Below are 60,948 nucleotides of genomic sequence, written 5' to 3'. Positions count from 1 at the left end.
TCTGCTGCTTCCCTCAGCCTCAGTCCCCTCCACCCTGAAGTATTTAGTCCACCAGGTGCCAGCACACTCCTGTCCAATTTAGTTCCCCTGGTGAGGAGCTTTCAAGACCACCTCTGGGGGCTCTTCCACTCTGGTCAGCTACTTGCTAGAATTTTTATTTATCTGGGGAAAGTGGTCCTGCCCATCGTCTAGCTCGTCTTCCCCAGTCTAGAACCATCTGCCACCACTACTATCCTCACCTCCTTTTATTTTTTATTTATTTGTTTTTTAAGTGGGTATGATAGGCAGGTGTCAAGTTTGGAGGAACTGAATGGTAAAGTGATAGGGCCTGGACTTCCCTGGCGGTCCAGTGGTTAAGACTCCACACTTCCCCTGCAGGGGGCACGGGTTCAATCCCTGGTCAGGGAACTAAGATGCCACTTACCCCACAGTGCGGCCAGAAAAAAAGTGATAGGGCTTATGGTGAGGATGTCAGGGGAAGGAAGAACATTGGGAGGATTAGAGAGAGCGTCAAGAAGTGTAAAGGGAGCTACCTATTAGTATCTGAAACAGATGTATGTCACTGTGCCAGTTATTCATTTATTACCTCTTGGAAAAAAATTCATTCTTTTTGCCTGCTCTGTGAAAATGGATCTGGGCCCTTTAACTACTTTTTCTTTCCCAGCTGGCACAATTAATGTTTTGTCAGTAGAGAGTTGGGGAGACATTGCAGGAAGGAAGGGCTTTGCTTCCTGGTTCCCATGAGCCCTATTGGCAGGCTCCTGAAGTACGTAGTGGCCAGCGGCACCCAAATGCCAGCAGCTTCCCCTGGTACACCCCTTGGACAGTTTAATGGTACAGTGCCTCTGGTGAGACACCTTCCCATGAACAGTTTTCCCTGGCACCCTAGAGGGAAGATTTCCAGCATGTTCCACCAGAGTGACACTCCAGTGACTTCTGTGTTCTCCCCCCAAAATTCTGGATCTCAGCTCCAGGGAGGCCCAGGTACAGGCTCTTTCTTAGGTGCAGTATCTCCAGCTGAGGGGTAGTGGCTGCTCTTATAGCTGCTATTCCTGCATTCTTTAGAATTCTCTTTCCTTCTTACTATCTATAGCAGGCAGAATTGTGTCCCTCAGAATTGTGTCCCAGTTCCTGTGACTGTGACCTTATTTGGAAATAGAGTCTTTGCAGACATAATCATTGAAATCATACTGTATTTGGTTGGGCCTCAATCCAATTACTGGTGTCCTTGTAAGAAGAAGGAAGTTTGGACACAGACTCATGGAAAGGAGAAGGCCATGTGAAGACACACAGAGACATGCAAGAAGAATGCCATGTGGTAACAGAGGCAGAGATTAGAGTGATGCATGTACAAATCTAAGGAATGCCAGAGATCACCAGCAAACCACCAGAAGCTAGGAAGAGGCACGGAAAGATTCCCCCTAGGGTCTCAAAGGGAGTATGGCCCTGCTGATGCCTTGATTTCAGGATTCTAGTCTCCAGAACTATGAGAGAATAGATTTATGTTGTCTTAAGGCACCCAATTTGTGGTAATTTGTCATGGCAGCCCTAGGAAACTAATACATAATCCAATCCCTCATTTCTCTAATTCCCTTTTTTAGTTGATCATTCTTTTTTTTAAAAGTATTTTTAAATTTTATTTATTTATTTATTTGGCTGAATCAGGTCCTAGTCATGGCACACAGGATCTTCGTTGCAGTGCGTGGGCTTTTCTCTAGTTGTGGTGCACGGGCTCCAGAGCGTAGAGGCTTGGTTGCTCTAGAGTGCGGGGGCTTAGTTGCCCCGTGGCATGTGGGATCCCAGTTCCCCATCCAGAGGCTGAACCCATGTCCCCTGCATTGGGAGGGACCACTGGACCACCCGGAAAGTCCCGATGATTCTTTTTTTTGGCTGCGCCGCATGGCTTGCGGGATCTCAGTTCCCTGACCAGGGATTGAACCTGGGCCACAGCAGTGAAAGCCCAGAATCCTAACCACTAAGCCACCGCAATTATTGGGAACTCCCAATAATTCTGTTTAATAAACTTCTGCTTGTTGAAATTGCTATGTGGATTCTCCCAATTGCACCCACACTTATACCATCACCAACAAAAATACTAGTGTTTTAGCACTAAAGAAAATGGAATATACGAATCTTGAAAGTTCCTACTGTAATTACTATGCAGATATTTCAGAGAGTAGGCCATTTTTGAGAGAGGTTTAAAATCTGCATTGCAGACATATTCCTTAAATGCATTTTGAATGCTCCTATCGCACCTGAGAAAAAAATAATAAATGAGAGCAGATGGTGCCTGTGAGGACAGCTGGCTCAACTGAAGTGGAGAAAGTTGGGCTAGACAGCTGCCATGTTATCTAAAGGCCATTCCTGACATCCTGTGGTTTCAGGTGGAGGCCGGCTCTAGACAACACTCAGAAAACAAGTCCAGGTAGAAGTTTCTAGAAATGACTGTACCTGATACTATAGGCTGAGAAGGCAGAGGGGCAGTGGTATCAGTGGCAATGCTGAGGCAGGGAGGTCCACGACACACACAAAATATATTCACCTGGCTATGACCTTTCCTCCAGAGAAAGAGGCCTAGACATGGGAGGCAAGGGCCCTGGCTGGTCAAGAAGGCTCTAGGGCTTCCCTGGTGGTGCAATGGTTAAGAATCCGCCTGCCAAGGCAGGGGACATGGGTTCGAGCCCTGGCCCGGGAGGATCCCACATGCTACAGAGCAACGTGGCCCATGCGCCACAACTGCTAAGCCTGCGCTCTAGAACCCACGAGCCACAACTACTGAAGCCTGTGCTCCTAGAGCCCGTGTTCCACAACAAGAGAAGCCACCGCAATGAGAAGCCCGCGCACCACAACGAAGAGTAGCCCCCACTCACCGCAACTAGAGAAAACCTGTGCGCAGCAAAGAAGACCCAACGCAGCCAAAAATAAATAAATCAATAAAAAAAAGAAGGCTATAAATATGGGATGACATGTCCATTTATTTGCTAAACACATTTTTAAAACTCAAACCACATGCCAGACACAAAAAATACTGTGGTGAGCAAGACAGTGAGAGTCCTTGTCCACAGAGAGACAAGTAAACAGACCAGGGCCTAGTGAGATAAATGCTAAACTCAGCTTATATGCAGGTTCCCAAAAGTGCACATAAGCAGAGCTAGAGAAACCTCAGAGAAGGTGATGAATCATCTAAGAACTGAGGGAAAGGGGGTCGGTGGGGAGACTGTGCATGGGTCATCCCAACTGTGCAAAGGACCAGAGGACAAAACTCAGGAGGCTGCAAATAATTGGGTGTCAGCCTCTCAGAACTAATGCATGCCTTTTAGAATAAATATGTTGGGGCTTCCCTGATGGCGCAGTGGTTAAAAATCCGCCTGCCGATGCTAGGGACACGGGTTTGAGCCCTGGTCGAGGAAGATCCCACATGCTGCAGAGTAGCTGGGCCCATTCGCCACAGCTACTGAGCCTGCGCTATAGAGCCTGTGAGCCACAACTACTGAGGCCCGTGCGCCTAGAGCCCGTGCTCCGCAGCAAGATAAGCCACCGCCATGAGAAGCCCGTGCGCCACAACGAAGAGTAGCCCCTGCTCACCGCAACTAAAGAAAGCCCATGCGCAGCAACGAAGACCCACTGCAGCCAAAATTAAATTTTTTTAAAAATTAAAAAAAAAATTTTTTTCCCAGGGTTCAGGCATCCAACCTCTTTTCCTTGGTTCCAACTGTCATTATATCCTCTAGGCCAGTGATTCCCCACTTGGGGGGGGTGACTCCCCACTACCCCACCCCTCAGGGGGTGTTTGGCAATGTATAGAGACATTTTTTGGTTGTCCAGCATGGGGGTGGGGGTGGTGGGGAGCGGAAGGTCCAGGGAGGGGTATGTGTGCGCTACTGACATCTAGTGGGTAGAGGCTAGGGATGCTTCCACTAAACATCCTACCATGCACAGGACAGCGCCTCACAACAAAGAATTCTCTGACTCAAAATATTAATAGTGCTGCGATTGAGAAATCCTCCTCTAGGCCTGCACATCTAACTGGCTGCTAAACATTTTCACATGGTTGATGAGCCGAGAGCTTCTTATTTTTTTCTAGATATTTTAGTTGACTATTCAACTACACTTTACTCCTGTTGCTAGCATATGACCTAAAATCCTGTTACCCGAGTCCTTCCTTCTCATGGTTTTCCCATGCCAGTCCCGAGTCTATTATGTACCTGTAGTTTAGGACAAATCCATGGGGGAAAAAAACATGCAAAGTTTCTCTCCTCAAGGAGCTTACCTTCCAAAGCGGGAGAATGGACAATTTCTAATCGACATAGATAAGGGATCCTTCCTTATCTATGGATAATGGGTGGGCCCAGGGGTATCAGCTGTCTTGCTCAAAACCAGCCAGCCCTGCCCAGTGAAAAAGTGTCCCTTGTCCTCTACCATGCTCAGAATGCCCCGTGGACATGTGTGTAGGTGAAAACAGGTTTGTAATTATCTGAGTACAGAACCTATATTTATTTTATATAGAAGCACGAACTTACAAGTACAGTTTTAATCCTGACTTTTCCAGAAAGGCCTGTATAAATGGAGGAAAGACTGTATTTTGTTTTGTTTGGAACTTTGCCAAGAATTATTTGCCATTTTGGAAAATCATTACACAGATGGCCACACTTGAATTTGAATCAGCAACACAACCCATCTGTGACAGCCTGAGTTTGTAGCTGCTGTGTTCATAGAAATCCTATATGTAGTGCAAGCATATTTCCATATGATTGCTTCACTAAATCCTTTGGCAAAGCCCTGCCCAAGCATTTACATATTGAGATATACATTACTTTTTTTAAAGAATAATATAATACACGAAAGTGCACAAATCTTAATGAATCTCAATGTTCTTATTCTTAAATAGAGACCACAGTCCCTACCCTCACATGGAGCGTTGATCAGGGTTAGATGATTCTAAGAAGGTTGTTGTGCACCTGGGGCAATGTAGAAATTCCACAAAGGTGCTTAGCTCCCTACTGGCTTCTCTCAGGACAGGAACCCAGTTAATTTTGCGGCCAGGACGCACTCTCCGAGGCCTTGTGGGTCAGCAGAACAGAAGGAGCTGAGGTGGAATAGCCCAGAGGACGCTGGCCAATGCGGGCTCGCTACATGGTAACCTCCGGAGACTCCTGATCCTGTTCTTGCGAACCCGGCCTCCTGTCAGGCGTTACCTAGCAACAGCGTCCTAGAGTCTGGCCCAAGAGGCCAATCAGCACGTACTTAGTTATTTCCGTGATGGGAACAGTCCAGTCACCGGGCGCTGTCAAAAGCCACCTCCTCAAGCTAATCTCCGCAAGCACCAATGAGGGGTTAGGAATTTTATGAGCTGGAGCTGAGTATTCGGAGCTGGCTCTTATTTGATAAGACCAACTAGGGGGAAAGAAGGACCAGCTTCCGACTGCATCTGAATGATGGTTGTGAAGGCAGGTCGCCGCCATATTCTCTTAGGGCGTTTTCCGGTACCATTGTCCACTCTGAGTACCAGAGTGACCCATGACGTTGTGATTCCTCTGTTTGGGCCGCAGCTTGGCCCCACGCAAAGCCAAACCCGGGCTGGCTCAGACACCGGGTCTAGCAGGGCAGTGTCTCCTTGGTCCGGAAAAGAGAGTAGCTCTTGGATTGGGGCATCTAGGACCTGGGGACTGGAAGAATTCAAGCGCCGCCCTAGTCCCGTTCCCCATCTGCAGCCCACAGCCTGGATCCGAGCCGAGGAGGCTGTGAGCTGTGTAACTTTGCCGCGCGGCGGAGTATTTCTTCTTGGAGAAGTGGTGAAATCCGAGGCGCAGAAGGCCCTTTACCGAAAGTGATACTAGAGCCCTATGGCCACCTGGGGGCGCTCCGTGAGGCCCTTTAGTGGTCTCCCTTTGCCCGTTTTTGCTCACTCTTTATTCATCTATTCACGATGTACGTAAGCCAGTTCTTGGGCTAGAACTGCAGATGCGGACTACTCAGGGCAAAATGCCTGGAGCTGAGGGGAACAGAGGGGATAGTGGGCTGAGGCTTGGGGAGGGACTGTCCTAGAGTGTCTCTTGAAAGCCTTTTTTTTTTTTAATAATTTACTATGACCATCTTGCTTTGTCTATGACTACAGCATAGTTTTTTTTTAAAACGGCTTTATTGAAATGTTATTCACATACCATGTAATTCACCCATTTAAAGTGTAAAATTCAATGTTCTTTAGTATATTTAGAGTTATGAAACCATCACCACAATCAACTAAACACATTGTCATCACTCCAGAAAGAAACTCCCCAGCCATCACTCCCCATTCTCCTCTCCTCCAGCCCCTGGCAACCACTGATCTACTTTATCTCTCTGTAGATTTGCCTTTTCTGGACATTTCATGTAAATGGAATCATAAGACATGTGGTCTTTTTTTATACGGCTTATTTCACTTGGCATGTTTTTAAAGTTCATCCGTGTTATAACATGAATCATTATTTAGAATTTTTTTAATAGATTTTAGTTTTAGAGTAGTTTAGAGTTCACAGTAGAATTGAGCTGAATGTACAGAGTTCCCATATTCCTCTGCCCTCCCCCCAGCCTCCCCCACTATCAACAACCCATACCAGAGTGGCACATTTGTTACAATCTATGAACCTACATTGACTCATCATTATCACTCAAAGTCCATAGTTCACATTAAGATTCACTTTTGGTGTTGTACTTCTATGACTTTTGACAAATGCATAATGACGTGTATCCACCATTATTATAGTATCATGTGCAATAGTTTCATTACCCTAAAAATCCTCTGTGCTCCAACTATTCATTCCTCCTTTTCCCAACCCCTGGAAACCACTGATCTTTTTATTGTCTCCATGGTTTTGCCTTTTCCAGAATGTCGTATAGTTGGAATCATACAACAATCACTTAGTAATATGCATTTGAGGTCTCTGCATATCTTTTCATGGCCTGACAGCTCATTTCTTTTTAGCGCTAATATTTCACTGTATGGATGTACCACAGTTTATTTATCCATTCACTTACTGAAGGACATCTTGGTTGCTTCCAAGCTTTGGCAATTATTATTATTATTTTTTTTTTTTCGGTATGCGGGCCTCTCACTGCTGTGACCTCTCCCTTTGCGGAGCACAGGCTCCGGACGTGCAGGCTCAGAGGCCATGGCTCACGGGCCCAACCGCTCCGCAGCATGTGGGGTCTTCCCGGACCGAGGCACGAACCCGGGTCCCCTGCATCGGCAGGCGGACTCTCAAACACTGCACCACCAGGGAAGCCCACAAGCTTTGGCAATTATGAATACAGTTGCTGTAAACATCCGTGTGCAGGTTTTTGTGTGGATGTAAGTTATCAACTCCTTTGGGTAAATACCAAGAAGCATAATTGCTGGATCATATAATAAGAGTATGTTTATTTTTCTAAGAAATTGACAGTCTTACAAAATGGCTGTACTAATTTTTTTCAATGAATTCCTTAGGAGTTTGTATATCATGTCACCTACATATAGCAAGAGTTTTACATCTCTCCAATCTGGATGGCTTTTATTTCGTAATCTTGCCTAATTGTTCTGCCTAGAACAGTATAATGTAACAGAATAAAATGGAAGTGATGAGAAAAAATATATATATATTATAGTATGTAATAATGAGAATAATACTGGTGAATAGAATAGAAATGAAAAGAGTGGGCCTCCTTATCTTGTTCCTGACCTTATGGGAAAATCATTCAGTCTTTCATCAAGTTGAGGACTTTCCCTTTTATTTCTAGTTGTTGAGTGTTTTTATTATGAAGGGGTGTTGGATGTTGTCAAGTTCTTTTTGCATATCTGTTAAGATGATCCTATGGTTTTTGTCCTTATTTTATTGACATATGATGTATTACATGAATTGATTTTCAGATGTTAAATCAACCTTGCACACCTGGGCTAACTCCCATCCAATCATGCTATATAATCCTTTCTGTGTGTTGGATTTGGTCTTCTCTTGTATTTTGTTAGGTATTTGTTTTTATTTTTATTTGTGGTAAAATTCACACAACATAAAATTTATCATCTTAACCATTTTTAAGTGTACAGTTCAGTAGTGTTAAGAATACTCACATTGTTGTGCAACCAATCTCCAGACCTTTCTCATCCTGCAAAACTGGAACTCTGTATGTAATAGGGAAGAACCTTTTGTATTCTATCACAAGTTAATCAGTAAAGAGATGTTGCCTCTAAGCTTACATTATACATAATGGCCCATCTCTGGGAACCCTGCTTCCCAGGTAATGAGCATTAAGCTAAATACCTTTGTTTAGCTCACAGAAAACATCCTGACCAGGCCCATCTGTGAATGACTGTGGGAGGAAGAAATTAACACATCCCCTTTGGAGGCAGATGGGAATCAGGAAGTATTTTGCTTTACTCCCTCCCATTTTTGTATAAAAGGAGCCTGAGTTCTAACTCAGGCAAGATGGTTCCTTGGGCACAAACCCACCATCTTCTTGGTCAGCTGGCTTTCTGAATAAAGTCGTTATTCCTTGCCCGAGCAACTCCTCTCTCGATTATTGGCCTGTCCTGTGGTGAGCAGTACGAGCTTAGACTCAGTAACATATACTCATTAAAAAACTCCCCGTATTCCCCTCTCCTCAGCCCATGGTAATCACCCAACCACCATTCTACTTTCTGTTTCTATGAAATTGGCTACTTTAGATACCTCATATAAGTGGAATCATACATATTTATCATTTTGTGACTGGCTTATTTCACTTAATGTCCTCAAGTTTCCTCCAAGTTGTAGCACATGTCATGTTTCCTAACTTTTCATGGCTGGATAATATTCAATTGTACGTAAACACCACATTTTCTTTATCCATTCATTGGTCCATGGACACCGGGGTTTCTTCCACCTCTTGACTATTGTGAATAATGCTGCCATAAACGTGTGTGCATCAATATCTCCTCAAGACACTGCTTTGAATTCTTTAGGGTATATACCCAAAGTGGAATTTTTGGATCATAAAGTAATTCTATTTTTAATTTTTTGATGAACCACTATAATGTTTTCCAGAGCAACTGCACCATTCTACATTCCCACCAACAGTGCACAAGAATTCCAGTTACTCCACATCCTCACCTGCATTTGTTGTTGTTGTTTTTATAATAGTAGCCATCTTAATGTGTGTGAGGACAGTAGAGTTTTTTGAATATTGAAGACAGGCTTATCTAATCATCTGTTTTAAACACCTACTTTTAGTGCAATTTCTCTAGCTCTTTATGTTTCAGCCAGTTTTTTTCCCTTTCTTCTTTTTTTAATTAATTAATTATTTTATTTATTAATTTATTTTTGGCAGTGTTGGGTCTTCGTTGCAGGCTTTCTCTACTTGTGACAAGCTGGGGCTACTCTTCGTTGCGGTGTGCGGGCTTCTCATTGTGGTGGCTTCTCTTGTTGTGGAGCATGGGCTCTAGGTGCACAGGCTTCAGTAGTTGTGGCATGGGGGCTCAGTAGTTGTAGCTCACAGGCTCTAGAGCGCAGGCTCAGTAGTTGTGGCACATGGGCTTAGTTGCTCTACGGCATGTGGAATCTTCCTGGACCAGGGCTGGAACCCGTGTCCCCTGCATTGGCAGGCAGATTCTTAACCACTGCGCCACCAGGGAAGTCCTCGCTTTCTTCTTAATTGTTTCACAATGGTTATCTTTTTCTGTGCTCAACTCGGAGGTGAGAGACTATCTTATTCCCTGGGGTGTGTCACTGTGCCCTTCTCATGGTAGATTCCATATAAATCTTAACAGGTAAATACATTGGAAATACGACCATCATCTGAGGTGAAATATGCAAGAGGCCTACTGTCGTACTCTCAGATGCTTATAGAGGACACTACTAAGCTAGAAGTGAAGTCTGTACTGCATTATGATGCCTTTACTACCTGGGGGCTGCTGCCTCCACTGGGGGCTTTTCCAGTGCCCTAGGCAACTAGACCTGTGTGTATCTGTCTCCCTCAGTAGGTTGTAAGCACCACTTGGAGAAGGCACCCCTAGAGCCACCTCTTTCTGGTCCCAAGCATTATAGTTGGAGATGCCATGTTAAATCACTTCAGACATGGAGAGCCTCAGGTGCTCCAGGACTAAACCTTGAGTCAAGTCCAGTGGAGACCTGAGCATCTGGAAGGCTGTGGAGAGGAATGTAACCTCCACAGCCGAGGTCACTTTGAGTAGCTCCCTGCTCTCTACCCAGCGCCTACAACTGTGCTCAACCCAGTGGGTGCTTAATAAATGTTTGACCATCGTCCAAGTCTGGGTGTAAAGGCGGCAGGGAATCCTAGAGCAACGCAGACGAGGCTCTGGCGAGAGCGGGGCCGAGCGCCAGGCCAGGGAGGAGGCCGGTGCTGTGAGCTCTTGGGCAGCAGAGCTGCGCCGCTGTCCCTTGGCACGTACACCCAACACAACACCTGGGGCCGAGCAGGTGCTGAACAGTGGCTGGCTGGGCCTCCAGGAAGATGGCCTGCCCTCAACTCTATTGCTGGCTTCCTTCCAACAGGAACGATTCTCTCAGACCCAATCAGGACACTGGCTCTTTGCCTTCTGCCGGACACCACCCAATCACAGTGCGCGGGAGGGAGAAGGGCGTGAAGCTCAGCAGCGCCATGACACTTCAGGGCGAAGAGTTTAGGGCCCCGGCGCCGCCTAGCGGTAGGTGAGATTCAACCACGCTTCCACTGCGCCCGAAGGCATCTTCCCAGGCTCTAACCCCGGTCCTTGCAGGACCCGTGAGAATAACATCGGAGGGGTTTTCACTGGCCCCAGGAGAGGCTGGTCGCGGAGCCTTTCGAGCCTCCTCGGCGACGCTTTGCGTCCGAGCAGAGGCCGGCTTAGCCCCGCTGCGTCCAGAACCCGGCGCCCAGCGGCGAACCCGGGGAGAAGCTCTGGACCCACGGCGCTGCCCCCGGACCCGCTCCTTGCCGGCGGGCAGGGGGAGGCCCGGTCCGGGCGAGGGAGGCCGGGCGCCGTGAGCTTCGCGGACGTGGCCGTGTACTTCTTCTCGGAGGAGTGGGGATGTCTGCGGCCAGCGCATAGGGCCCTGTATCGGGACGTGATGGGGGAGACCTACGGCCACCTGGGTGCGCTCGCTGAGGCCCGGCCCTCCCCTTTAACCTTTTTCTTGTGACCGGGCGACCTTTAGGCTTCGGTCCGGGCGCGCCTGAGAGTGTGTCTATTGTTGGGACGGGTCTTCTCTCCGAGTGATCGGGAGGCTGCACCCCACCCCAGCAGAGGAAGCACCTTCTCTAGGCTCCATCCTCTCACCCTGTCCGCTGTTGGCCCTTCTCCCCTAGGATTTGCAGGCCCCAAACCGGCCCTCATCTCCTGGATGGAGGGAAGGAAGGAGGCATGGAGCTCGGAGGCCAAGGATCCCGAGGAGGGGCCGAGGGGCCCAGGATCTGGGATAGGTGAGGAAAACTGAGCCGAGCTGGAAGTCAGCCTCTCTTGGGAGTGAGCCAGGCAGCCCTTTCTCCCAGGAGCCCCTCCCCCTACCTTCCGCAGCCCTTCTCTTTAAAGACCCCAGTTAGTACGAATCCAGTGAACCCTCTCTTCCCAAATTCTCTTTACCACACCTGGCGTCCTCCTTGCCTTCAAGGGAAGCTGGTCCCACTGGTCCACACTGTGGGTTTGGGGTGAGGCAGCTCTTGGGGATTGAGATCTTTTGCCTTCTTTCTGCTTAGAGCATTGCTGTCCAACAGAGCTTTCTTCAGTTATGAGAATGTGCTGTATCTCTGCTGTCCAACATAGAAGCCACTATCCACATGTGGCTATTTAGAACTTAAAATGTGGCTAGTGTGACTGAGGAAGGGAATTTTAACTTTTAGCTAATTTAAGCCTAGACACTGCCATATTTCTGATTGGCCTTGCAGAGGGGCCAGTTCACTTGGTCAGGTTTCTTGGCCCGCCCTTGCCTCTAAGGAAGTACCCTGCCATTTGAAGCTGCCTAGACCCCTCAATATAAGTAATTTAATGACTTGCCACCTTCCAATTAAGATGGCAACAGGTGTTTTTGTGTGCTTAAAAGGCACTGAGGTCTCAGTTTGAGAAATGTTTTCACTGAAATGCCCACATCTAAGGTCTTTAACCAGGGAGAGGTGTTAGCTTCCCTATGAAAAGAATTCAGCACTTTCTTATGAGAACACTATACAGTTTTGGAGGCCCTGAGTGAGGAAGAAGGGATGGTACTTTTCCTGAAAAGGGGAAACTTGTACCTGAGGCAGGTGGGGTATCTCTGGACGAGGGGGTCACACTCAGACCCCTGCGCCTCGGATGAATGGGTACTCAGTCTCATGTGCTGCTCCATCTCCATGGACAACTGCCTGCTTCCCAGAGAGAGAGAGAGCTATGTGGTTCACAGCACCCTGCAATCTTCCCCTGGATCCAGTGTGGCTGTTGATTTGAATAATTAGAGCACTGGCCACCCACAGAAGGGAGAAGTCCTGTTCATGTCTGGACTGTGGGCAGCTCTTTGCGTTCCCCGCACTGTTAGACACAGGTAGGTCCACTCTGGTTACCGTCCCCATGTTTATGGTCATGTGGCATCCACTTTTCCCAGAGGCCTCACCTGGGCTAGCACCAGCTGCTCCACGCAGGACACACCTGTGCCCTATGACCGCCACTTCCACTCAAACAGGTCCTCTATATCCACAAGTGCAGACGTACGTGCACAGGCTGTGGGTGCCACTTTACATATGCCCATCCCCCCCACCCCCCAGCCAACATGGGCTCGTGCATTGGGTAAGCACCGCCACTACTGCCTACAAAGTGCTTGCCAGGAAAACATGCTCTGGCACCAGCTCACCCACACGGGAAGGAAGCCCTGCTGGTGTTGTGACTGGGGGCGGTGCTTCCGCCAGAGGCTTCCTTGGCCATTTACAGCCCTTACACAGGCAAGAAACGTTCTCCCTGCAGTTGGCATCTGCTTCTACTCCTCCCTCCTGCTCAGCCAAGAGCGCATCCACTCTGCTGAGAGGCCTTTTCCCTGCACTGAGAGTGGGGAAATATTCAAGAGAAAGTATGCCCTGAAAGCCAACCAGTGGATCCATCAGACAAACAGGGAGAGGCAAAGGTGTGGGAGAGCTGGGTAGTCCCTGTGCCAGGCTCCATCCCTGGAGATGAGACCCCCCCAGTTCAAATCCACTATTTCTCAGACAGATTCCAGGAGTATGGGGGACCTGGGTCACATGCTGTGAAGGCTTATGATGGAAGATATCTCTTTTCCTCCGAGTGTTGGCCATGCAGGGTGAGCAGAGGCAGGAGACAGAGGAAAAAAAGGGGGAGATGTACTAAGTGATAAGGTGTGTGCGGGCCTTGAAGTCCCCCTTCAGAGAGCAGGATATAGAAGTAATCAGGAAGGTGCCTGTGAATTACTTTACTTAGAAAGGGACAGGTTGGGGACTTCCCTGGTGGCGCACTGGTTAAGAATCCGCCTGCCAATGCAGGGGACACGGGTTCTAGCCCTGGTCCGGGAAGATCCCACATGCTGCGGAGCAACTAAGCCTGTGTGCCACAACTACTGAGCCTGCGCTCTAGAGCCCACGAGCCACAAGTACTGAGTCTGCGTGCTGCAACTACTGAAGCCTGCAAGCCTAGAGCCCGTGCTCCGCAACAAGAGAAGCCACCACAGTGAGAAGCCTGCGCGCAACGAAGAGTAGCCCCCGCTCGCTGCAACTAGAGAAAGCCCGCGCAGCAACGAAGACCCAACGCAGCCAAAAATAAAATAAATAAATTTATTATTTTTTTTTTAAAAAAGGGAGGGCTTCCCTGGTGGCGCAGTGGTTGAGAGTCCGCCAGCCGATGCAGGGGACGCGGGTTCGTGTCCCGGTCCGGGAGGATCCCGCATGCCGCGGAGCGGCTGGGCTCGTGGGCCGTGGCCGCTGGGCCTGCGCGTCCGGATCCTGTGCTCCACAACCGGAGAGGCCGCAGCAGTGAGAGGCCCGCGTACCGCAAAAAAAAAAAAAAAAAAGAAAAGAAAGGGACAGGTTGGAACTAGCCTACATGAATCTGTTAAGGTAAATCCTTCAGGACTCATTACCCTCTCCCAGGATTAAGTACACTGCTTGCCCAAGTCTGGGTTTATGGTGCAATGACATCTTAGGCAAAGGTGAGGTTTGTCAGTCTATAAGGTGAAGTCCATGTGTACTAACTATAATCGGAAGTTGTACTTTCAGGCATTGCCCCTCACTGAGCACGAAACAAGGAGAAATTAATCTCGAAGACTTTCAAAACCCAATTTAGAGCTGCCAGTGCAACACGGGACATTCCAGGTTCAAATCTCATCCCTGCCTTTACTAACAGGTTCTGGGCAAGCTGCTCAACCTTCTGAAACGTCCTCATAATGACTCTGGAAGGATAATCATCCTCATAGGGACTCTGAAGATGAGTTTCAACTGAGATCATTTATATCAATTTCAACCATGCCATTTTTTAAAATAAATTTATTTATTTATATTTTTATTTTTGGCTGCATTGGGTCTTCGTTGCTGTGTGCGGGCTTTCTCTAGTTGTGGTGAGCGGGGGATACTCTTCGTTGCGGTGCGTGAGCTTCTCATTGCGGTGGCTTCTGTTGTTGCGGAGCACAGGCTCTAGGTGCATAGGCTTCAGTAGTTGTGGCATGCGGGCCCAGTAGTTGTGGCTTGCGGGCTCTAGAGCGCAGGCTCAGTAGTTGTGGTGCACGGGCTTAGTTGCTCTGCAGCATGTGGGATCTTCCCAGACCAGGGCTCGAACCCGTGTCCCCTGCGTTGGCAGCTGGATTCTTAACCACTGCACCACCAGGGAAGTCCCTCAACCATGCCATTTTAAGTCTTCTGTCACTTATAGACATTGTTTTACTCTGATGCTTTTATAAAATGAAGATCTTCAAGGAAATTCATAAAAAGGACTTTTTGACAAATAAGACTTTTGATGACTTTTAGATCTTACCACTAAACTGGATAAAAAAATCACAAAACTCTAACAGGAAACCTGATGGCTTCTTCCAGATTAACAGGAATTACATGGGACTGAATGAACTGATAAATATGATTTATAATTTTATGACTTTTGTCTAAAATATTACTGGCTGGCTTTTAATCTCTGTTTTCCAGAAAACCTTTCCTCTTATGCTATGACCTACAAAAAGTTGATAAAGTATACCTCTGTATTGTAAATGAAGATGAAACATTGCTCTTTTTCTCTCTGCCTGATCCCTCCAGAATTTGGCTTCTCTAGCTAGCTCCCCTCTGGACTTGATGGCTTCTTGCGACCAGGTTACAACTAGTTATACTAATCATTGAAATTTGTTCTCTTTATGTTGTTCTCAAATTGCTTATGCCTTGTGTCTCTCTCTGCTGTACTGTGACCTTATTAATGTTACTAGCTATATTACTTATATCCTGTCTATTTTATAAGATTGTTACCTCTTGCATTACCTAATGTATCATCAGGCCGCCAACAAAATTAATGATGGCTAAATGTCTTGAGGCAATTGATCATATACATAACTCTATGTAAAATAATTTTAACAGGGCTTCCCTGGTGGCGCAGTGGTTGAGAGTCCGCCTGCCGATGCAGGGGACACGGGCTCGTGCCCCGGTCTGGGACGATCCCACATGCCGCGGAGCGGCTGGTTCCGTGAGCCATGGCCGCTGAGCCTGCGCGTCCGGAGCCTGTGCTCCACAACGGGAGAAGCCACAACAGTGAGAGGCCCAAGTACCGCAAAAAAAAATAATAATAATTTTAACAGTGAGACTCTAGATATGGAGAAGCAACAAGGGAAAACATTTCCTGGATTATAGGAATAGACTAGTAAAACACACGATCCAGAGAATTTTAGGTTATTAATAGGGCCCAATCCAAAAATAATACATTGGGGGACTTCCCTGGTGGCACAGTGGTTAAGACTCCGTGTTCCCAATGCAGGGAGCCTGGGTTCAACCCCTGGTCAGGGAACTAAGGTCCCACATGCATGCCGCAACTAAGAGTTCGCATGCCACAACTAAGGAGCCGGTGAGCCGCAACTAAGGAGCACATCTGCCCCAACAGGCACAACCAAATAAAATTTTTAAAAATTAAAAAAAAAATAAACAGAAACAGCACATTGGGTGGCTGATCAATGAAATCTTCCTCTGACCTAGGAATGAGAATTCCATGACAAATTGACCATGAAAAGCCTCCCAAACCTTGGTCGAATTTATGACCAAGAGGGGGCCCTGTGCGGGAGCTCCCTGGTGGCCTAGTGGTTAGGATTCCGGGCTTTCACTGCCATGGCTTGGGTTCGATCCTTGGTCAGGGAACTGAGATCACACAAGCCGCTGGGCGTGGACAAAAAAAAAAAAAAAAGACGGGGCCCTGTGGAAAGGGAACCTTGCCTGCCATTTGGTAAACAACAAATGCTGCCGGCCATCAAGTTATCAGCCACTGCAGCCACCAGGCCCTCCTACTCCCTACCAAGGTGTGCCTTGAGGGAAATTCAAGATGGAAAAATACAGGAAACATTCTGTGCTCTGGATACTGGCTCGATAGTTAAGTTGCATATCTAAAGAACAATTTCAACAAGCCCAGACTCTTGCATCTTCCCATATATAGAAAAGCCCTAAAATCATTAACTTGAAATGTCTGTTTTTTTGTGATTAGCAATAATGTTTTGATGTTCAAATATATATATATATTTTTTTTCCAGCAAAAACTGCTATATATCCTGGCTCCTCCCTTACCTCTTTGGAGCAGTTCCTCAGAGCTGAGAGGATAGTCCTCAGTAAGGTCCTGGAATAAAACTCAACTCGGAACTTTTAGGTTTACGTTTTCTTCAGTTGGACAAAATCTTTGTTCTTCTCCTTACTAGCAAGTACCCTCTGAGATTTTCCTCATCAGTAGAACCAGGATGATAATCATCATTTCACACATGGTAGCAAAAAATAAATACGTTGAACGTGTAATATGTTGGGCATGGTACCTGAGCACAGGAAACGCTAACGTTAATTCCCTTCCCCAAAGGGCAAGGAGGGAGTTACCCACTATCGCGAGAAGGCTCCTCTGAGAAAGCCAGGAAAGGGGACCCAGGGATATTCCAGCCCCGGGTTGGCCAGAGTGGCTCCGTCGCTCAAATCCTTCCCTCCCTAGGCTAGGCTGCGCCTCCAAGAAACGGAGGACCATTACTGATCCCAGGTGGGGTCGCCCCTTCCCGCCTCCAGACTCCCGGGCAGTCACCCGACATCGAGGGTCCAGCTTTCTGCCCTTACGCTTCCGTTGGCTTCGTTCAAACAGGCCGCTTTTGGCAATACCCAATCAGAATACTCGATCTTAGGCCACCGCCCAATGACCGCGTGGAATAGGGGGGAAAAGGGCGTGAAGCCCAATCGCAGCGCCATCACACTTGAGGGCAAAGAGGTTAGGGAGCCGGCATGGCGCTCCGGTCAATAAAATCGATAGCTGGAAGCTGCCTGTGTTTCAGGCAAAGGCGGTGCAGCAGCGGGGCCGCCATTTTCCCCGAAGGCATCTTCCGGTGCCTTTCACCCAAGTTCGGGCAGGAGTTTCCTGAATAACAGCGAAAGGTTTCCGTTAGCCCCGCCGGCGGCCGATTCCTGTTCCCTCCTGGTGTCCCCAGGCACGCTCCGCCCGGATCCGGCTTGGGCTCCCAAATCCCGGGGCCCGCCAGCGCCCAGCGGCCAAGGCCGGGACAGCCGTGGCGCCGGCTTGTCGGGTCCAATGGCGCGGCCTTCGGCTCCGCTCCCCGCGCGGGGACCAGGAGAGGCCGGACCCGGCCGGAGAAGGGGAAGGAGGCCGAGGGCGGTGAAGTTCGGGGACGTGGCTGTGTACTTCTCCCCGGAGGAGTGGGAGTGTCTGCGGCCCGCGCAGAGGGCCCTGTACCGGGACGTGATGCAGGAGACCTACGGCCACCTGGGCGCGCTCGGTGAGGCCCGCCCCAATCCGCTTCCGCGGGACCCGAAGGGATGGAGGAACTGGGGGTGGGAGTCCAGAGTGTCCATGGTCCTGGCCTGCGAAGAGGTTGTGTCGGGCGGGAGGACAGGGGCTTGGCAGGAGATGCCACCGGGTAGATAAGTCTACCCAGCGTTATGTACGAGCTGGGCCTCTGACTGATTCTTCTTCCCCAGGGTGCGCAGGTCCCAAACCAGCCCTCATCTCCTGGTTGGAACGAAATACCGATGATTGGGAACCGGCTGCTCTGGATCCACAGGAGTGCCCAAGGAGGGTAACAGTCCAAAGAAGTAAGTGAAAAATGCCTCGGAGGGCTTGCAGCTTCTAATGACTCAGTCCAGAGTTTCCGTGGCTAGGGGTACCTATGACCCACGCTCCATTTACCGTGTTCGTTTCTACAACTTCAGGGTTCCTGTCTCTTTCATGGTGTCGAGTCCTTTTACCAAAGATTCACTTGTCAGTTTGTAAACTGACCACCTGCAGTTGTCTGTTGTGTAAATGGATCAGTGAGCTTTTCAAGAGCTACAACCCTCCTTCCTCCTTCCCAGGACTCTGTCTCCAGCATGCTTTGAATTGGGCTCTGACTGAGAGAGCCTATACCTCTGACTTTTCCAGGTTTTGGTTGAAGGGATCTTATGGGGAACAGTGGCCTGGGGTGCAGGGGCCTCTTTTTGCCCTTCTGGCAGAATGACCCCGATCAGTGCAGGAACCTGCAAGTCTCCTCAGGATCAAGCAAGGCTCTGATTAAGGCCATTCAGGTAGAAGGGCCCCCCAGATCCACCTACAGGGGCAGATGCAACTGTCTGGGCTGGAGTTTCTGTGCCAGATTCTCTAAGAGCAGGGCTATCTTTCTAAGATTCAGATCGGACATGATATTTCCTTGCTTAAAACCTTTCAGCTTGGCTTCCCTGGTGGCACAGTGGTTGAGAGTCCGCCTGCCAATGCAGGGGACACAGGTTCGTGCCCCGGTCTGGGAAGATCCCACATGCCGCGGAGCGGCTAGGCCCGTGAGCCATGGCCGCTGAGCCTGCGCGTCCGGAGCCTGTGCTCCGCAACGGGAGAGGCCAGAACAGTGAGAGGCCCGCGTACCAGAAAAAAAAAAAAAAAAAAACCTTTCAGTTTTTGCCAAGGCAGGTTGTCAAATGGCTGTCAGTTATATCTAAGACACTTGGGGAACTTGGTGAAAATACAGATTCCTGGACCCCATCCCAGAACGACTCATTTACTCTTATGGATATCTATGAACATATACATACTTTAATAGACTCAGTTGATTTGGCTGTACGTTTAGGTTTGGTTCTCACAGTGTGGTCCTCAGACCAGCAGCAGCAGCAGCAGCATCAGTCGGGAATGTATTAGAAAATGCAAATTCCTGGACTCCATCCTAGACATGTTGAATCTAAAACTGGGGGTAGGGCCCAGCAATCTGTTTCATTAAACCCTCCAAATGATTCAGATCACAATAAAATTTGAGAAGCATTGGCTTAAAGGGCCTTATGACCTAGTCAATGCCAAATCATACCTCATTTGTTTCCACTTCCTGCCTTATACTTACCTCTTCAAAAACTGAAAAAAAATTTTATTTTTTTATTTTATTCATTTGTTTATTTTTGGCCACGTTATGCGGCATGCGGGATCTTAGTTCCTGGACCAGGGATCGAACCCATACCCCCCGCAGTGGAAGTGCTGACCTCCAGGGAAGTCCCCAAAACTTTTTTTTTTAATTAATTAATTAATTTATTTTTGGCTGAGTTGGGTCTTTTGCTGCATGCAGGCTTTCTCTGGTTGTGGCGAGCGGGGCTACTCTTCCTTGCAGTGCATGGGCTTCTCATTGCAGTGGCTTCTCTTGTTGCAGAGCTGGGGCTCTAGACGTGCGGGCTTCAGTAGTTGAGGCTCATGGGCTCTAGAACGCAGGCTCAGTAGTTGTGGCGCATGGGCTTAGTTGCTCCACAGCATGTGGGATCTTCCCGGTGCAGGACTCGAATCCGTGTCCCCTGCATTGGCAGGAGGATTCTTAACCACTGCGCCACCAGGGAAGCCCCCAAAACCTTTTTAAAGTCAGCTTAATCTCCTCCAAGAAACCTTCCCTGATTTCTCCAAGGTGGATTAGGGGCTCCTGTAATACCCTCCATATTTCCATAGCCGTATGTCACACTTGGTTGGTTGTCTTTGTCACTAACATTCCTTGAAGACGGGCCGAGTCTGTTTTATAACCTGTAACACTATAATAGGAAAGAGTAGGAGCCAGTGTTTGTTAAATTAATTTCTCCTTTGTGTTCCTGTAGAAACCAGAACCAGAAAGAAGAATGAAGAGAAGGAAGTATTCCCGCCTAAGGAGGCACCCCGAAAGGGGAAGCGAGGCCGCCGGCCCAGCAAACCCCGCCTGATCCCCAGGCAGACATCCGGAGGTCCCATCTGCCCTGACTGTGGTTGTACCTTTCCCGATCACCCGGCCCTGCAGAGCCACAAGTGTGCCCAGAATCTGAAAAAGCCTTACCCTTGCCCAGACTGTGGGCGCCGCTTTTCCTACCCATCCCTGCTGGTCAGTCACCGGCGGGCACACTCTGGGGAGTGTCCCTACGTTTGTGACCAGTGTGGCAAGCGGTTCTCCCAGCGCAAGAACCTCTCCCAGCACCAGGTTATCCACACAGGCGAGAAGCCCTACCACTGTCCTGACTGTGGCCGCTGCTTCCGGAGGAGCAGGTCCTTGGCCAATCACCGGACCACACACACGGGTGAAAAACCCCACCAGTGCCCCAGCTGCGGGCGTCGCTTCGCCTACCCCTCCCTGCTCGCCATCCACCAGCGCACACACACCGGAGAGAAGCCCTACACCTGCCTGGAATGCAGCCGGCGCTTCCGCCAGCGCACCGCCCTGGTCATCCACCAGCGCATCCACACGGGCGAGAAGCCCTACCCGTGCCCAGACTGCGAGCGGCGCTTCTCCTCCTCCTCTCGTCTGGTCAGTCACCGGCGGGTGCACTCCGGAGAGCGTCCCTATGCCTGCGAGCACTGCGAGGCCCGCTTCTCCCAGCGCAGCACGCTGCTCCAGCACCAGCTCTTGCACACGGGAGAGAAGCCCTATCCCTGCCCGGACTGCGGACGTGCCTTCCGGCGGAGCGGTTCCCTCGCCATACACCGCAGCACGCACACCGAGGAGAAACTGCACGCGTGTGACGACTGTGGCCGCCGCTTCGCCTACCCCTCACTGCTGGCCAGTCACCGGCGCGTCCACTCGGGCGAGCGGCCCTATGCCTGCGACCTGTGCTCCAAGCGGTTCGCCCAGTGGAGCCACCTGGCTCAGCACCAGCTCCTGCACACTGGGGAGAAGCCCTTCCCCTGCCTCGAGTGTGGCCGTTGCTTCCGCCAGAGGTGGTCTCTGGCCGTCCACAAGTGTAGCCCTGGGGTCCAGAACTGTAGCCCTAGATCTGCTATAGGAGTGCCTAGCCAGAAAGGCAATGCCCTTTAGAATGGGAAGGACTGTGTAAGTTCATTTCTTTTCGCAGAGGGGCCCAGAAAAGGGAAGGAGCCCCCGGTTATACAGGGCAGAGTCAGAGCTAAAACCCAGGTCTCTTGCTACACAGAGCTGAACTTTATTCTACCACGCTGGCTGCCTTAATACATGTGTCTAGAACAGACAGTCCCAGTAGGACAAGTGACATTATTTGGTTAAAGTTTTCCAACCTACCCTATCCTAAAAGAGTTCCTGTGTGTGGATATTGGGCTAAAAGTTCTCCCCATCTAATTTACGGGCTTTGTGTTTTCTAGTTTGTGCACGCAGGGATTACCTGTCCCCTTGCATGCAGTCAGGAGGATCCCATTTATGGGGAGCAAGATCTCCTCCTCCTCTGCCTCTTCCTCCATGCCAGGTTTAAACAAACCTGGTTTAGCCCCCTTTTGACGATATTCCTGCCAAGTGGTCTTCTACCCTTTAAAACCTCCCTTGACAGGGAGCTCACTACCTCACAAGGCAGGTCATTTCACTGTGGGACAGCTCTGACAATTAGAAGGCCCTTAAGAACAACATTCTCCTTCCCTGGAAGCCTTGCCCAGAATATGTTTAAAACTTGATCTACATGGCAGCCCTTCAGAAAACTTAACCACAAATACTCTGCCCCCATGTTTTCAGGTTAATTAGCATTAATTTGGTCAGTCATTCCTTAAAGATAGGTATTCAAGTCCCACACATGATCTCTCCCCAAACAGGTGCTGGTTTTTCAATGTCCTTTTTAAAGGATCATACAAAGTAAGCCAGCATCACAGTATACACTGTACTTCCTTGGTCTGTACTTGTTTTAACAGCTCTAGATTGCATTGGATTTGGGGGTGGTAGCAGTGTACCAGGAATTTATTGGGTTTCAGACACCTAAATACCTAAGCTTTTTCTTTTGTTCTAAAACCACATGCTGTGAAGTAAGTCGTCTGCATCCTGTGTTTGGAAAGTTGGTTCAAGATGGGTCTGGGACATAAGCACAGTGAGCTTTGGGAGATTAAGGAAAAACAGGGGAGCTGTGGTCTAGGCAGCAAGAAGTAGAACCAGGACCAGCTTGTTGTACTTTATCTGGTGGATTTGGATTAGTTCCAGGCAGCCAGTAGCTGGAAAATTCTTGAGAACTGGGTCTCACTCCTCCCCGAGTCTCATCAGAATCAGGACACTAGCACAGAACCTTCCATGAGTCCTCTGTGAACATTTTTCATGAAATGAAGTGAGGCCATTCAAGGAGGTTAAAGAGTTAGGTAACTGAATACAAAGCAGGAAGAGTCTGTAGTCATCAAGTTGTGTTCATGCCCTGCCTCCCTAATAAAAGCTCCAGACAGCAGCAGCAGCAGCAATGTGTTTTAATTTTGACATGCCTCCATGGCACCCATTCCTAAGTAGGTGTGCAGTAAAGCTTTACTGAATTAAGTAAACAAGGCCTACCACTTTGCCTTGGGTAGCTGTACCAAACTGAATTTCTAAACATGACATATCGCATATTCCAATAGCTGGTGTGGGTCATCCTCCTACCCCTGTTGCTTCTTCCCTCAGTCCGCCTGATATCAGCCCCAGGGGGGTGTAGCTGGGGCACAGGGTATTTGTAATTACCTGTTCTGGTATTTAGCAAGTTGCATTGTAACTGTTTGTTTCTCCTTGGATTGATGGGCTACCCCAAAAGCAGGGGTCATGCCAGATTGGGTTTCATTAAAATGTCTGATGAATGATTATGTTCTGTGTGGAATTACTGTTTATAAAATGTAAATCTAGTTCCTTGACTAAGTAGACATTTTTACAGTTCTAATGGAAACCTGCCCTTTCCTAGCAGAAACCTATTAGAATTCTGCCTAGCCTCCTGTTTCAGAACTGCCTCTTTTCCCTACCTCTATCACCAGGCTGACCCAACTACTTCCTTACCTAGGAATTTTAGAAATTTCTTTGGGCCTGGATTGTAACTCATAAACTTGGGAGCCATTGGTAGGCAAGTCCCAGTATGTGGTCTGTGGAGGGCCGAGATGACAGACAAGTTCTTAGGTTTCCTAATGCACTTCAGTCCCAGGATCCCTTTGACAATTAACTGTAGTCAGTGGGAGATCCCAGTATTCTTCCAAGTAATTCTCCCTTCTGCTTCATGTAGTTTAAGTTGAGTTTCTGTTACTTGCAACCAAAAGAATTAACTAATCCACAGCCCCAATATGGGTGTATCTCCCATCTGTCCTCATGCCTATATGTGAGCTATGAAGAAAAAAAAGTTCACAGTGCTGCTGAGAGGGGCCAGCCTTTCCACTCCATCCTCAGCTGAACCTTCAACATTGTTTATGTCTTTTATAGCCCCAAACCAGTGACTGCCTTCCCCTTCACCAAGAAAACACAGGATGTCAAACAGGAAGTCCCTTAACATTCCACTCCCTGCTGTGACTCCATATTTACCAGTGTGACCACTCCTCATGGGAAATCCCTCATACGCAGAGCTTGTCTGTATAGGTGTGCCTGGATTTCATCTCCTTATGCCCTCTCAGGGACTTTGCTCCGTCTATTATTCTCTCTTAGTTTTATGGTTTCAGAGTCCCTCTCTTGCCTGGAATATATACATGCCAACCTATAAACATGGTAAAATCTGTCTTTGAAAACAAAGAAATTTCCCTTTGGCTTCTGTCCCCATCTCCTATTTTCAGCTAAGTTTTTTAAAACAACAGTAGCCTACATTCACTACATCCACTCTGTTTATTCTTTGGCCTACTGCAATAGTATTCTAGCTATTTTGTTGAGCCTTTATGATGTGCCATGTACCGTGGCATTAAGCATTTTATATACATGCCAATCTATAGTTGGTACAAGAACCCCATCAAGTCAGTGTTAGGAGATGCTCCTCCATGGGTCTCTCATGTTGATACACATCTTGCTGAGTATGCCAAAAAACACAAGGCTCTACCCTCAGCAAATTCTCAGACTTGAGCCAATTCCAGACCTAGAGCCCCTTGAATCAGGGAAGGCTGGGTCCCCTTGATGAAGGACCATGTTACACTGGCAAAACACTGTAAAACCTCTTCCTACCCTTTTCCAAATGTACCTACAGCCATCTACCAGGGTGGCTGGGCATGGGAGAAGGGAAGTAACTAGAGTTTTCAGGGATTCTAATTCTTCGAGATCCAAATGAGAGAAATGTATTAAATAAGACAAAATGTTCTTCCAGAAATAAACCCTTGTATTTATGATCAACTGATTTGCAGCAAAGGTGCCAGACACTGCAAGGAAAGAAAGCCTTTTCAACAGGTGGTGCTGGGACGTGAAAAAGAATGAAGTTGGGGGACTTCCCTGGTGGTCCAGTCTGAACCTGCCTTAAGAATCTGCCTTCCAATGCAGGGGGCGTGGGTTCGATCCCTGCTTGGGGAACTAAGATCTCACATGCCGCGCGGCCAAAAAAACAAATAAAAAAAGTAAAATAACTCAGGAAGGACATAAGAAACTGGTAACAGAAATTGCCTCTAGGGAGGGGAAAGGGACTAGAGGAGAGACTTTTTGTAAAAAATTGAAGCATAATACACAAATAAGTTCACATATCACAAGTGCATGGCTCAATTTTCACAAACTGAACACAGCTGAGTAACCAGCACCTAGAACAGGAATCAGAATCTCATCAGCACCCTAGATACAAAAAAGGTAACCCTCTATCCCGATTCTTAATAGCTTGCATTAGTTTTGCCTGTTTTTATACTTTATATGAACAGAATCATGTATACTATTTTGTCTGGCATCTTTTGCTCAATATTTGTCTATAAGATTCATCCATATTATGCATGTGGTTGGAGATGATTCATTCTCATTCCTGAATGGTATTCCATGTAGTGAATATCCCACTTTGTTTATTCATTCTACTGTTGTGGATAGTTTCCAGTTTTGAGCTATTGCAACTTATGTTGCTGGGAGCACATGTCTTTCAGAGAAAGGCCGCGTGCAGCAGCGAAGACCCAACGCAGCCAAAAAATAAATTAAATAAATAAAATTTTAAAAATTCATGTGAATTTGCATTTTCTTTCTTTTTTTAAAAAATTTATTTATTTTATTTATTTTTTGGCTGCTCGTGGCCTTTCTCTAGTTGCAGCGAGCAGGGGCTACTATTCCTTGTGGTGCACGGGCTTCTCATTGCAGTGGCTTCTCTTGTTGCGGAGCACAGGCTCTAGGAGCGCAGGCTTCAGTAGTTGTGGCCCACGGGCTCTAGAGCACAGGCTCACTAGTTGTGGTGCACGGGCTTAGTTGCTCCGCGGCATGTGGGAACACTGCGCCACCAGGGAAGCCCCACGTGAATTTTAAAGGTAGATTTTCAAAGTGGTTTCACTGTGGGGATGGAGAGCTTTTTGTTACATCTCTAGAAGTTTCCTTCTTTGACTTTTATGAATATTTTGTTGGAAAAGTTTGAAAACGGTCTTTAACTTTTGACATTTTAATTGTGTCTTTGATGTGGGTCTCTTTGGGTACATCTTTTTTGGGACTCAGTGCTTCCTGGACTTGGTTTTCTGGTTCCTTTGCCAGGTTAAGGAACTTTTCAGCCATTATTTCTTCAAATAGGTTTTCTCTCCCTTTCTCTCACTCCTGCTTCTGGGACCCTACAATGCAAATGTTAGTCTGCGTGATGTCCTCTCAGTGGTCCCTTAAACTATCTTCATTTTTGTTTTCTTTTCTTTTCTTTCATAATTGAGATTTTATTAGTTGTTTCGAGGATCAGTACACAGGCATTTCAATTTGTACACAATTCATTTTTTAAAATAAATTTATTTATTTTTGGCTGTGTCGGGTCTTCGTTGCTGTGCGCGGGCTTTCTCTAGTTGCGGCAAACGGGGGCTACTCTTTGTTGCAGTGCACGGGCTTCTCACTGCGGAGGCTTCTTTCATTGTGGAGCACGGGCTCCAGGCGCGCAGGCTTCAGTAGTTGTGGCACGTGGGCTCAGTAGTTGTGGCTCATGGGCTCTAGAGCACAGGCTCAGTAGTTGTGGTGCACGGGCTTAGTTGCTCCACGGCATGTGGGATCTTCCCGGACCACGGATCGAACCCGTATCCCCTGCACTGGCAGGCGGATTCTCAACCACTGCGCCACCAGGGAAGCTCTGTACACAATTCTTAACATACATACCAAACATCTAAAAAATTATGTAGTTGTGATTCTTTTTTTTTTTTTGGCTGCACTGCGCAGCTTGTGGGATCTTAGTTCCCCAGCCAGGGATCGAACCTGTGCCCCCTACAGTGGAAAGACAGAGTCCTAACCGACTGGACAGCCAGGAAATTCCCATGATTCTTTTCTTTTCTTTTTTAAAATTTATTAATTAATTTACTTAGGCTGTGCCAGGGCTTAGTTGAGGCATGTGGACTCTTAGTTGTGGCATAAGGACTTCTTAGTTGCAGCATGTATGCAGGATCTAGTTCCCCCACCAGGAATCGAACCCAGGCCCCCTGCATTGGGAGCGCAGTCTTACCCACTGGACCACCAGGGAAGTCCCCCATGATTCTTTTCTGAACAGTTATTCCAGTGCCTTTCCAGCTTAAAATTTGGAGGCAAATTCCCTTAACAGGATATCAAGTACCCATATCTTCAAATGTTGATATTCTGTTACATCCTAAGTCCCACTAAATTCACAATTTAATATCGTATACACTACATACTCAAGTTTTCAATCATTCACAGCACATTAACAAAGTTATTAGGAAAACTGGACTACCAGGACCAACGATGTTATAGAGTGCACAAAATTCTGACCAGGAGAGCCAAGATCAAGGAGTGGTTTGCTTTAGGAAACAATTCTACCAAAAACAACAAGGGAAGAGAAGTAATTTAAAGTGTTCAAGGGACCTCTCTGGTGGTCCAGTGGTAAATAATCCGCCTTCTAACGCAGGGGATGCGGGTTCGATCCCTGGTCGGGGAACTAAGATCCCACATGCCATGGGGCAAATAAGCCTGCATGCCACAACTACTGAGCTCTTGAGCCTCAACTAGAGAGCTTGCGTGCCACAAACTACAGGGCCCACGTGCCCTGGAGCCCATCCTCCACAACTAGAGAGCGAAAACCCACATGCCACAACTAGAGAGAAGCCCAAGTAGACCACACGCTGTAATGAGAAAGATCCTGCATGCCTCAACAAAGATCCTGTGTGCCACAACTAAGACCCAACGCAGCCAATAAAAAAAAAAAAGGAAAATAAATAAAATAAATATATAAAAAGTGTTCAAGACATTAAATGTACAACTGACTCCAATTGCCATTTAGTATGCTTTGTATTATAGGATAGAAAAGCTACCCCATCTATGGAATGTTAAGCTGACACCCAAGACAATCAGAACCTCCCATATTCAATATCCCACTACTTTCTGGTTGTACCAAAAAATAAACAACCAGCAAATGACTTCACCTCTTAAAAAAAAAGCATTTACAGCAGCAACATGGATGGACCTACAGACTATCATACTGAGTGAAGTAAATCAGACGAGAAACACAAATATCATATGATAGCGCTTATATGTGGAATCTAAAAAAATGGTACAAATGAACTTATTTACAAAACAGAAATAGAGTCACAGATGTAGAAAACAAACTTATGGTTACCGGGGGGATGGGGGGGAGGGATAAATTGGGAGATTGGGATGGACATATACACACTATTATATATAAAATAGGTAACTAATAAGGACCTACTGTATAGCACAGGGAACTCTACTCAATACTCTGTAATGGCCTATATGGGAAAAGGATCTAAAAGAGAGTAAATAGGGACTTCCCTGGTGTGCCAGCCAGACTGCCAAGAGCCTTCTCGAAGCTGGGCTGCCTGGCTGCTGCCACTCTCCCCCACACTGGAGCTGCTGGGACCCGCGGTGGGGACACTATTCTTGTTTTTTTGGGATTCCTTTTTTTTTTTTTTAATATTTATTTATTTATTTGGCTGCTCCGGGTCTTAGTTGCAGCATGCAGGATCTAGCTCCCTGACCAGGGATTGAACCTGGGCCCCCTACATTGGGAGCACAGAGTCTTAACCAGCGAAGTCCCCCTTTTTGCTGTTCTGATCGGGCAACTTCCATTTGTCTTCCAGATCACTGGTCTGTTTTGGGTTTTTTGCATTCTCTGATTTCCTGCTGCTTTCCACGAGTGTATTTTTCATTTCAGTTAATAAATTCTAAAGTTCTAAATCTTTGTTTTTCAGATCTTCTAGCCCTTTGATGATTTCCTCACAGATTACCTCTCCGGATTCATCCACTTTTCTCCTGAGTTCGATGCACAATTTTATGACTGTTACTTTGAATTCTTTATCTGATAAACTGCTTGTCTCCACTTTGTTTAGTTCTTTTTCTGAGGTTTTGTCTTGTTCTTCCCTTCTGAAGATATTCTGTAGTTTCTTCATTTTGCCTAACCCTCTGTGTTCATTTCTATGTAAATCAGCTTCATCTCCCAGTCTTGAAAGAGCGGCCTTACGTAGGAGGTGTCCTGTGGGCTCAGTGGTGCAATCTCCCCTGATCAACAGAGCCAGGTGCTCCAGGGGTATCCCCTGTGTGGGCTGCATGTGCCCTCCTGTTGCGGTTGGGCAGCAAATGTTGCAGGTGTGCTGGTGGGTGAGGTTGGTCCCCTGGGTCCTCAGGGGAAAGCAGGGGCAGGGCGCGTGGTGTTAGCTAGGCTGATGGAGAGTGATAGAAATAGTGCTCACCAGCACCAGGCCAGCTACGTGGAAAGAAAGTAAAAACAAATGACGTCTGCCAGTGCTTCCATCCCCAGAGAAAATTCCACCAGATCCCTGCCCCTCTGGTGCATGCCTTGAAATTAGTCAATGAATCTCCTTCTTGTATGACCCAGGCGCTTTTCAAGCTGCTGCCTCTGTGCTAGGACTTGGAGCAAGTGAGTTTCTGTGAGAGTCCTTTAATAATTGAGTGTCTTCCCTTTCCCACGGCCCTCGGGCTCTCCCAGATGTAAGCCCTGCTGGTTTTCAAAGCCAGATGCTATGGGGGCTTGGCTTCCCGGTGCAGGTCTCCCAGGCTGGGGAGCCTGATGTGGGACATGGACCCCTTGCTCCTCAGGGGGGACCTTTGCGGTTGTGATATCCCTCCTGCTTGTGGGTTGTCCCACGGGAGTGGGGGAGGTTTTCACTAGACCAGGACTCTGCCCTTCCTACCTTTCTCGATGTGGCCTTTTCCTTATATCCTTAGTTGTAGAAAATCTGTTGTGCTATTCTTCAGGTCAGTTCTCAGAGATAGTTGTTCTATATGTAGTTGTAGTTTTGGTGTGTCCTGGAAGGAGGTGAACTCAGGATCTTCCCACTCCACCACCTTGATCCAGAATTGAAAAAAATCTTAAGAGATGATCTGACTCATTGCTCAGTGTTATTATTCATTTATGAGCTGTAATTTGAACACAGGTTTTCTGATTGAGGCAGGGTCTAGATAGTGTTATAATTACAATAACAACTATAAGCTCCTATTTATTGAGTGCTTTGTGCAAGGCGCTACCCTAAGCACTTAGTTGAACCTAAGTTCAACCGAAACGGGAGCCAGATGACTCTGAATCCGGCTCTGCTGCCCCGTGAGCTGTCACCTGCCCCGTCACTCAGTTTCATTGTCTGTAAAAGGGGAGACATCTGTGACCTTGGAGCACGGGCCAGATCAAATACTGGGTAGGAACGCATTTCCACAGCCCACGGGCTAGCCCTGCCCGAGTACCAGAGCTCACTCCCTTACCTCCAGAACCCGCCTCAGTCTTGCCCTTGGGCTTTTACTCACCTCCAAGCCCCGGACCTGCCCATAAGAGGTCTCATGAGAGTAGCAGAAATGAGTACCTTTACTCCGTTAGAACCTCTCTCTTAGATGCCGACCCAGAAAAGCCAGATCAAGAGAAATCCTGCACCGCCGGCCACCTTCGGATCTGCCGCTACTTCACTCTCGGCCTTTCAAACAGACCGCTCCGGAAAGACCAATCAGAGCCTTCCTTCTTCCCCTAGCGACCGGCGCTGTCCAATCAACGCACGCTATCTCTCTACGGTTACGCCGTGGAGTCCAACCTCCCTTCCGATTTGCCCCTTGGCATGGAAGGGCAGATAAGAAAGGCGAGGGATGTTGAGGCCGGGGAGGGCACCATCTTAGCTAAGGGCAGGACTGTGGGCCTTCAGGACGTTTTCCAAGGAAGGGCGGAAACAGGTAATTGCGTTTCCACATTTTCCGGAAGCCTCTCTGCGAAGCACAGAAGGGTTTCCCATGGCGCCGACCCCGGTACGGTTCCCGGTGGCGGATGTGCCCGGGGAGGCCGGGACCGGGCGGACGAGGGAAGCAGCCCAGGGGCCGTGAGGTTTGTCGGATGTGGCCGTGTACTTCGCCCCGGAGGAGTGGGGGTGTCTGCGGCCCGCGCAGAAGGCCCTGAACCGGGGCGTGACGCGGGAGACCTATGGCTTCCTGGGCGCGCTCGGTGAGGTCCGGCGGCCCAGCCAGGACCCAGTAATCTGTGGGAAGCGGGGACTGATGCGCCCAGGGGCGATGGGCTGGAAGTGTGGAGCACCGAGCAAGCGCCCTCAGTTCTCTTCTCGGGTTCTCAGCCGAGCCCAGTGTTTTCCTTTGTGAGGATTTTCAGGCCCCAAACCCGCTTTTATCATTTAGGTGGAAAGAGAGGTGGAGGCGTGAAGCCCAGAGGCCCAGGATCCAGATCTCGGCAGCTGTGAGCAGAAACGAGGGAAAGGTCCTTCACTTCAAACCCCAGGTTGTGACCTTGGAGAACCTCCTCCCCCACTCGGAGCCTCAGCACACACTGCCCACTCCAGAGCCCCTCCGTGTTTCCCTGCACCTGATCTGCAGAAAGGGCTCAACAGAACAGCTAAATTGAGACTGGTAGCACTCTTGGGGCCACGTTGCTACCATCTCTTAGGAAGGCACGTTCCAGTTCTGGTTCTGGTGCACCTTCAGCCACCCGCGACTAGTGTTCAGTTCTTGGGCTGAGGCTCCTGGTCCCTCTTCCAAGTCCCACTTGAGGTTACTTCACTGAAAACCATTCACCTAACTGGCTTTTCTTTCTGGATTATTTTCTCCCTTAGTGCATTCTGCTTTCTGGACTGTATCTCTCCCGCTCCTCAGAGACGGAGTATCCTAGATGCAAGAGCCAATTAAAGGAGCTGGTGCTCCCTGGAATAGAGGGCACGCTTCGGGCCTGTCCGCACTGGGGAAGCTCATCCAAGGATTCTGTCTTTTACCCAGAGCAGGTCAAGTAGCTAGCAAGGACACACATGTGGTGTCAAGCCTCTGTTGGCATTGTTTGGTCTTGAAGACTTAAGAGGTGGCCGTAAAGAGGACAGTGGCTTCAGGTGAGGAACTCTCCTGCCCCACACTTGCTCTGCACATAGTGCACAAAGGTATCAAACTTAGTGAGCTTAAAGGGTTTTTTCTCCAAATTTTTATGAATAGTAATTGCAATGTGCTTTTTTTTTTCCAGATATTTGCATGTTTCCTGGATTTTGCATCTTTTGAGTAAAGATGTATTCTTGGGCCACAGCAGCTGGAAATATGATGATGGGGAATTTTTTTTTTTTTTAAAGGAGTATATTACTTGTGATTAGAGTTGAAATCAAGGCATAGTTATCTTCCGACTTAATTTTTACTGTAATGTTTGTATGTGTCAACAGTTGAGAGGTCTTTCTGACCTATTTAGATTTGCTAGCCCTACTTTAGAACAGGAAACTCTTGAAGGGATAAAAGCAAGGAGGTGGGGGGGACTAAGCATGTCTGCATGTCAGGAGTGGTGCTAGGTGGCTCAAATATCTCTTGATCAAAAGACTGCTTCTCCAAATACCTGGGTTCCAAAGATGATTATTAATGGGAACTGAGGGTTATTTTTACTTCACCACATAGCCTCTCCTGAATTGGTAGACCTGGATTCCAGGTTCAGCTCAGTCCCCACTAGCTGTGTGGCCTTAAGCATATTATATTATTACATTATTCAGATGTAAACTGACAAGTAAAATTTATGAACTATAATGACCTCCTGCGTGTTTCCTAACTTCTCATAATTATCTGATCAAGATTCTTCAACAAACATTTAGTTTGGTGGGCAATAAAACAATTTGAAAGCATCATTTTTGTATTTTTATAATGATTGGCAGGAAAAACATGACACCAACCACTTATGAGCAAACAGTTTTAGTCTTGAACGTTGCAATCTGATGGTTAATAGCCAAGTGTACTTAGCTCCATCTTCTTAAGTTTTCTCCATCCCTAGTGCAAAGAGAAATGATTTACAACATAGTACCTGAATAAACAGAAGTATTTTTTGGTCCAAGTGAAATGCTTTATAGCTTCTCTTTACATAAAGTTTATTCCGTGTTTTGTTTTGTTTTTTTAATAAATTTATTTATTTTTGGCTGCATTGGGTCTTTGTTGCTGTGCACGGGCTTTCTCTTGCTGCAGCAAATAGGGGCTACTCCTCATTGCAGTGCGCAGGCTTATCATTGCGGTGGCTTCTCGTTGCAGAGCACGGGCTCTAGGCACGCGGCTCAGTAGTTGTGGTGCACGGGCTTAGTTGCTCCGTGGCATGTGGGATCTTCCCGGACCAGGGCTCAAACCCGTGTGCCCTGCATTGGCAGGCGGATTCTTAACTACTGCGCCACCAGGGAAGCCCCTGATTCCCTGTTTAAAAGGATACTTATTTCTGAGGATCTGTTTTTTTCCTTACTCCCATTTCTACACTGTTCACACAGTGAAGTACCTCCAGAACTCAAAATGTTTTAAAATAAGCACATAATTGTTGAGGCAAAATCAGCAGAAGTCACACTTAAAGCCAGAAAGTATTTCCGGTGAAAAACAGCAAGGACAGGCCAGAAAATATAAAGACTGAAAAGGCACTAGCATGATCAGCAAAAAACATTTCTGAACACGAAGGGGAGATTCGGCATGTAGGGCAGGCAGGAGGGCAAGCAAGGAATTGTTCCAAGACCAGACTGTGGGCTGCTGCCAACAGACACCTGGTAGATCTCATCCGTCTGTTATTTCCAGTGACCGGCCCCACGCTTAGCAACTAGAGTCTGCATCCTGCCTGACTGCAGAAATATTCCAAAGGTGGGAGTGAAAACATCTAGCACCTGTAGTCAGTCCAATGCAAGCCATTAAGATGACCCGTCTCAACTCAAAAACAGGAAGACACTGAGTCTAGGAAGCAGAGGATACAACCCAAGGGCAGGGAGGGAAGACCCTGGATGACAGCTGAGGCCCAGTCTGTTTTGGAGAGAGGGCTGAGGGTCCAAGGAGGGAGATTTCCCAGGAAAAAAAATGGGGATTTGAGATTTGATGCTCCCCTTGGTAATTTGCAACAACTTAAAGAAGCAGAGCAGATAACACAAGGAGAAAAGACAATTATAAAATTGAAGAAAAACAAACATTTGACAAGAAAGGAAGTATAATAATAGCATATATAGGAAATGCTATTTACAATAATGTATTGCAATGGGCTTTCCTGGTGGCGCCGTGGTTAAGAATCTGCCTGCCAATGCAGGGAACACGGGTTCGAGCCCTGGTCTGGGAAGATTCCCACATGCCGTGGAGCAACTAAGCCCGTGCGCCACAACTACTGAACCTGTGCTCTAGAGCCCGTGAGCCACAACTACTGAGCCCACATGCCACAACTACTGAAGCCCGCGCGCCTAGAGCCCGTGCTCCACAACAAAAGAAGCCACCGCAATGAGGAGCCCACGCACCGCAATGAAGAGTAGCACCTGCTCGCCACAACTAGAGAAAGCCCGCATGCAGCAACAAAGACTCAATACAGCCATAAATAAATAAATAATTTATTGCATTAAGTATGTTGTAAAGAGGTCAAGGGAATGGGGCTAGAAATTAAGTATCAAGTATCATAGCAGGGTGCCCATAGTGTCTAAAATGAGTATACCAAGAAAAAGCAATTTTTTAAAAAAGTGTATTTTAAAATGAAAGCTCCAGAAGAAATGGCTAAGAGTGAAGTGTATTGAATCAGTTTAGGAAGATGAAAAATTTCTGGAGTGGATGGTGGTGATGGTTGCATAACACTGTGAATGTACTTAATGCCACTGAACTTAAAAATGGTTAAAATGATTTTTTAAAAGAGGTTAAAATGATAACTTTTATGTATATTTTATCACAATTTTTAAGAAAAGGGGGCTTCCCTGGTGGCGCAGTGGTTGAGACTCCGCCTGCCGATGCAGGGGACACGGGTTTGTGCCCCGGTCCGGGAGGATCTCACATGCCGCGGAGCGGCTGGGCCCACGAGCCATGGCCGCTGGGCCTGCGCGTCTGGAGCCTGTGCTCCACAACGGGAGAGGCCACAACAGTGAGAAACCCGCGTACCGCAAAAAAAAAAAAAAAAAAAAAAAATCCAAGAGAAAAAGTAGATTGGAAGTTACCAGGGGTGGGGAGGGGGCTGGTGGGGGGGGAGGAAAGGAATGGGGAAGGACTGTTTAACGGGTTGCAGGTTTTCTTTTGTGAGGATGAAAATCATGTTTTGGAAAATGACACTGGTGATGGTCGCACAACATTGTGAATGTAATTAATGCTACTGAATTAAAAACTTAAAAATGGTTAAAATTTTATGCCATATATCACAATAGAAAAGTATGTACTGATTGGAAAGGAAACATGGGTGATACCAATGTCCTACATCTTGTTTTGGGTGATGGCATACATTTATCAAAGCTCGACGGATTTCACACTGAAGATCCGTGCATTTTACTGTATGTACAATATAATTCAAGTTAATAAAAAGTTTAAAGTAGTTGCCTCTAGGGAACAGGGGGAATGGGTAGGGAGGCTGCCTTTTTCATTACAAACCTTCTGTATTACTTTTTAAAATACCACGTACGTTAATTATTTTGGAAAAACTTAAAAAGTAATTTAAAACTTCTCCATTCCAATTCCAGCCTCACCAAGCACCTTCCTTCGCCGGTGGCTCCAGTCCAGAAAATGAGCGAGCGGAACTGCCGGTGCAAGGAGTCGGGTCGGCTCCGCAGCTGTGCACCCAAGTGTAAACGTGTACCTGATCTCTACCTCGGCTGCCCCCAGGGTTTGGCCAGGTGTCTGCGTCTTCCCGCAGGAGCCAGAGACCGGCTTGCGGATCCCGCTGCCGGGAGGCGCAGAAGGAGACCATCGAGTTCAAAGTCCCGAGCTCCACAAACGCCGAGATCGTTGGTGGGTTCCAGATCCCGCCTACAGAGACTTCCGCGTGAAAACGCCCCGCCAGTCCCGCGTCGCGGCACAGCCGCTTCCTGCTGTCGCGGCCAATCACCGGCGTGCAACGCGGCCAGCGGGAGTGCTGGAAGCCGCGGGCACGTCCATCTTTCTTGATGGCAGGAAAGCTCCTCTCATCTCCCACTCCCACCCGTTAAAACTCACCTGCACGGCCATTGTATTTAAGGTCAAGTGGACAATGAAGAGCCAGACCAGCGCCATGTTTGATACGGTCAAGGGACGGCGCCCTTAAGAGCAGCCAGTGACAACTGAAGCCTGGATGTCGCCATATTTTCTGAAGGCACCTTACGGGTCCCTTAACCCGGGTGTCTGTGGCCAAGCTGCCAGGAAGTGACTAAACACCGAGGGTGTTTATTTGTCCCATCAGAATCCCGAATCCCAAACAGCCAACCCTGCTACTTCGGTTCCCTTCGGCTGAGTTCGGAGGCCAAGACTGGGCGGGGCCCCGGGCTCGGGAGCCCTTCCTGTGGACGACGAGAGCTGAGGCCAGGCGCGGGGAGCAGGCGGCCGCTGCTCTGGGCTGGAGGCCACATGGCGCCGCCCCCGGCCCCGCTCCTGGTGCTGAGACCGGGGGAGACCGGGCCTGGTTGCAAGAAGCCTGCGGCCCTGAGCTTCGCGGATGTGGCCGTGTACTTCTCCCCGGAGGAGTGGGGGTGTCTGCGGCCCGCGCAGAGGGCCCTGTACCGGGACGTGATGCGGGAGACCTACGGCCACCTGGACGCGCTCGGTGAGGCTCCGGGTCAGAGTTCGCCTGCTCCTTCAGTGGGGTTCACAGGGGAGATGACATGAGGACCCGGAGGATTGTGAGGCCTAATCCCGCACTATTCCACCAACGACACCAGCCACCTCCCATCCCCAGCGCTTAAGGTACCCTCTCGAGAGTCCTTCCATCTCGCATCCGCTTGCTTCAGGCAGGAGCACTGCAGACCCTGTCCAGGTTGATCCTAAATTCTGAGGAGGTGACCTCACCCTGACAGGGGGATGCCATCTTCCCAGGGCAGCCTCTCAGGCCAGCACTGTGATCCCTGTTCTCTCCCAGGATTCCCAGGCCCCAAACCAGCCCTCATCTCTTGGATGGAACAGGAGAGTGAGGCTTGGAGCCCCGCCGCCCAGGATCCTGAGGAGGGGGAAAGCCTGGGAGGAGCTCTGAGAGGTGAGGGATGGTCCCAAGTTTCCCCCAACCCCAGTATTCCAGGGTTTCCTGTCTAGCAGTGTTTTCTTTCAGATCGCCACCTCCAGCATCCCTAAAGGAATGAAAGAGTCAACAGATGTTGGATACGGGAGAAGGAAAAGAGGCAGACCTGATACAAATTTTTCAGAATTTGGTACAGTAGTCAAGTTGAGACCAGAGTAAGATAATCAGGAGCCCAAGTCTGAGACTCCCTCTGGGAGAAGCGCTGTTCATTCTCCCCTTTTCAGGAACAACTAAAATCCCCTAAGAATGAAAGCAGCTTCAGGTCTGCCTTTCACATTCTCAAACAAGGCAAAGCAGTAATTGGCCAGTAATTGACAACTTGGCTCTTCTCCTTTCACCATCCCTCAGCAGAGTGATCTTGAGCAAATATCTTTACTCCTCTGTAAATGTCTTAACCCTGCAAAAAAATGAGAAACCACGATAATAACAGCTACTGCTTATTTATTTATTTTGGCTGCATTGGGTTTTAATTGCTGCGCGCAGGCTTCCTCTATTTGCAGCAAGCGGGGGCTACTTTTCCTTGCGGTACGTGGGCTTCTCATCGCTGTGGCTTCTCTTGTTGCGGAGCAGGGGCTCTAGGTGTGCGGGCTTCAGTAGCTGGGGCACGTGGGCTCAGTAGTTGCAGCACATGGGCTCAGTAGTTGCGGCGTGCAGGCCCTAGAGCGCAGGCTTGGTAGTTGTAGCGCACAGGCTTAGTTGCTCCGGCATGTGGGATCTTCCCCGACCAGGGATGGAACCCGTGTCCCCTGCATTGGCAGGCGGATTCTTAACCACTGCGCCACCAGGGAAGTCCTGCTATTGCTTACTGAGCATTTACTAAGTACTTAAGATGCTTTTACTCATTTAATCCTCCCAACAAACTTGTGAACTAAAGAAACCATTATGATTCCCGTTTGACACATGAGGAAGCAAGGGCCAGATAAGTCACTCTTAAGAGATTTGACCCCTGTTTACCATCCTTTAGAGCCTGTGTGTTAATCACTGGGCAGTACTTTTCTGGCACTTCCTTAAGTAAAAGCATCCTATAACCTGAGACGATATAAGCGAATGTGTTTTAAAATGTAACTTGATTCCTGTTTCCTAGGAGATGCCCCAAACAAAAAGGAAGAGGAACCCAAGACAGGGCCAGGAGCCAAAGGATCCGAAAAGACTCCTAGGAAGGAGAGGCCTGAAGAGCTGGTTAAAAACAACCTTGACTCAACCATCAGCAAAACCTCGGCAAGAGCAGAGCCACCCAGCAAAGCTGCCTGTGACCAGAGCGCAGGTGCGCAGCCCCCGGCCCTGGTACCCAGTGTAGATGCTCAGGCCAGCCAGCGGCGCCACGTGTGTGCAGACTGCGGCCGCCGCTTCACCTATCCCTCGCTGCTGGTCAGCCACCGGCGCATGCATTCGGGTGAGCGGCCCTTCCCCTGCCCCGAGTGTGGCATGCGCTTCAAGAGGAAGTTTGCCGTGGAAGCGCACCAGTGGATCCACCGCTCCTGCTCTGGGGGCCGGCGGGGCCGGAGGCCCGGAATCCGGGCTGTGCCTCGGGCCCCAGTCCGAGGTGACCGGGACCCGCCGGTGCTGTTCCGGCACTACCCGGACATCTTTAAAGAGTGCGGGTGAGCGGCTCCCGCTGGCTGGGCTTGAGCCTGACCTCAGCGCTAAGGACTAACTGGGCCCTGAGGGAGGCTCCTGAGTCAGGGATTTGGGACCCAAAATTCATCCCTTGGTTTTCCCTCAAGGATCCCTCTAGTTTCCAAGCCTGTAAAAATAAAAGTGCCTGTAAAGATTCAGAGATTAAACTTGACACCTCCTCTCCCTAGTCTTTCTTAAAAAATGAAGAGAGTGACATGCTGGATTTTTCTCAAAGTGTTATCTCAGTAGCAGGTGCAGCCAAGATCATGTGCAAACACTGTCTCCAAAAAGAATCCCCGCTGCTTATCTGCAGCAGAGGTAAATGCTATGGGGGACTAAGGCCGAGGAGGAGGCCTCAGATGTAGGGCATGGTCTAGCTGCGGGTAACTGACACCAACGGGAGGCTCAGGCAGTGAAGTGGGTGGAAAGAATACAGAAACACCGGGTGCAGACCTAGTCTCTGCAACTTGCCCCCAAGGCGTAGCTGTTAAGTCACATGCTTTCCCTGAGCCTCAGCTCCTTCATCTGTAAAATGAGGATCAATAATATCTACCTTGGGCTTCCCTGGTGGCGCAGTGATTGAGAGTCTACCTGCCGATGCAGGGGACATGGGTTCGTGCCCCGGTCCGGGAAGATCCCACATGCCGCGGAGCGGCTGGGCCCGTGAGCCATGGCCGCTGAGCCTGCGCGTCCGGAGCCTGTGCTCCGCAACGGGAGAGGCCACAGCAGTGAGAGGCCCGCATACCGCAAAAAAAAAAAAAAAAATTAATAATAATAATATCTACCTCAAAGGGTTAGTGTGAAGACTGAAATTGTAACAATATGTATGACACAGTAAATGTGCAATAAACATTTGTTGAAACACAATTGAAAATGATTGTCGATATTTTACACTTAAGACCATGAAAAGAAGTCTGCTAAGGAGGCAGGGATGGATAGCAACAGCTGTGTTTCACAGATGAGTAAACTGGGGATCAAAGTTTCACCTCTACAAAGCAGGAAAGCTGGAAACTGGCACTGTGTCCACACATATCTACCACTTCCTATGAGCAGTCAGATCTGGGCAGAACAGGGGTCAGGGGCTCAGGTGAGGGTGAAGTGAAGGAGCCAGTCTCACCTGTCTGGGGGAGTCTCAGCAGGAAAATGAGAGCCCCGCCAAGGCCAGAGACCTTTGGCAGTCAACATTCAGTGACCATATATTGAGTGGCTTCTGTTGGAGAGACTGCCAGGTGATAAGGGAATCCCAAGATGAGGAAGGCTAATTTCCTTTATTCAGCAAACACCATCTGAAGACTGGGGTTTTGTGCAGGGCGCCAGGGACACTGACTCAAGTCCAATGTTCAAAACAGTGAGTTGGGCTGTGATGGAGGAAGTCCAGAGGCACCACTTAACCCATCCTGGTTGGTGATACGCCAGGAAGTGTAGCTTGGAGAAGGAGGTGGTTGTGCTTCCCATAGCATTAAGAGGAATTGGTATGTAGTGAGATTTTTAGGCAGAGGAAGCAGCGAAGGAGACTTATTTCCTAAAAAGGATAAAAGAGGGACACAGCATGGAGTAAAGGTTAAGGGCATGGGTTCTGGAGTCAGACTGTCTGGGTTCAGATCCTGACTCAATTGCTTTATAGCTCTGCAGTCGTGGGCAAATCACTTCTTGCTCCAAGTTACCTCTCTCTGCCTTAGTTTCTTCATCTATAAAACCTGGATAATAATAGCACCTACCTCATAAGACTGACATAACGATTAAATGAGATAACACAGAATGGTGCCTTGAATATTAGTGTTTAATAAACATTGGTTATTGTTATTATTCAAATACAACACAAAATAATATGTGAGGAGGACCAAGAGGAGACCGAGGAAGGTTTTCTGGAGGTGGTTCAAACTGGCCTTGAAGGATGAGAAAGATTTCAACCAGGATGGGCATGTATAGGGAATGGTTGGCAGTTCCACTTGATTGAAACATAAAGATTGAAAGTAAAGAATAATGGATGACAGATGCAGCCGGAGAAGTGGGACCAATCTGGGAGGACCAAGGATCCCAGCGGGGACCTTGGAGTTCACCCTGTAGGCACTGAGGAGCCATAGAAAATCCCCGAGCAGTAGCAAGGCTGTTTGACAGGTCCCATCAGATGTCTTTGCCGGGACTTCCCTGGTGGTCCAGTGGTTAAGAATCCATCTTGCAATGCAGGGGACGCCGGTTTGATCCCTGGCCAGGGAACTAAGATCCTGCATGCTGTGGGGCAGCTAAGCCCATGCACCACAACTAGAGAGCCTGTGCACCACAAGGAAGAGCCCGCGTGCCGCAACTAAGACCCAATGAAGCCAATAAATAAATATTAAAGAAAAGAAATATTCTTAAAAAAAAAATGATGTCTTTGTCAAACAGTGTGGAGTGTGTTCCGTGGGAAGAGCCTGCACGTGAGAGATCTGTTTGGCGTTTGTCCCCAGGTAGAAGCAATCAGGAGTGGGACAAAGCTAGAAAGCAAGACTCCTTCTTGCAGTTGCTCTTGTTTGCTGACCTTGGAATTGGGAAGAAAGATACTCCTGAGAGGCTTCTGCCATAGAATTTGCATGGCTCAGTGAATGAACAACATGAGCTGTGAACAGGTAAGCAAGGGAGCCTGGGCGCTGGGCAAGGGGCAATCAGGAGTGGGAGGGTGTGAAGGTCCAGGGGTGGCCAGTACTGGAGGGGGCAAGTCAAAGAGGAGGGGGAGCTGGAGAGTGGAGGAGCCACCAAGGAGCGGGGAGCAGAACCAGGCACAGTGTGTCAAGCAGAGCTGTCTCAGCACAGGGCAAGTGCTGTCTGCTCTTTCTCGTTTATCCAGTTAACAAATATCTACAGGGACTTCCCTGGTGGCACAGTGGTTAAGAATCCGCCTGCCAATGCAGGGGACATGGGTTCCATCCCGGTTCAGGAAGATCCCACATGCCGTGGAGCAGCTAAGCCCGTGCGCCACAACTACTGAAGCCCGTGTGCCCTAGAGCCCGTGCACCACAGCTACTGAACCCACATGCTACAACTACTGAAGCCCGCGTGCCTAGAGCCCGTGCTCTGCGACGAAGAGTAGCCCCTGCTCGCCGCAACTAGAGAAAGCCTGCACCCAGCAACGAAGACCCAACGCAGCCAAAAAAAAAAAAAAAGAAAAGAAAAACCAACCAACCAAACAAAAAACAAAAAAAGATCTACTAAGCATTTACCATGTACTAGGTACTATTCTAAGTGCCAAGGTATAGCAAGGAAAACAGACATAGGCATCCTCTTGGACTTTACATTCGGGTAGGGTGGGGAGAGACAAGTGATAAGCCGGTACATAAATAAGACAAGGTACTGTAATTGCAAATAACAAGCACTACAAAGGAACTAAAACAGAGGACATACTGGAAGTGCCTGTTGCGGGGGCATACCTAGGCCGGGCCTTGGTGAGGGGACGCTTGAGATGAGATCCAAAGGATGAGAAGGAACCAAAGGGCCGCTCAGCGTGGCCAGAAAAAAAAAAAAAAAAAAAAAGGGGCCAAGGGGAACCGGGGGGGGTCACGGGGTGGGGGAGGGGGGGGGGGGAGGGTCACAGGGGGGGGGGGGGGGGGAGGGCAGGGTTTCAGAGGCGGGGGTGGGTGGGTGCTGGGGTAGGGGGGGTGCTGGGGACAGGGTGTGGGAGAGAGGGGTTTCTAAACAGGGACCGGCAAGTGCCAAGTTCTGAGGTAGGGATGAGTTTGGGTGAGGTGCCGAAAATGAGTTTGAAGGCAGGGGAAGGAGTGTGGGGAGTGGGAAAGGGGCAGGTCACAGAGCTCTTGCTTGCCATGATGTGAAGTTTGGATCTGATTCTAAATATACTGGGAAGCCACTGTATCATTTCTGTTTTTGTTTTGTGGTAAAATATATGTAACAAAATTTACCATTTTAAATATTTTTAAGTGTTCAGTTTAGTGGCATTAACATTGCCCAACATTGCTCAACATTCACGATGTTGGGCAACCATCACCCCTATCCCTCTCCAGAACTTTTTCATCTTCCCAGCTGAAACTTTGTACCCCTTAAACAATAATGCTCTATTCCCCCTTCCCCAGCCCCTGGCAACCACCATTCTACTTTCGGTCTTTGTGAATTTGACTACTTTAGGGATTAAACCACTAGGGGGTTTTAAGCAGAGTGTCAAGGGTCAAGGTAATCCGATTTGCATTTTAAAAACCCACTCTGGCCGCTCTGAGAGTGGACTGCAGGGGGGCGATAGAGTGGAAATGGAGAGTAGTTGAAGGGCTGGAGGTAAACACTGGAAGATGAAGGGACAGGGCCTGTCCAGGGCTGCACATGGGGGCTGGGTCATTGGAGGGGCACCAGGACCGTGATAAGGTTTCTGGCTGAGTGAGAAGGATGGAGGAGCAGTTCCTGGGGTGGACCTGGAGGTGATGACAGGGTGGACTGTGGCATCTTGGAGCTGGCGGGGAGCTCTTGGAGCTGTCTGGTCCAATGTTTGAAGCAGGGTTTGGGAAACCGAGGGTGGGAGGGGACTCTCTGGGGCACGGGGAAGAACACTTGTTCCTATCTCATGGGAATGCTGTTCCACAGAATACACCCTGAGAAAGGCTGAGGCCCGGAGAGGGGAAGGGCCTGGCTTAGACCACACAGTTGAGTTAGTGGCAGAGGCAAGCCTGGAACCTAAAGCTCCCGATTTCTCAGCTGATGCTCTTAATCTTTTCACTACACCTGGCTGCAGTGCCGGATGGATGGGAAAGGCAAAGGGCTGGATGCCCAGAGACCAGGTAGGAGACCCCAGGCCTAAATCAGCAATGGCCTGAGCAAGAGCTGCTACAGGGTGCCTTTTGTGAAGCCTGTCACCCTCCTGCAGGGCAATTTCACATACCTCCCAAGCACTCGAATGATATATTTTTTTCCCCGTGACTTGACCCCTAAACACAATCCTTTTAATGCTTAGAGCACATCATTTTAATTTTTTCTCTTTACATTTAATACAACAGTATGGAATTGCACAGGTGACCAGAAGCAGTTCTTCTGACTTCCTACGTCCCTGCTTCTTGCCCTACCCCACATTACAACTGCATACCTGGCCTAAAATCCCACCTGTCTCTGGTTGCTGACATTGTGCCTTCAATAATTGGAGACATCATGGCATGGGTTCTGGAGTCAGAACCCTCACTAGCTGTGTGGCCTGGGGCAAGGTCATTCCTCTGCGCCTCAGCTTCCTGATCCAGAAGGGTACCTATCTCTGAAGTGTTGTGAGGGTTGAGTTAACAGGCAAAAGCACTTAGAACTGAGTTTGGCATGCAGTAAGTGATCGATCAAGATAAGCTAATATTATTAATGTCTTAGTCACATCACAGAACCAACTGCAGCTCTTGCATAGTCGGCCACTGTTCTGTTAGGGGAGCTTGGAAATGGAAGCACATTCAGATGGAGCATGAAAGCAAATGAGTCCTGTCATCCAGTAACTCATCTAACTTTTTTCTTTTTTTTAACATTTTATTTTGGCCACGCCCAACAGCATGTGGAACTTCCCCAACCAGGGCTCGAACCTGTGCCCCCTGAATTGGAAGGTGAAGTCTTAACCACTGGGCCATGAGGGAAGTCCCTAACCTTTTTGTTTTTAAAATAAGTTTATTTTAAAATTTTTATTTAGTTTTGGCTGCGTTGGGTCTTTTTTGCTGTGCGCGGGTTTTCTCTAGTTGCGGCAAGCTGGAGCTACACTTCGTTGCGGTACGCGGGCTTCTCATTGTCGTGGCTTCTCTTGTTGCAGAGCACAGGCTCCAGGCACCCGGGCTTCAGTAGTTGTGGCACGTGGGCTCAGAAGTTGTGGCTCGTGGGCTCTAGAGCGCAGGCTCAGTAGTTGTGGCGCACGGGCTTATTTGCTCCGCGGCATGTGGGATCTTCCTGGACCGGGGATTGAATCCATGTCCCCTGCATTGGCAGGCGGATTCTTAAGCACTGCACCACCAGGGAAGTCCCTCGTCTAACTTTTTTTATACAACAATAATGACTTAATAACGAGAATCCAGTTTGTTTCACAATGTCAGCAGGGGCCAGTAAATTTGAAGCATTCATGTTACTTTTCTGGGAGCCTGGAGGAGGCAGCGCCAGGAGGCGGTGGAGAGGCTCGCATTAGGAGTCTGAAAACCCCGAGTCACTAATGGGCTGCCTGACCTTAGGTCCTAACTGGGTTTCAGTTCCCTTCTGTAAAATGACTGAACTCTAAGGGACTGAGAGGCATTCGGCCCAGTGTCCTCAGTAAGAGCTAGTAAATGTGTGGAAGTACTATAGACAAACAGACTGACTAGCTCTATAAGGCACAATCACTGTAGGGATATTTAAGAAACTATTAGAGGAATGGTGGGGGGCTGGGGGAGAGGACATTCACTGAATATTCTTATGTACCTTGTAAATGAAAAAACAAAACCCAAAAACCTGAGAAATGAATTAGTTTGCCAATAATAAAAAAATATATTTTAATGAGCGGGTCACTGAGTGGGCCTTCTTGCGGGGATTGGGAAGAGGACATTTGGCCGGACAGCCCCTCCACTCCTAGGCCGGCGTCCCCGCCTCCCAAACCCCTCGCCGCTGCCAGCCCTCCCTCACCCGCGCCTGCACCCGCGTCTCACCTTTCACCCACCCGACCTGAGCGCGGGCGCCGAAGCGGCTGCGGCCATCTTAACTACGGGCAACAGGCCCTTGCAAAGCCACTAGCGGAACAGCAAGAGAAGACAACTCGAGGGGGGAGTATACCAGATCATCAACGCCAGGCCGACACTGAAGCTGTTACATGCCTTTTGCTAAAGTAGAAGGACGGTAGAGCGCCACCATCTCTTCTGAGGGATTCTTCATTTCCCGGCCCTGGGACCAACGAGTTCGCGTAACGAGCCGTTTCCCGCCATCCTAGAGTGGCCCCACCCAAAGCTACTTCCGGTCGTCTGGGCCCGGAGGGACCCACCCCCACCCAGCACCGCAGGCCGAATCAACAGCGTCCCAATCCGGGGATATTGGGGTGAGCCCAAGACTCCGTCCCCGGCCCTGCTCTGGGCTCCCTGCGCAGGTGCCGGTGAAGGCCGGGCGGGAAGGAGCTGGGAGAAGGCCGAAGGCCACGGGCTTCGTGAAGGTGGCCCTGTATTTCTTCCCCGAGGAGTGGGGATGTCTGCGGTGGCATACCTTAACCTGGCCGTGCTCGGTGAGATCCAGCGTCCCGGATCTCTGAAAAGGGAAGGGGGTGGGTGGGACGAACAGGGCCAGGTGCCTGAATCCACTGAGCCTGACTCCAACAGAGTCAGAGTGACTCTGTTTCCCGGCATCCTCGCCAGATCAGCCTAAGTTCATATGTGACCCTCTCCGGTCAGATTTCAACACTGCAAAAACTTCTAAAAAAAGTTCAGAAGCTGTACCGGCTTTAAAGGCGCATGGCACACTAACCTCCACGGACTCAAACCAGATCTTTCCCTACAGGCAAGCCATCTCCTTGACTCCAGCTAAGTAGAATCTTTGTTCTTTGGACATGCTTCTAGCTTAATGAGCCTTTGTTCTTGCTATTCGTCTGTGTTATACACTGACCTCCAACTCTAACACCCTTCAATGCCTTTCTCAAATGCCATCTTCAAGAAATTCCTTGGGGGGGAGGGATAAATTGGGAAATTGAGATTGACATATATACACTACTATATATAAAATAGATAACTAATAAGGACCTAGTATATAGCACAGGGAACTCTACTCAATACTCTGTAATGGCCTATATGGGAGAAGAATCTAAAAAAGAGTGGATATATGTATATGTGTAACTGATTCACTGTACACCTGAAACTAACACAACATTGGAAATCAACTAGACTCTAATAAAAATTAGAAAGAAAAGAGAGAGAGGGAGGAAGGAAGGAAGAAAGGAAGAAAGAAAGAAAGAAAGAAAAGAAATGAAATTCCTCCTGGAGCTCTTCTGCCCTGTGCTGGAAGTCTCCTCTAAACTGCAGCTCTGTGTCCATCTCTGTAGCCCTGAGTACAATCTGCCCAAAGGTCCTCTCTGCCAGCAAAGCTCCTACCTGGTATCTCTCTTACAGCAGGTACTTTATCTTGGTTCACCAATGTCTCCAATACCTGGAACATCTAGAACAATGCCTGGCACACATGAGATGCCCAATACATTTTCATTAAATGCATGCGTAGGTAGTCTTAAGAACTGTTTATTGGATGATTAGGGTTCTTCCCCAGTTTTGCCAGACCCCAAACCAGCCCTCATCAAATGGGTGGAGCAGGAGACCCAGCTGTGGGGTACAGGTGCTCAGGATCCTCTGGAGGAGGAAGCCTGAGAGAAAGCCGGAAAGATGGGAAGTGGAGGTGATGTCCCAGTGTCAGCTGTAAGGGAAAACGTTTGTTGAGCAAGAAACACCATCTATATGCTCTTTACTGCTGGCATTACTAATTTTCACTGACCTGAATTTATGACACCCACTGGAGATTGCAATCTTGACCTTCTCTTTCTCACTTAATTGGCTTTGAGGCATCCAAGTGGTCACATGATTAGGTCACACTGTATGAATCATCCAGACCGTAGGTCAGTGGCAGTGTGTGAATTCAAGTTTAGGATGGAGGCAGTTCATCTGTCTTCCAGGTCCCTGGTTCCTATAACAGCTGCCCTTCTGGTTGAGAGTATCTCTTCTGGTTGGCCCTGGAGTGGGTGGGAATGTCCCTGACTTGGGAGCCCTCAACTGGCCAATACAGTCTAGAAGGGGGCTTCCAGGGCTGGGTACCCATCTGAATGCTTCTGTCATTGTGAAGGTTGATTCTATTACCTGAACATACGTAGGCCTTGGAGAGTTAACAGGAAAAATGGTAAGTTTTGAATCTGCTATGTTTCCCAGCACTCACTCAGAAAAATGATACGTTTGGAAGGGCTGAGCAGTAGTCTATCTGGGAGTTGTCGTGAGGCTCTGGGGTCAGAGACACTGACGTGGCCATGGAGCCTGTGGCCAAGGCTCCCTGTAGTCAGGACTTTCCCAGGCCCTCAGTCTGTGCCCAGCTTCAACACCTGGCACTCACACCACACCCTCATCCCCACACCAAGTGCAGTCATGCTTTACCTTTACCTTCAACTTGGCCCAGTGCGCTCTGTTTTGTGTTTTTTTCTTTGACCACACCACGCAGCATGCAGGATCCTAGTTCCCCAACCAGGGATCGAACCTGTACCCCCTGCAGTGGAAGCACAGAGTCCCAACCACTGGACCTCCAGGGAAGTCCTGGCCCAGTGCACTCTGGAGAGGGACCCTTTACTTGCAGCTAGTGCAGTACCTCTCATGCTACTTGCTGACTCACACAGGCAAGCAGGCCTACTACTGTCCCCACAGTGGGAGGTGCTTCAGCCAGAGGCCACTAGTAGACCCACCAGCTTGGTACCATGGCCCTCAGGTTCTGACCCAGGAGTGCAAACTCTGCCCAGGGTTCTTCTCCAGGAGAGTCCAGACCCCCTGCAAGCTTTCAGCACTACCCAGGGCTCTTCCAGTGTGTGATAGGGATGGGCACTGACAGGTGACAAAAAGCCATCACTCTTAATGGAAATTTTCTAATTTGTGTCCTTCAGGGGGGCTTGAGAGGCTAAGAGAACTTGCTGGGGTTGAGCCCCTGGGCAACTCTGCACCCTTAGTCCTTGCCCTCCACGGACCACCCTGCAACAAGCCTCTCTCCTTGGCCAGGCTGACCCCTCCCAAGTTTTAATTCGTCTCCTTCCCTCCTGCTGAGATCAACTCTTTACTTGCCCAGCTCCCCTAGGGAGAAGCAGCCACTGGGTACAGGATGTCAGGTGGAAGCCTCAGGGGGGCCTTTGGAAGGAGGCAAACAGACAAGAGCTCCAGAGTGGACGCCAGTGCTGCTGAAGATGTGAAGTGCATGTCCATGAAGTGTGTGAAATGCTGTGACTGATTTAAGTGGCCAAAGGAAAAATATCAAGGCTTCTTAGGGCAGGGTATTTATGAAGGCTTGTGGGAAGCACAGACTAGACAGTCAATAAATGTGTCCGGTGAGAGAGAGGGTTTGGAGGTAGAAATGATGGAGAGAGTTGGTGCCATTTGCTAAGACAAAGACCCCAGGAGGGGCAGGTTATGGGAAGAAAGGGATGAGTTCAGTTTGAGCCACGCAGAGTCCGAGGTGCTTGTGGGCCATCCATGCCGGGGCAAGGTGGCAGGTGGCTCTGTGATCAGGAGCTCAGGAGCCAAGCTTGAGCTAGAGGTAAAGAGATGTTCGGGAGACGTCCTGTAGGGCATGTCGGGGGAGCGTAAGCTTACAGAAAGAGGGTCCTTGCGACCTTTCTCAGACCTCACCCTACTCTTCCCCAGTCGCCCCCACGATCTCCTGAAACAGAAGCTCCTATAATTTCAGGCTTATCAAGCTTCCAGTAGAGAAGGTTCTTTTACCCGCTTCATTTTTTTTTTACCCTCAACATTGGGGGAAGCCTGCTGTCACCCAGTGATGGCCAGCGACGAAATTGAACGTCTGAATTAACAGCGCGGAGCGGCCTGGGGTCTGGGCTGGAAGTCGCTGTTCCAAACCTGGGCGGGGCCGCGGCTGCGCCTCCAGCGCGACGGGCGCGGGGACCCGGCGGGGAAGCCGGGCCGCCGCGCCTCCGGGGCCTGGCGCCAAGCTCTGGGGAACGCCGCCTCCGGGCTGGTGGCAGCGCCTCCTTGGGCGCCTGTAGCCGCCGCGGCCATGTTGGCTGAGGGCTCGAAGACAAAGCCACCTGGAGACACCGGGGCGACGTCATCTGGGCACGATGGCGCGGGAGCGAAGTTCGTGGGGCCGCGTTGCCGCCATCTCTTAGGAAGGCATCTTCCAGTTCTGGTTCTCGGTGCACCTTCAGCCACCCGCTCTTAGTGTTCAGCCTTCCCCGTGGGCCCTCGAGGGGCCGTCCGTGGTCTCCCGGCCTCACGACGGCGCCCCGACCCTCGGGCCGGGCCACAGAGCGTTCTGGATCGCGGAGGCTCCGCGGACCCCGGCGGGTAGGGGTGGCGCTGGCCCGCCGTCGGGGTGGCACTTACGATGGCGCCGCCCCCGGCCCCGCTCCCCGCGCGGGAACCTAACGGGGCCGGGCGCCAGGGGGGGACACCCGAGCCCCTGAGCTTCGCGGACGTGGCCGTGTACTTCTCCCCGGAGGAGTGGGGGTGTCTGCGGCCCGCGCAGAGGGCCCTGTACCGGGACGTGATGCGGGAGACCTACGGCCACCTGGGCGCGCTCGGTGAGGCTCCACCTGCTCGCCTGTGCCCACAACCCCGTCCACCCCGCCCAACCTCTGGGTCCTGCACGTGGAGTGGGAGGCCCCGGAAAGTCGCGACTCTGGGCGGCGGCTTCCCCCGCAGCGTGGGCTTTGCGTTCTTCTCCTCCAGGCTTCCGAGGCACCAAGCCAGCCCTCATCTCCTGGGTGGAGGAAGAGGCCGAACTGTGGGGTCCAGATGCCCGGGATCCTGAGACGGGAGAGTGTCTTAGAGAAGCAGACACAGGTGAAGTAGTGGGTACTTTGTCCCGTGGGGACTTCCTCTGGGTCTGACCCATCCTGCTACCCTCTGCCAACTCCTTACCTGCTCATCGGTTTCCTCCCTGAATTGCTTTCCCAGGTTGTTATGCCTGGTCCCTGCCTAGCTCTGGATTCAGCCTAGAAAGGGGCTGTGAGTGTGACCCAGGCATACCTGCCTCTCCACTCCCAGCTCCGCGGTATCTGAGCCCCTCACATCTAGTTGGTCTCTAAGCTCCTTGGAGCTCCGCATCACCCTGTCTGCTGTTTGCCTGCTCTCTAGCTCCTCTGCCACCTCCTCTGTTTTAGTTTACTTCCTTTTTGTTGTATTTTTGTAGCAGCCTCCTTTCTCTTGGCTTGCACGGCTTTCTTCCTCCACTTCATCCTGTCCACCTGTTGCACAGTGCCCAGCCCCTCTGAACTTGTCAATGCCAGTCACCTTCATGCCTCTCTTTGTGCTGCATCCTTACCATCCACTCATCCTCCGTGATCAAGCTAAATTGTTATCCCTCTGACCCTCATTTCCCCAGCCCTGAGGTAGAATGTACTGTGCCCCTGTTCCTTCCCTCTCTCTCAGTCTCTGCAGCTTTTCTTACCATCCTGTGCAGCTGAGGAAAATGTGTCACTCCTAGCTTCCCTGCCTGTACCAAGCTGAGGCCCAGAGGCAGCTGTGGGTCCAGAAGGTGCTTGTATCTAAGAGGCTTCTCTGTCCCCACGTGGGCTGTGGGAATCAGGGACCAGGATAAGCCAGGGTCTGAGCTCTCCCCTTATCTCCCAGCAGGTTCCAGAGACAAGGAAGAGGAAGGACAAAGAGAAGGGACCGAGGCACTGGGGAAGATCCTTTCTGTGGACGCTCAGCCTCCCGGGCTGACGGCTCTCAAACCCTTTTCTGCTGGGTTTTCTTATGGTTGGGAGCAGCCATCGAAGGTGCCTCGCCGGGGTCGCCCACCACTCTGTGCCCATCCCCCGGTCCCCAGGGCAGACCAGAGGCACGGTTGCTACATATGCGGGAAGAGTTTCGCTTGGCGCTCCACCCTGGTGGAGCATTTGTACACCCACACGGGCGAGAAGCCCTTCAGTTGCCCTGACTGTGGCAAGGGCTTCAGCCAGGCCTCCTCTCTGAGCAAGCACCGGGCCATCCACCGAGGGGAGCGGCCCCACCGCTGCCCGGACTGTGGCCGGGCCTTCACCCAGCGCTCCGCCCTCACCACCCACCTCCGGGTCCACACGGGCGAGAAGCCCTACAGCTGTGCTGACTGCGGCCGCTGCTTCAGCCAGAGCTCCGCCCTGTACCAGCACCAGCGGGTCCATAGCGGCGAGACCCCCTTCCCGTGCCCCGACTGTGGCCGTGCCTTCGCCCACGCCTCAGACCTCCGGCGCCACGTGCGCACCCACACGGGCGAGAAGCCCTATCCATGCCCAGATTGCGGGCGCTGCTTCCGGCAGAGCTCCGAGATGGCAGCCCACCGGCGCACCCACAGCGGCGAGCGCCCCTACGCCTGCCCGCAATGCGGCAGGCGCTTCGGCCAGAAGTCAGCCATGGCCAAGCACCAGTGGGTCCATCGGCCGGGGGCGGGGCGGCGCAGGGGCCGGGGTGCCAGTGGGTTGCCTGTACCCCTGGCCTCTGGCCGAGGGGACCTGGACCCACCCGTGGGCTTCCAGCACTACCCAGAGATATTCCAGGAGTGTGGGTGATGGCCTCAACAGTGACAAGGCAAAGGGTGAAGATCTAGACATTGTTTGAGGCCCAGGGTGGCCTCAGGGGCCTGAAACTCTGGCAGCTCCGGGGAGGCCACAGAATTCCCAGCCAGAGCTGGACCTGGGGGAGGAGGACTGTTTCATCTTAGGCCCTCACGAGCTTCATCTGCTGATACCTTGTTCCCTACTGTCCCAGACTCTAGAAGCCCCCTTTGCTGAGTTAGGGCTGAGGTTAGAACCCCCACTAGACTTTCACTGTGGGGAAGAAAAGGCTGTTTCTAAGAGGATTGAGGTGGAGAACTTTGTTTTACCCACTGACTTTACTGCAGAAGTTAAAAACTGATGGCTGGGTACTGAATGTGGTCTGTAGCAGCCTTTAATTTTTTTTTTTTTTTTTTAGCCCAGCCAGCATTTTTAAATGTTATGAATTATTGGTTAAGATTTAAAAATCAGGATATTTCACACAGAAAACCAGGTTTCTGGCCTCTCTTGAAAAATCCGAAGATTTGGCAGCTCCACCTGAGCTCCCACAAAACCACAATTGGTGGGAGCTGAGGGGCAGTTGCCCCTTTGGATGGAGACCAGGCTCTCCAGTTCAGCATGCCTGCCACTCCTTGTCACCTCCTGACCAGTGTCAGCTGGCACTCATCATGGCTCACCAACATCTCTGGCAAAGCAGGCCCTCTCCATCTGGCATTTTTCTACTCATTTACATGACCTGTTGGGTTCCTGTAGTCATTTGAGTTTGCAAACTGTAGTCTACAGCATTCAATTGTTCTTGAATCAGGGATTCAGGTAGAGAGCATATTTGTAAAAGGGTGGCAGGAGAGAAGTAAAAGGAGGCTTTATGTTAGATCTTGGCTCGTATTGCATTTTATGGTTTACAAAGTACTGTCTTGTCCATCAACTCATTTCACCCTCATAATTGCATATGGAAGGAAGCATCTTGCTTGGAGAGGACAGCCCATCAGGAAGAGGCAGTCAGGACTGAATGTTTTGCCCCAAATGGAGTGGTGTCTCCACCTCAGCACCACTCAGCTGACCTGCACTTCCTGTTTTTGAAGGGCAGGGGCCTGAGAGACCCCTCTAGTACTCCTTGGGCCTCCCTCGGAGAGCCCTATGGCTCAGGCTTTGCTATTCTAGGCCCAGCCAGGAGGGCCTCATCACATTTTTGAACTGGAAGAGATCTTAGCTTTTCCATCCTTTTGCATTTGGGGACACTGAGACTGGGGAAAGCTGAGCAACCTGTCGAAGGTCACACACGGAGTGAGATGCTAGGATTCTTTGTTTCCTGCTGTCTTTACCATACCACTCCTGAGTTCCTTGTCCGTGTCTCAGCCAGGGTTCTGGAAGCATCTCCCCACTCCCTGAGATGACACCCAGGCACTGACCTAGACTAGGGACAAAGCAGCCCAGTGTTAGTGAAGCCCAGGTACAAGATGAGTGACAAAACAGCCACATAGCCAACAAGGCAAGGGAGAAAGCAGCCTTGGATGAGAGTTCCAGGGCCAACAAAATCAAAGCTTGCATCTTCACTCTCTTTAAGACCTCCATCACCAGCAAAGGGGGACAAGGCCAGGAACATTTGGGGTTAGTAGCCAGAGGGAACTGTACTATTCTATATTCCCAAGCTCTGCACAGAATCCCTCCCCCATCACCCTGTGACTCCATCATCCATCTACCACTCATTCCTTTGTGGTCAGAGTCCAGCCTTGTCCAGGTGATGGAAGCAGCCAGCCATGTGCAGACCCTTTCTTGCCTCTGGTCAGGATGACCCTTCCCCTCAAGTAGGAGTAGCAAGGACTTATGTCCTCGGTGGCCTGTGTGCACTTCCCTTCTGAGAACTCAGCCCTGTGTCTGGCCTTAGGAAGAAACCAGATTTGTCAACCTAAAGAAACTTCTAAAGGAAGAGGTACAAAACTTGGGGAAAAGACACTTCAGGTAAAGTGATGGACTGACTTGATTCCAACCTAATCTTCCAATCTGACCCCACCAAGATCTCTCTTAGACTAAACTTCACCAGGAGGATTGGCTTATATGCCACCTGTCACAGGGGGAATGTGGGAGTAAGGAGAGGCACCTTGGGAGTGAGGAGAGGCACCTTGGCAGTAGTAGCTACCTTTGTACCAGCTTTTATTCCCCTAGAGAAGCCAGTGTCCAACCCATCCTTCCCCTGCCCCTCAGCACTGCCTGGGGGAAGCTCAGCCTGCAATACCACTTCTCAGGTCAGCCTCAAAGCCAGATCTGGACCCTTGTCTGAGCTTGCCAATTAAAGGTATAATTACTGCTTTCTCTGAGTGCTCTGAAGTTTTCAAGACTTGCGTAGGGCCCCCAAACCAGAACCAACTCCTCTGCTTCCTGCCCTTGTGACCCAATTTCCCCCCCACTTAATATTTGAGTATCATGGAACGCTTAAGCCTCAGCCTCACCCCCTTCTTAGCTCCTCACTCCTTGGCACGGATACTTCCCCTAAAGGTAAGGCTCCCTTTTCTCTCCACTACCACAGGTTTTTGAGGCTCAGCCCTTGAAGCAATTTAAGCCAGGAAGAGGGTTTTCCTAGGGCTTCATTGGTGCATCCGGAGAAATGCTTGTCTGCACCAGTGAAAACATGAGCCCCATCCACATGGCCAGAGTGAGAGGTCAAGGCCATGACCACATGGCCCCTTCCTAGTTTGTCCAAGCCATGTAAAGGATAAGTATTGATCTGAGCTCCAAAGACCCCTAAATTTGGGGGGAATATTTGTTTATGTGTATCTTTCTAGGAACAGTACATGCAAAGATGTTTATGACTCAGAAGCTAAAACCTGCTCTAGGCCAATATTTTTCAAAGTAAGGCCTTTCTGCCACAGAATCACATGCAGTTATCTCTTCAAAATGCAGCTAGCTCCCTGGGCCCTGTCCCTAGTCTATTGTATCTCCAGCGATGGAATCTCATGGCTGCTAAAGTTTGAGAGAACCACTGCTCTGAACGACGTAAAAATGTTATTTTCTAGCTGCTCTTAGCGTTACAAGAGTAGGGGTTGGTGTCAGGGCCTGGTCTAAATGTGTCAGGCCAGCTGATGACTTCGCCATACACAAAGACTCCCATTTCCTTTGTTCTTCCCAAAGGGGACTGTGTCATGATTGGTCTCTTTCTGGGTACCTCAAAGCTTCTTGAATATACCTGGGCATCTCTTGTAGCATCTGACAGAAGCCCTCTTAGAGGGCTTGTCCTTTGCATGCAGGGAGGAAGCAGATCACACAGAAGCCCCTCTCACACAGAACCTTTGTCGGGACTCTCTTGGGTGTGGGCCAAGTTGGTTGGACCATGAACTGTGGCTGCACACTGCCCCAGTGCTGCTGCACATTGAGGGGTGATGCTGTGGACAAAGTGGCTGCCCAACTCAGGACATGCACTTGGTCAAGTTGGAACCCTCATCAGAGTCTTCCCTGTGCTTACAGCCTATCCCTGCTATGGGCATGTGGCTGGCAGAGGCTGGCTGCCTCTCGAAGGTCCATTGCATAGAGAGGATAGGTGCTGGAGGAGGCTGCCTGGAAGTCAGCCAGGTACTAGTGAGACTGAATTTCCACATGGAAATACTGGTGCCAGAGCAGACTGAAGCCCTGGCCCAACTTCTGCTATTCGTGGGGCTTGTGGCCCACGCTATGAAGAGTGCAGGCAGGGACCATGTCAGAGCTGGGGCTGGAGGACTCGCCACATACTTTGCAGGGGACGGCTGCTCTCCTGTGGGAATTTTCTGGTGGGTAAGCAGGTAGGAGGTCAGAGAAAAGTGTCTCATGAAGGAGACTTTTGTCTCTCATTTGTGTGCTTTGGGGATGACCAGGAGGTGGCCCAGGTCCGGCTCTTCCCATAATCACTGCACTTGTAGGGTGTTCTGCCTGTATGGGCCCTCTAGTGCTGGACCCTGTGAGCCATTCTTCATGAAGGTTTTGGGACAGACAGTGGGATGGGAGAGAGGCATGGAGCTGGAAGCTGATCCTCTGGAGGGCAGAAAAGGACTCCTGCTTTATTTGTAGGAAGGTATCTCTGTGATTCTGTCTGTAAGCATCTACTGAGAACTGAGATCGCGTCTCTCCAGCCTTTTCTCCTTTGGAATTCTCCAAATTCTTGTTCTCATCTCCTTTCAGGATAATGGAAGATGCCATCTTTCCTCCTAAGTAGTTTCCTCCTTTCCTTTGTCTGGTAAGGCAACAAGAAAACACAATCTATGGTTCCTGCATCACTCCCACAGAGAGAATTTGGTTCATTAATTGTCAAGAACACTACCAGGGCTTCCCTGGTGGCGCAGTGGTTGAGAGTCCACCTGCCGATGCAGGGGACAAGGGTTCGTGCCCCGGCCCGGGAGGATCACACATGCCGCGGAGCGGCTGGACCCGTGAGCCAGGGCCGCTGGGCCTGCGCGTCCGGAGCCTGTGCTCCGCAACGGGAGAGGCCACAATAGTGAGAGGCCCTCGTACCGGGAAAAAAAAAAAGAACACTACCAATTAGTTTCAGCAGCAAGGGTAGAAGAAGGACAAGAACTGGATCCTATTAAATTGTCTTTCCAGGGTCACTTTTCCTTTGATTCAAAGCTGCACCTAGGGCAGTGTTTCTCAGGTTCCCTTCCTCTACAAGCCTCTATCCAAGTCAGACAGGACTGGAGAGTGGTTCTCTCCTATCCACTTCCACTCCTGAGAAAATCCAGGAACCAGGGACAAAGGCTCCAAGGGATTGAGTTAAACTCAGTCTTTGGGGAAGGTGGAGGGGAGAGGCAGGGTAACAGAAGAGGAAACAACTTTCTTTCTGCGGCAGGATCCCCCCCGACTGGCCACTTCGGCACCTGGAACCTGTAGGAAGAAGGAAAGTGCTGGGAAAGAGAGTGTGAGAAGAGACTGGGGAGTCAAGGGTGTCTTCCTCAGATGCCTTGTCTTTCATTCTTCAGAAAGATAAAACCTAATGAAGGGTAAATGAGGGCGGGAAAATGTCTGAAAGCACAGGCTCGACAAGAAGGGAGACGCCAGGGACGTCCCTCCCACTCCTCCCGCTAGCACTTCTGAAGCACAGAAGAGGTGGAACCGGCCTGCGCACCCTGCAACCAATCAGAAAGGTGCCTCGCGTTCCCTGGCGACCATTAACGCCTAGCAGTAGGTGTAGTGGGAGGAGGCGGGACGGTGAAAGCACGCGCTGCACCGACCAATCGGTGAGTTCCCTGGGAGGGAGGGGCGGTGCCTCTGGAAACTGGAGGCAGGCCTGTTTCCTTGGCAACGATCCTAGCCCTCCCTGAAGGGGGAAGGGTGAGATTAGGAGAAACAGCGAGCGGAGGGGGCCAGGAGGACTGGGGGTGGGCGCGCTGGTGTGGGGGAGTGGAGTTCGAGGTGGGGGGTTCCAGACTCAGGAGCCTCGATGAGCCTAAGGGGCGGGGTGGGGTCCCGAGGCGCGGCCAGAGCTGACCCCAAGGCCCGGGAGGGGAGGGGAGCTAGACACCGCCCCCGCTGGCACCGGGAAGCGTCGCTCCTTCTCGCTGACCTTGGTCTCGCTTGTTGCCTCGCCCTTGGCCACAGGCACTGACGGACGCAGGGCCGGGAGACGGACACATAGGCCCCCGGGAGGACAGGACCTAGGACATAGGCATACAAACTGCCCCAGCTTCTCCCGCCGGCTCCAGGGCGCCCAGTCCTCCCCTACCTCGACGCCGGGGCCATCCAGCCCAGGGTTAATGCCAACGAGTTTCCACCTCCAGTCGCTCCTAGAGAGGCCGCGGCGCTAGCCAGCGGGGGAAACTGGCCGCGGACGGACACTTCCTGTGCGGAGGGAGGGGGACGGCCAGCCGCAGCCCACCCGGGGGCTGGGAGGCCAGACGTCTGGGTCCCGGGCGGGGAGCGGTATCCGGGGGCGGCAAGGGGAGTCGTGAAGTCTCTCATCTCCGAGGTCACGACGTGTGGGGGCCTGTGAGGACCCCAGGGCAAGCCGAGACCTTGTGGGTGGGGGCGGGGCCGCGGATAGGGGAGGGGCCCAGCGGGCCGGAGAGGCCCAGGGTCAAGACGTCCGGCCTCAGGGGCCGGGGCTGGACAGCCGGGTCCCCTGGGTGGCGCTAAGCGGGCGGGCGGCGAGGGCCCGGGTCTCGGGGCACTCAGACCGGGTCGCAGGATCGTCCGCCATCGCCACTGCCGCCGCACTGGGAGCCGGCGGGGATGGAACGGGAGGCGTCGCCGTGGGGCCTCGAGCCCCGGGATGTGCAAAGTCCTGACGAAATGGGGAGCCCCGAAGGGTCTCTCAAAGGTGAGGGAGGGAGCGCCCCTCCGAGGAGCGTGACTGGGAGCGGGAGAGGGGGTTGTAGTGGGTGGGAGGGGAAGAGAGCCGGGGGCTTAGACACCTGGGACTTGGAGGGGGCGGGGGCGGGGACCCGGTGTCCTGGGTTTGCTGAGGGGGAGGTGGGAATTTCAGCACTTGCCCGAGGGCCAGCGACCATGCTTGAGGAGGAGGGAAAGGTTTGTGGCAACTAATGGTGGGACCCAGTGACCTTCCAGGCCCCACACAATCTGGGTTTTCTGTAATTCTCTGATCCTGCAGGCAACATGAGTGAGAATGAGGAAGAGGAAATTTCTCAGCAAGAAGGCACTGGGGACTATGAGGTGGAAGAGATACCTTTTGGGCTTGAACCCCAGAGCCCTGGGTTTGGGCTACAAAGCCCAGAGTTTGAACCCCAAAGCCCCAGGTTTGAGCCTGAGAGTCCAGGTTTTGAGTCCCGAAGCCCTGGTTTTGTACCCCCAAGCCCTGAGTTTGCACCCAGAAGCCCTGAATCAGATTCTCAGAGCCCTGAGTTTGAACCCCAAAGCCCTAGGTACGAGCCCCAAAGCCCTGGGTATGAACCCAAGAGCCCTGGATATGAACCCCGGAGCCCTGGGTATGAACCCCGGAGCCCTGGATATGAATCTCAGAGCTCCAGGTATGAATCCCAGAGCCCGGGGTATGAAACGCAGAACCCTGGATTTGAACCCCAGAATCCTGAGTTCAAAACCCAGAGCCCTGAATTTGAAGCTCAAAGTTCCAAATTCCAGGAAGGTGCAGAGATTCTTCTGAATCCTGAGGAAAAGAATCCCTTGAGCATCCCCTTGGGAGTCCACCCTTTGGACTCTTTCACCCAGGGGTTTGGGGAGCAGCCCACTGGGGGCCTGCCCCTAGGGCCCCCTTTTGAGATGCCTACAGGGGCCCTGCTGGCTACACCCCAGTTTGAGATGCTCCAGAATCCCCTGGGCCTGACGGGGACCCTTCGTGGTCCAGGCCGACGGGGTGGCCGGGCCAGGGGTGGGCAGGGCCCGAGGCCTAACATCTGCGGCATCTGTGGGAAGAGTTTTGGGCGGGGCTCCACCCTGATCCAGCACCAGCGCATCCACACAGGTGAAAAACCCTATAAATGTGAGGTCTGTAGCAAGGCCTTCTCCCAGAGCTCTGACCTCATCAAACACCAGCGCACGCACACGGGCGAGCGGCCCTACAAGTGTCCCCGTTGCGGCAAGGCCTTCGCTGACAGCTCTTACCTGCTTCGCCACCAGCGCACGCACTCTGGTCAGAAGCCCTACAAGTGCCCACACTGCGGCAAGGCCTTCGGCGACAGCTCCTACCTCCTGCGGCACCAGCGCACCCACAGCCATGAGCGGCCCTACAGCTGCCCCGAGTGTGGCAAGTGCTACAGCCAGAACTCATCCCTGCGTAGTCACCAGAGGGTGCACACCGGGCAGAGGCCCTTCAGCTGTGGCATCTGTGGCAAGAGCTTCTCCCAGCGCTCGGCGCTTATCCCCCACGCCCGCAGCCATGCCCGCGAGAAGCCCTTCAAGTGCCCTGAGTGCGGCAAGCGCTTTGGCCAGAGCTCGGTGCTGGCCATCCACGCCCGTACCCACCTGCCGGGTCGCACCTACAGCTGCCCCGACTGCGGCAAGACCTTCAATCGCTCCTCCACGCTGATTCAGCACCAGCGCTCCCACACGGGCGAGCGGCCCTACAGGTGCGCCGTGTGTGGCAAGGGCTTCTGCCGCTCCTCCACGCTGCTGCAGCATCACCGGGTCCACAGCGGGGAGCGGCCCTACAAGTGCGATGACTGTGGAAAGGCCTTCTCTCAGAGCTCCGACCTCATCCGCCACCAGCGGACCCACGCGGCCGGCCGGCGCTGACCTGGGGCCCCGTCGCGGTGGGGAGGTGGTGGGCAGAAGAGAAGGGGACAGGGAGCTAGAGAAACCTTGAGAGAGAATAGGGGAAACGCTGGAGGAGGGAGGAGTCGAGGGTTCTAGGAGGAGAGGGGGCCGGGATGGAGGAAGCGACATGACACGGAGACTTATGGGAAATGGGCTATGAAGAGGGGTTGGAGGGAGGCCAAGCTGGCAGCCGGAGGCTCTGAGAGAGATCCAGAAAGAGGTCAGCAGAGAGCTGGCCTCAGCGGCAGCATGCCCCTTGGTGGAAGCCTGGCTTGGCAAAGTGCTAGGTGGGGGTGGGGGGAGGGGGGTTGGGTTACTTAATTAGAGTGGGTAGCTTAGATTGGTAGCTACTGAGACCCTCGTTGAGTCAGGAAGGGGTGAGGGTAGGTGGGGCGGGGAGTGGGGCCCCGAAGCTTGGCCTGGCTTCTGAGTGCAAACCCCAGCCTCCCTTGTCTTCCTCAGGCTTTGGAGCCCCTGAATTTGAGTTCAATAAAAACCTTTATGTGGTAAAAGAGACTTGTCCTTAAAAATGTGTGCACGGATAGTGCCCCGGGCAGTGGGAGGTACTAGGTCATCACTACAGCCAGTGAAGCTGTAAGTCCTTGTCTGGGAAGTGCTTTTATATTAAGTGTTTCACTTGAATCTTATAAACTGAGGCTCAGGAGACATGACTTGCCCATATCTGTGCAAGTTCACGTCCTGTGCTTTGAATGCTGCACAAACACAAAGGGGGTCCAGTGCAGGTGTGAGAAAACCCTCAGCCTTGTGGAGGTCCCTATTCCCAAACACGGAGGGTCTGTTCTTGGGCCAGAAAACAGACCCTGATTCTCATATCCAGACCTAGTGCCTGCGTTCCAGCTCTCTCAGGCTCCCAGCAGCCAGCTGGGCTGTCCCCTCCCCGCTGCCAGCTGGAACCTCTAGCCACCCCTCTGCACACTGTGACTGGAATTACAGGGGTTGTCTGCAGTTCCAACCCCACCCATAGGGGGAGCATACTGGACCCAGTACGAAGGTTGGACAACTTCAGCCTTTAAGACCCACTAGGCTGGTCCTTTTTAGGACCATGTTGTTACCACCCCATCTCTATCCTACTTTCACATCTGAGCCTCAGCCTCCTAACACTTGGCTCCTCAGGAAATGATGGGGAGTTGGTGCCATCAGTGAGTCTGGGGGAA

General features: G+C 50.5%; 3 protein-coding genes and 1 long non-coding RNA gene across 7 annotated transcripts; all 4 read left to right on the top strand.

Moving 5' to 3' along the window:
* Window positions 1-16,717: 16,717 nt before the first annotated feature.
* On the top strand, window positions 16,718-38,593 carry ZNF689 (zinc finger protein 689). The gene is made up of 9 exons (XM_029220858.1): window positions 16,718-17,891; window positions 18,094-18,207; window positions 20,203-21,377; window positions 30,359-30,514; window positions 30,765-30,819; window positions 35,424-35,549; window positions 35,917-36,336; window positions 36,649-36,762; window positions 37,889-38,593. The coding sequence occupies exons 1-9, from the start codon at window positions 17,687-17,689 to the stop codon at window positions 38,407-38,409; spliced, it is 2,886 nt and encodes a 961-aa protein (XP_029076691.1). The 5' UTR covers window positions 16,718-17,686; the 3' UTR covers window positions 38,410-38,593.
* Window positions 30,586-32,470, top strand: LOC114894006. Of its 2 annotated transcripts, XR_003793086.1 has the most exons (4): window positions 30,586-30,702; window positions 31,008-31,107; window positions 31,439-31,705; window positions 31,834-32,470. It is a non-coding gene; the product is annotated as an uncharacterized LOC114894006 (long non-coding RNA). The 2 variants fall into 2 exon arrangements; XR_003793085.1 differs by having other exon boundaries at window positions 30,595-31,107.
* Window positions 38,594-45,126: 6,533 nt separating the features above from the next.
* Window positions 45,127-54,067, top strand: ZNF764 (zinc finger protein 764). 3 transcript variants are annotated; one of them, XM_029220119.1, is made up of 3 exons: window positions 45,127-45,592; window positions 49,782-49,895; window positions 50,685-54,067. In XM_029220119.1, exons 1-3 carry the CDS (start codon window positions 45,556-45,558, stop codon window positions 51,599-51,601), a joined length of 1,068 nt encoding a protein of 355 aa, XP_029075952.1. In that variant the 5' UTR covers window positions 45,127-45,555; the 3' UTR covers window positions 51,602-54,067. The 3 variants fall into 3 exon arrangements, with proteins under 3 accessions (XP_029075952.1, XP_029075951.1, XP_029075950.1); XM_029220118.1 differs by lacking the exon at window positions 45,127-45,592 and adding an exon at window positions 49,380-49,633 and having other exon boundaries at window positions 50,688-54,067; XM_029220117.1 differs by lacking the exon at window positions 45,127-45,592 and adding an exon at window positions 49,380-49,633.
* A 3,530-nt stretch (window positions 54,068-57,597) lies between these two features.
* Window positions 57,598-60,285, top strand: ZNF768 (zinc finger protein 768). Its single transcript, XM_029220116.1, has 2 exons — window positions 57,598-57,863; window positions 58,155-60,285. Exons 1-2 carry the CDS (start codon window positions 57,776-57,778, stop codon window positions 59,750-59,752), a joined length of 1,686 nt encoding a protein of 561 aa, XP_029075949.1. The 5' UTR covers window positions 57,598-57,775; the 3' UTR covers window positions 59,753-60,285.
* Window positions 60,286-60,948: the final 663 nt, after the last annotated feature.

The sequence above is a fragment of the Monodon monoceros genome, unplaced genomic scaffold (genome assembly GCF_005190385.1).
Source record: "Monodon monoceros isolate NGI ecotype Baffin Bay Population unplaced genomic scaffold, NGI_Narwhal_1 Super_Scaffold_13, whole genome shotgun sequence".
NCBI lineage: Eukaryota > Metazoa > Chordata > Mammalia > Artiodactyla > Monodontidae > Monodon > Monodon monoceros.
The sequence above is the reverse complement of the archived record's forward strand: the minus strand, read 5'-3'. Positions and strand labels throughout refer to the sequence as shown.

Bases quoted from the DNA above. Each gene is read 5' to 3' on its own strand.
- ZNF768 (XM_029220116.1), top strand. From the start codon at position 57,776: ATGGAACGGGAGGCGTCGCCGTGGGGCCTCGAGCCCCGGGATGTGCAA. The intron at 57,864-58,154 runs GTGAGGGAGGGA...CTGATCCTGCAG, and splicing joins CCCCGAAGGGTCTCTCAAAG to GCAACATGAGTGAGAATGAG.
- ZNF764 (XM_029220117.1), top strand. From the start codon at position 49,438: ATGGCGCCGCCCCCGGCCCCGCTCCCCGCGCGGGAACCTAACGGGGCC. The intron at 49,634-49,781 runs GTGAGGCTCCAC...CTTCTCCTCCAG, and splicing joins CGGCCACCTGGGCGCGCTCG to GCTTCCGAGGCACCAAGCCA. The intron at 49,896-50,684 runs GTGAAGTAGTGG...CTTATCTCCCAG, and splicing joins TCTTAGAGAAGCAGACACAG to CAGGTTCCAGAGACAAGGAA.
- ZNF689 (XM_029220858.1), top strand. From the start codon at position 17,687: ATGGCGCGGCCTTCGGCTCCGCTCCCCGCGCGGGGACCAGGAGAGGCC. The intron at 30,515-30,764 runs GTGGGCCTTCAG...CGGCCCGCGCAG, and splicing joins TCTTAGCTAAGGGCAGGACT to AAGGCCCTGAACCGGGGCGT. The intron at 35,550-35,916 runs GTGGGTTCCAGA...CTTAACCCGGGT, and splicing joins CACAAACGCCGAGATCGTTG to GTCTGTGGCCAAGCTGCCAG.